This window comes from Thalia democratica, chromosome 1 (assembly GCF_965202585.1).
Source record: "Thalia democratica chromosome 1, ktThaDemo2.hap1.1, whole genome shotgun sequence".
Lineage (NCBI taxonomy): Eukaryota > Metazoa > Chordata > Thaliacea > Salpida > Salpidae > Thalia > Thalia democratica.
The window spans coordinates 19,067,043-19,139,131 of NC_139165.1; the positions used below are offsets into that span (position 1 = coordinate 19,067,043).

At 24.3% G+C, this 72,089-nt stretch overlaps 1 protein-coding gene across 1 annotated transcript; it reads right to left on the reverse strand.

The window, feature by feature from the left end:
• Positions 1 to 36,278: 36,278 nt before the first annotated feature.
• Positions 36,279 to 45,706, reverse strand: LOC145834356 (kelch-like protein 23). Its single transcript, XM_082941772.1, has 2 exons — positions 45,450 to 45,706; positions 36,279 to 37,035 (listed from the first exon to the last, which is right to left on the reverse strand). Exons 1-2 carry the CDS (start codon positions 45,704 to 45,706, stop codon positions 36,279 to 36,281), a joined length of 1,014 nt encoding a protein of 337 aa, XP_082797898.1.
• Between the last annotated feature and the right edge of the window lie 26,383 nt (positions 45,707 to 72,089).

Here is a 72,089-nt window from a genome sequence, read left to right on the forward strand (position 1 = left end):
ATGAAGTATTAAACTTGCAAGTGTATGTGTTTGTAATGTGAGTGTTGTGAAATAAATTAGTACATAAGTAGACAGAGTTATTTAAAGTAGAATCGTCGGTTATGGGGACAAATATTCGATAAATCTTGCCGCTTATTCAGAAGTAGGTCTTTATCTTCTGCTGCAGTTACTGCTCTTTCTGTATTGCAAGTTGGGCAAATTCTACTTACTCCGTTGGATGCATGTTTGATCTTTGAAACAATACTCCACTCCATGTTTTGCCTTTTACCGTACCTGTGAAAAAAGCTCAAGACATAATCCGATAAACGCGTGCTTTGTTTTTTATTTATATTTTTAAAAGTATGTTTATGGTTAGCATATCTATCCTTGAAACTACCTGCTGTACTTCCGATATAAATTTTATTTGGGCCCTTACTTTCAACTTTAACTTTATAAATTACATTTTTAATTAAACAATTACCTTTTAATGGGCAGTTACCTTTGTATAATTTACGGCAATTACATTTTTTAGGCATTTTACTTAACTTATTACTATTAGGGTTAGTTGGTTTTGAATATTTATTTATAGTTTTATTGTTATGCATTTTGCTTATACTTTTAGCGCTATTATCACTTACTTATTCTAAGTTTTGTTATATCATTTTAGAAATACTTCTAGTTATACGTTGATTATTATAATCTATACTATTATTAGTACTATTGGTATGGATATTTTCATTATCATTAATATTAAAATTATCATTATAGCTTATATCTTTAATGTTTAAAGTTTTAATATGTTTTACATTATTGTTACCATAATTAAAATATCAATAATTATAATGATTTTATAAAAATGATTATAAATGCATTTTCGCCATTATAGTGCTAAAAAAATTATTGGAGTGATTATTATTAGTGATTCAGAAATAAAATATCTCTATAAGCAAAAAGCAGTGCTTTTTAGCTGTCTGTGGAAACTAAAATCAATTTTGTGCAACGTAGATAATTTAATAACTCTACTGGTAAAATTTAACTTGAAGTTTTATTTGTATCGAAAATTGCATGAAACTTTAAAGATGAGAGAGCTTTAAACATATGCAATATAAATAAAAAGAAATTCTTACAAATATTTAAACATACTTTTTATCTTAAAGATGTTCATGTACTCTACCCTTTTGAAATAATTGTATGAAATATTCATAATGAGTACTAGATTGAATAAAATAAAAAAGAGGTATTTAAATAAACCGAAGCTAACTTAAATCGTTTATAGTAACTCAGACTAGTTTTTGCCTTAAAGAATGACAATTCTGTGATTTATTACTTTAGCTAATTGTAAATTTTTTAGACAAGTTTTAAATCAATAGAAACAAACAGTAAAAAGCTTTCACTAGTTATGTATGTATGTAATATTCATACACTACAAATAGTGTAATATTAGGGCGGATTTATTAAAAAGTTTATTACAGGGGTCGGCAAATTTATTTCAAGTTTCATTTTTTTTCCCATACTAACTGAAGAATGATATAATCTTCTTTCAATCATATCAGGTAAATAAGTCCATTTGTTTTCATGATGATCATATGCTTCTACAGTTTTTAAACAGCTACCACAATTACTTCCTCCAGTAACAACAATTTTACCTTCAAAAACTGTTTAAGCGGAATAATATCTTTTTTCATTCATTTTTGACAGTTGAAACCGTTTGTTTTGCATAGAACAATAACTAAACCAATTATAAGACCTATCCAACACAAACAGTTTCTTCATAAACATACAAATATTACTCCAACAAACTTTAACTGGAAAGGTTGAGATAACCTTGTTAGTTTTTTATAAAGTTAAGCTTTTTGACGAAATGTAATCATCAAGACTAGCTTTGCAGAAAAAATTGTCGTGTGAGCTAAATTTAATAGTACTAATTGTTTTAAAAACACACTTTTTTACTTTAATGAAGCTTACTTTAAGTGAACTAACAGTGTCGTCATCGTGATCAAATTTAAACAAAATTTCTTTAGCATCATCCTGATGGCAATGTCTATTTTGGTACAAAATAGAACACTGACCAAAATTTATTTTTAAGATATTGCTGGGAAAATGTAAGTTGTGTTTATTTAGTTTTATTATTGAATGAAGTTCATAAAATAGTAATTAAAAGTTAATTTAAGACAAGATTAGTTCAATCGTTTTTCAAAACTTTAACTTAAATTGTTGCGATATAAAAAATATTCTGAAATGAGATTTTTTTATGTGTTTTCAAAAAATGGCATACAGTAGACAGAAAACTGAATAAATTTTAATTAAAAATTCTTTATAATCAAAAAGTGTTCAATTATATTCCAATCAACTAAAATATATGTTCTAAAGTAAAACTTTTTTAGATCACAAGTTATTAAAAACTTCTAAAAAACGTCATGTACTTTTTGGGTTTATATAACTTCTATATATCTTATTCAACTATATGTAAACGACTTATTTTGATTATTATTATCATATTTTATTGAAAACTTAAAAACTAAATAATTTTTAGAAGTAAACTTTTAAAATATTTTCATAATATTATAAAATTTTTGGAAAAAATTAAAATCATTTCATTACATATATGAACTTCGTTTTTCTTATCAAACCAGTTCTTAGACAATTATGCAAACGGTTATTAACTTTTTACAAATGGTGTATAATAACTCTTTATAAGCTAATGCAAAGTTTTCTACTAAAAACTTGTAGTGCAAAATAGTTTCTACTTCCTTGTGAGACTACTATTTAGATCTTTCAACTTTGAACTTTTCTAGAAAAATCTTTAAATGTTTTTATTATAAAATTATGTATTTTAACAGAACTACAACTCTTTATATTTAGTATGGTAAAAATTAACAAGTTTCCTTTACTTGATTTTAATTAACTTTCACTACTCGATTTAACTTCAAGTAAAAAAATCTTATGGCAACTGTAAATACAAAACTAAAAACAAATTAGAATATGAATTCAAAATTTTACAGTTTTCACGATAGTAACATATTATTAAGTGTTAACTAAAACCTCTATTTCTTAACCCATCACAGCAATTTTATAGTTATTTTATTACTCGTTTTAAATTTAGTTCGTAAAAATTTGTCTCTATTTTAATCAAAAGTATTCTTATATTTACTTTTTAAAGTTTTTATGTAAAAATTTTTAATGAGAACTATTTAAATGACAAAAACTGTAAGACAGATATAGTAAACATTAGAAAACTAGACTAAATTTATAATAAACCCAATGTTATTTTAAAATTTTTAATAAACTGTAAAGTTTTTGTATTAAGTTCAAAAAAATTATATATTCGTAACAATAATGTTCAGTTTTTTTCAAGCTGGTCATATTTATACTTTTTTAAACTACCAGTAAAGTAAGACTATATTCATAGACTACCATACGTACCTAGATATTGTTTAAAGTCGTTATTAAAAAAAATAACTTAAAACGTAAACTGTTTACATTTAAGTTGAGTTGAAGCTAAACTTTTAATTCAACTACTTACAAAAATTAACTGTGGTTTTTGTATTTATTCCTAATGTCTGAAAACAATTTGTACGACAATATTTTATTATTTTTTTGCATTTAGCATATTTCAAAACTAATTAAACAAATGAGTGTAAAGAAGTATAATGATTATTTTAATATATGACACGTTTTTGAAAATTTATCGTCAAATGTAAAGCATTGTAAGGCAATGTAAGGCTTGAGAGCAAATTTGTTCTGGAGATAAAATTTATTGGCCCGTGACGAATTGAGTAGACCGAAATAAAATTGAAGCATGATTTATTTTGTTTTAAATACTTTAAATTATTTTTGTTATTGTCGTTTTAAACATGATTTTAGTTTACATGAGTGCTTTTTAAAATATAATAACGTTTAAGTTTGAATTTGAAAGAGTTTCTGTAAAGTTTTTTTAAATACAATTTTTGAACCTACTTAGTTTATTAAAATTTTTTAACAACTTCTGCCCTCGAAAGAAACTTTTTGATAAGTTTTGCTAATTGACTAAAACATTAGCGCATCTCTATTTTTAACAATAATTTTTTTTGTATAATTTAAGTTTAAATATTAATTTTCAAGCAACTTATACGACTAATTTTGAAATTTGTACACTATGACGTAAAAGAAAGTTAAATTAAATGTTAAAATACTTTTAAGAATATGGATTTTTTTTATTTATTCTGAATTAAACTTTAACTTACAATAATATTTACAATAACTTAAAAAACCTTTACTTATACAAACGCCATTATCCTACAAAAAAAGCTTTTCCTCTTTTTTAAGCTGTGATGAAGAAATAAAAGTTTTCGCTAGTTTTTAGAAACAATCGGTTCTGCCTTTGTTCTTACAAGCCTCCAGCTTGTGAAATTAACTTTTTATAATAAACAGAAGATAGTGGTGCCGAGAGAAACTTTCTTGCAAACCTGACAAGATATGTTTATTTTATCTTGTTCAAGTTTCTTCAAAAAACTTTTTCAGCCAAAAAAGCCTTGGTTTTTGTCTCAACTACCTGATAAACTGAATCTTGTTGTTTTCGTGCGTGTTTGTACTACTTTAAGATTTAAATGAAGAATAGAACGACAAAAAAAAGAAACATCATTTATTTCCGCTATAGGTTTATAGGGCGTCACTAAAAGAACTTGACCACTTTTACCAGTTTCACGACAACTATGATATTATTCTGATTTCAGTAGCCTTACACCCTTCTGTTTGAGATTAATAAGGAAAAATTCAAGTCGATACCGTAAATTAAAAGCTGTAGTTAGTAAAAACAAGTCTTTATCATTATAGGTTTATTCATGTTTCGTTATTATTAATAGAAAATCTTCTTTCAAAAGCCTATTCTATGTTTTCTGCCAAGGTCGCCAAGGTTATAAAACTACTGTGATCTAGCCAAGGTGGACTATTAGTTCAATGATTGAAAATATTTTTAGTAGTAATGCATACGGGATAACACTTGATCACAATATGTTGTTTTTACTACACTTATGCGTTACTATATAAAAAGACTCGATAAGTTCATTAAGAAATCTAACCAGTTTCCATCCATCAGCTGTAAAAATATTTTCAGGTTTAAAATTGTTATTAGCCACAAAGTTCTGGACATTTGATTTTAAATTTTCTAGACTTTTCAGCATAAGGTAGATTGAGTTCCACCTTGTTTCAACATCTTGCACAAGTAACAAGGATATTCACGTTGACAATAATGAACCTAAAGTTGTTTGGATTTTTTTAAGTTTCTTGCACGCAGTAGAAGAATGGTTAAAGTGGTCAATAATTTGACGGACCAAGGCTATTAACACACTTATTTTATTTTCTCAAAACAGTGAATCTTTAATTATCAGGTAAAGCGTGTGAATGAAACAGGATGCTAAAAAAGATTTTAAGAACAACAAACCAGTCTTCATATTATATGCGATTTATATCTAGACCCAAATTTTCAAACTTCTTATTTAAGTTTAAACAAATATTAAAGCCAGTGTAAAAACATTTTTTGTCCTTACAATGCAAAGCTCTGTGTTAGTACTCAAAGCTTTCATTTAACCAATGCGTTGTTAAAGAAAAGTATTATTTTTTTGTCTTTGAATTTGTCCATTTATAAATTGTAAATTACAAAAGTAAAGTTTTTAAAATCAGTTTTTATTAAAAATTTTCTAGATTAACTAGATCCGGATCTGGCAAATTTTCAACTTCTTACAGATTAGGATCTGGCCGTATCCGGGACTTGGTTTAAATAGATCACTAACCATAGATAGAGGATGGTTCTAAATAACTGTAAGCTTTGAGTTAAATAAATATAATTCTTATAATATTCTTATAGAGTTGGTGAAAAAAGTTTTAGACTTTTATAACGATAAAATAAGTCGTTTTAAAGTACATGTTTTTGATTTTTTTTTTAAACAATGGTACTTTTAATCCAGTGGAAGTAATAAACTAAAGTTCTTATTTTACGTTTGTATTTACTGTCAGTTTTTATATCCTTAATTAACAGTACTATTTTTAGTTTAAGTTTCCCGCCCAGACCACACTCCGGTATAATTTTAGATCAATCTTATTGTTACATTACTAATTCTATATAAAATTTAATTACAGCTGCATTTGTTTTGAATTTTGGATTCATTAGGTTCTCTTATATAGTAAGTGGAACTATGTTCATTAAGTAGACTTCTTAACCGCGATCGAATTTATTATAGTTTATTAATTTAGGCTATGTTAGTGTTATAATTATTTGTTTTATTCAAGATTTCATGCTTATATTTAAGATCGTCAACTAATTATTTAATTCATTCGAGACAAGACCTTTTGATTTTTTGACTTTTGTCGGCAAAAAATATCAAGAAATCTTTTTTATTGTATTTCTTATGTTTAAGTTTTAACTAATAACTTCATACTAATAGGCTTGTGTATATATAATAGTGTGTTTATTGTATAACAAAATTAAAAAAAAAACATTTAAGTAAAGCTAGTAATCTAACAAAACGAATTCATAGATAATAAACATATACTTAGGAAACGTTATTAACGTTTATATAACAACTTTATAAACAACTAAAATATTATAAAAATATATAAGCAACTATCAAACGTTACAATTTGAAAATTAAAAACTGAAGAAAAAATTGTCAGTCAGTATACAAACATATTAATCATTTCTGTTATGTAGCTTATACTTTGTAATATTTGACACAAGATGGGCAAACAGAGCTCGTAGTAATTTTAAGCATATTACAATAATTTTTTGACCATGTTTCTTGATCTACATCATACATGTAAATGACCGAATCTTTCAAATTATCATAAAAATGATAAAAAACAACTATATTATTTCCAATACTAAAAGCGTCAACCCAACAACATGTTATAGCTGGAAGTTTTAAATGAGATTTTAAGGTTGAAAACTTCCTTGAAAAACTATCAAATAGTTCACTGGTTGTAGTACTATATCCACCAATAACAAACATTTTGTTACCCATGCTAACTGCAGAATGATCATGTCTTTTTTCAATCATATTAGGTAAGTGGGTCCATTTATTTTCATGATGATCATATGATTCTACTGATAATAAAATTCCATTGTCATTAAAACCACCTGTAATAACAATTCTACTTTCGAAAACTGTACAAGCAGCACTACGTCTGGCTATATTCAAGTCTGCTAATTTATTACTCTTAAAACTGTTGATATCACAAGTATAACACGAACAAAGATTTGTATCACTGCTTTCAATCCATCCTCCGATTATAAACAGCCTTTTCATGAAAGAACAAAGACAATAAAAAAACCGTTCCTTGAAATATACATAGTGGTGTTTCCAAGCTTTAGTTTTTTCTAAATAAGTTTCAACAGACGTACAAGAGCTATTTAACTTTTTGTAGCGGTTTATACAATCAAGAAAAGCGTATATTTTAGAATTTATAGTTACTACTTTCAAAAAATTATGCTGTTTCACCATTGAAGGAAACTCATTAACTTCAAAACTAGGTGTTTTAATTTCTGCTACTTGATTTACAACTTTACCATTTATGTCTCTTCCTCCAAAAATCAGAATACTGAAACCTTCTTGGTTACAATATCTGTTTTTATACAAAACATTTGGTACAAAAGGAGAAGTTAGAAATTTACTCTTTGATGTCATAGTGAACCTAGATAGAGTAAAGTGCTAAATAGCTGTAAATGTTTATCAATTTAAAATATAATTTGATAGTATATGAAAAAAACTCTGTATATTTAGTATCATGTTAGTAATAAAGTATTTAGCTTAGAAAATAACCAAATAGTAAACAAATTACTACATTTAAATAACAATTGATATTTTGTTTTTACAAATACAATAGATATCTGGTTAGATTTTTGTACATAATTCATTATTTTAGTTTTATTTGTTGTTTTTTATTATTTTGTTTTGTTAAATGTTAAATATTCCGTTTCAACTTAAATTCATGCATTGTGTTTAACCATTACTAGTTAATATGTTGCTTTTTAATGTTTTGTTTTATTTCGAAGTATATTAAGAATTAAAGCCAATCCTTTTGCCAAAACCTTTAACTATAATCAAACATTCTGATATTATTATTATTATTATTATTATTATAATTACAATACAATATATTTTTCTAATTGCTAACTTAATCTAATCAAAATAATTAACAAAAAGCATTTCTACTTTCTCTCTCTCTTTTTTCTCTCTCTTTTTACTTTCATTTACTTTCTTTTTACGCATGAATAGTTATTTTGTATTTATTAATAGTTGCCTAAAACGTGCTTATTCTTATTTTGTTGAAGCCTGAAGAGATTGACTATTTGTCTTTCGTAACAGCTGTTGTTAAACAAAATAAACTATAGCACTCTGTTTGTATTTGTATTTGTACATAATTCATTACAAAAATAAACTAAAAAAAAAAATAAAAAGTTTATTAAATTATATAAATAGTTTAAATATTGTAAATTATTAAACTATGTTACATAAAACTTCTTAAACTATTTTTTTAATTTAATTTACGCAGATATTTAACTTTTTTAATAACTACCGCGTATATTTTTTGATTGATGTTAATATTTTTCGTTCAATTTTGTTTGAATCTCAGGTCAAGTTATTTTGATTAAGAATTAAATATTTTTTTTTTAATTTGAATGATTGTACTTTTGATACTTGTAACGATATAAATTGTTGTTTTCGCTTTTAGAACCTTAAAAAATCTTAATTTATATTTTTTTTCGTCAAGCTTTTAAAAGCAAGTTCACGTTTGTTGTTCGTCGTTATTGAAAAATAAATTATTTTTATTAGCTAAATTATTTAAACTGGATCTGCTTGACTAATTTTTTTTTTCACATATCATTGAATATGTTTTTCTAACAATAAGAAAAGTTAGTCACTAATTATAGTAAGTACTTTGTTTTAAGTTTCTTGTCTAAAAAATGTTTTGTTATTCTTGTCAGCTTCACACAGTAAAGTAGAGCTATCTCATTGTCATAAAAAAAGGAAAAAGATTTATATTTAAGTTTAACCATTATTAAGAATTAACATACAATAATTAATAGTTTTTTTTGGTACACATATACATATATATATATGTATATATATACAAAATTTAGCTTCTTGTTTTACCTTACAGTATTTATTTTTAATAGAGCTCCGTTGAAGTGTCTTATCCTGTTAATGCACAATAAAATGTGTTAGTGTAATAAATAAAGAATTATGTTTAATTTGTTGTTTTTATATAATCCATTGAACTTGTTTCTCTTGGATATAAGTAAACAAACGCGAAAATTTATATTTTTAAATAGTTAGACATTATCGATACAAATGAAAGTATAACTATTGAATTTTCGAAACTGGAAAAATGACACTTGTTGATTTGCATATTTACTTTAATTTTATCAAGACAAGCATTTTCTGTCTAATTGATATGGTCATCAAAATAGTTTTTGTATAGGACTTAAAAAAAAGTAAGCTAAAGGATAATACTTATTTACGTAAAGTGAAATTTTAACATATTACACAGTTTCAACATAATTTAAAAGTTACTGTTATATTCTTGTATTGTACGTTTTTGCTAAAACTGAATGATTCTACTATTAAATTAATTGAATTGTATTATTAAACAAATTACAGGTATTTAGTGACAACTATAACTGTAGAATTCAAACTGAAAATGTTGTATTTTCAAAAAACATAAGTTATTTCATTTTAAGTTTAAGTATCTAAGTTGTAGGAGGTAATAAAAACAAAGTAAACTACATCTAAAATTGTTTCGTAGTTTTTTACCTGTGGTTTATTAACTTCTCAATTTTTTTTTTTTGTTTTAAAACATTTTAATATTTTCAGAGACAAATCCAATTTAAAAAATCTAAACCAACATAAAGTCACAAGAAAAAATTTAAGTTTTTTTGGCAAACAATTATATATTTTGTGTATGTTTCAGGACTTTTATCACACATCTTATGTAAAAAATTTTAACTAATTAAAAATTTTTCCAGATAATAGACTGATAGAGACTTTGACAAGATATTCAAGACAATAAAAAAAATTTTACGGAATAGTTTTCTATTTTTATCTTGCTTTCCGTTTATTGCAGTTTATTTTAAACTTAAATGACAAAAAAAAACAATACTTTTGTTTACAACGTAAAGATTTATTAATGAACAAAGCTAAAAGAAAATGAAAACTAAATAAATAAGTTCAAAAACACATATAATTTCACCTAACAAAAATTATTCGACAAAATGTCATGAATAAATCTTTAAACTATAAGTTTCATTCTTTGTATCATACAAAATAAACTGATGAGTATTGTCCGATGAAATGTTTGATAATACAACTTTATTTCCAAAACAACAAGCACTAGATTTCCTTACTTCAAACTTTTTAAAATCAATTTCACAGTTAATTGAAGTAAACTTTCTTGTTATACTGTCAAAAACCTCCCAGGTTTTATTACATCGTACAGCAGTTACAAACATTTTGTTACCAACGCTTACTGAAGAATGACCGCATCTTCTTTCGATCATGTCAGGTAAACAAGTCCACTTGTTTTCATGATGGTCATATGCTTCAACTGAATTTACTGATTTTAAAACGCCTGGAGAAAATTTACTGCCTCCACTAACAACAATTCTACCTTCAAAAATTGTGCAAGTTCCGGATAGTCTAGTTTTATTCATTTTTGCTATATCATACCATTTTTTTAGTTTGAAATCGTATTTGTGACTCAGCTCACCATATTTATTGAAGACATATAGTTCTTTTATAAATAGAAAAATATTAGTCCATCTAAAAATTTCTGGAAAGTTAGAGGAAGAATTTTGCAAAACTACCCCTTTTGAAGATAGGTAATCACAGTAACTAGCTTTGATGAACATTTTGTCGTTAGAAACAGGCTGGATGGTTTCTTTATTAAGTAGCATAGACTTCTTGACTTTTAAGAAACTTCTATTAAAAGTAAACTTGAACACCAAATCATTGGTTTCTTGAGAGCAATGTCTAGTTTGGTACAAGATAGACGACTGACGACAATCCATTTTAATTTTAGCTGAAAAACTGTAAAAACTCACAAAAAAAAAATTATTTAGAAAATGTAGTTACCTTTGAGAATCATTTAATTTTTTATACCTTTACATAATTTTTTAACTAATCAGAAGGATATTTATTTCAATTACAGACGAATGAAAAATTAAAACTATTCAAATGAATAATACTAAATTAATACAGTAACGTGTTGAAGTAATGAAAAATAAGTTAAACAATTAACTACCTAACTAAATATGTCAACTTAATAATTTAAGTGTTGTTCAGATATGTATATTTTAAAACAAGTAATTTTATACATTAAATAGTTTTTAAATGTAATAATTAGTAAAATTATAACTCATCTATTTTTTTTTATAAAATAGCATAAATCTTAAGAATAGAACTTTGAAACTAAAAAATTTGACTTTAATATAAGTCAGCCTATAAGTTATAATAGATTTTAAGAATCTGTTAGCTTTTAAACATCTTTTTGGAGCTAAATACACAAAATATATATATAACCAAAACCTTACATACCCACTAAGTATAAAACTATCATATAGTTATTTTTATCAGTGAACAAGCATATCTTATTTCATTTAGCACAATTAAAAATAATACATCATTTAGTAAAAATGTGTACAAAATATTTACAAATGGTTTCGTAAGTGAACAAAAAGTGTTTCTAAATCAGGGGTCGGCAGGCAGTTGGTGCTCGCGGGCCAAATTTCAAGTTTTTAAAGTCTTCGCGGGCCGCAGTTTTAGTTTTAGTGACATTTGAATAACATATTAGTTTTAATCCACTAAAGAAAGTTTTAATTTTAAACACTTTATTATTTTAATGACTTTTAGCTAAACATAGAATGTTTGTTTTAATTATAAATACTTGTTAGGAAAACAATTATATTGACTAATATACTAAAGTCTTAATAAACGTTGTAATTTTTTAAGGACTTAACTATTTAAACTTAGTATTCTATTTTTATTACAACCTAACACTCTAAAAAAACCGAGCTTAAAAAACTTTTATGGGTCACTTTTATACATTTTTTGTATTATTAAAACTTTTTTCATAATTATAAAAAAAAACTACTTTTAAAAATAGTTTTTGCGTCTTAAACAGTTTACAATCTTCAAAAATTCAGTAAATAATTAACTAAATCAGACAAATTTTTATTTGAATTGTATAAGGCTAAAAGAATTTTTTTTACATAATTTATTCTCGAATACTTCAATAAAATAACTTATTGGTAAACAATTAGATTTTACATAATTACACTTTAAAAGCAAAAATGTCTGAGTTATATCAAACCAGCCTAAGTTTATTAAAAGTTGAAAAAGCTAAAAACTTGCTATTAAACAGTTTTAATACATAGTAATAATATCATAATTATAAAAAAGTACACAATATGTAAGAAGACAATAAAAAAAACCATTAGTAAACTACATTACAGTCACAAAAACAACTCTGATAATTTAAAGATTCATTTAAAATGTTTGAAATAAAAGCTAACATATATCTTAGTTTTTAAAAATGTCTTAAACAGCTCTAACCTAGTCTGAGTTTTTCAAACTTGTAAACAAACTGTTTGTTAGGCAACCTTGTTTAAATAAAATTCACGAAACAAAGAAATAACACAGTTTATTAAGATTGAATTAAATATATACCAAAATAAAAGTATTATTAGTCAGTTTGAATGGACAAATAAATTTGGTAAGTATTTTTAACAAAAATATAACTGTTTATCAAGCCATTAATGAAGTAGAAAGATTTATTGCATTGTAATAATTCTTCATCTACAATTAAAACATTGCATTTAAAAAGAGTAAAAGTGAAATATAAGACGAGCTATAAGAATTTAAAAACATTAGTTAGGAGTTATTGCAAGAAACGAAAAAAAAAAAAGATCGCTAAAGTCAGTCCCAACAAAGCAAATGATTATTTTCAGTAACTAGAGACTGAACGAAGAAATTGTTAAGGCAAGTTATATAAAAGCAAAATTAATCACTAAAAATAAAATATCGTTTAGAATTTCAACTTCTTTTTAAGAATTGGTGTTGGCGGTAGTGAAATGTTTATTACTTCAATGACAACAGGAAGTCGTGTTTAGAAAATGCCTGAAGATTATAAAGCCGCATAAATTAAATTAGGACTTTAATCAATATGTTAAGATGAGAGCACTTATACAACAAATATTGCTATCTGAGAATTTTTATTAAAGTTGTTTTTACTAACTTTGATATTTTAAAAGATTATTTTGAGGTTTAGTTCCAATGGAACAACAATAGGTGAATATATTTCAAAAGCAAAGGTGCAATGCACCAATATAAAATTTTTGAAAGTACAAGTTTTTTCTTCAATTTTTAGTATAAATTGAATTAAAGGTAAAACAAAACTGTTTTAAATAATATAACGCTATCAAAAAGATACTGTTAAGCTACTTTAAATGTGTTTTTTAATAAAAAATATTTATATGGTTGACTTTATCTGTCAAATCGAAATTTCGCTACTTTGAATAAAAGTTTGAAATTCAAGGTTTTTTCAAAAATTCTTAGATTCAAAATGTTCTAGATTTTTTAAGCACAAATTGTCAAACTCTAAGCTTTTCTAGTATTCAAGTTTTTTGGCAACACTGATTGATCACACTTATATGTATATAATAATATGAAAAATATTACAAGTTATATCAGCTATGGACTCAAAACTTAACATATATTATAATTCAAACCAACACGTGAGATGAACAAAATATACATCATAAGTTTAATTTGCCACTCTTTAAAGCAAAAAAGCCAGCCTGAGTGACAAAATCCTAATGTGATATTTTCGTATACAAAAATCAATTCAAGCCAAAAACTGAAAAAATGATTTATTTGGTCTAAGATTTGAAATCTTCAAGTAGTCATAGTCTGATTGTGTGTTAATGTTTAGTTGTTAATCAGCTTGAATTTAAATTATTTTGATTTACACTCGATAATACGACTCGATAACCGAAAGATTCCTTTGTATACCAGGTCCTTAGACCAAACTTTTTGAGCGCTTTTTTTATCGTTCAATAAACAATACAATGTACAAACTATATAAATTTATCATCCCTAAATCTAGTTTGTATTAAATAGGTAGTTCCAAAAAAACAGCAATTTTGTATATTAGTAAGCAACGCATAGAAGTTAATTTAATTTGCCAAAAACGTTGTTTGAAAATAAAAATGTATGCCTAATAAAAGCTATAATAATTTATGTCATATATATTGTTTTACATGTGTCTGTTCACATTTAGGTAATACATGTAAAAACAATAATGTTAGAAATTTATGCATAAACTAAACTTAATCTAATTCAGTATTAAATAAAAATTGTTTAAAATATGAGCATCTTTGTACATTGATGTGCATCGGAATTAATTTAAAGTGCAAAGGAAACTACTAAAAAATCAAAGTTTCAAAACCAAAATCAATAAACCTTATTTCTTATTACTATGCTATTTTAAATCTTTTTGTGAAAACTAAAATATGAAATTTAGTAACAAAACACCTATAAAAGAAACTTAGGTATAAAAAACATTTAAAATAATACTTAAACTGTAAACATATGATATTTTAGTTAATTAATGTGCATTATTTTTGTAAAAAATGGAAAGCACTTGCATTTAGTTTTTTTTACTAAATAAATATTAATTTTACTAAATACCAGCACTCTTAACACTCTTTTTTCAGATAGTTACTTGCTGTTGTAAGAGTTGAGTTATTATAAAACTGAGAAAAAAACCTTGTTAAATTGCTAATCTGTCTTTTTCACATTTTCAAGATAAAACAGTAAAGTTTATTGATTATTTTAAAACTTAATACATGAACTTAAAACAAATTCTAAAATTCAACCGAATTACCGAAATAAATTTAACATAACTTATACTTTTGCTCAGCGGTCCACATTTACATGCTCGCGGGCCACAAAAATTTCTTTCACGGGCCGCATTCCATTCAAAAAAAAACGTGCTCGCGGGCCGCAGGTTATCCCTTCACGGGCCGCAGTTTGCCGACCCCTGTTCTAAATAAACAAACTAGTTAAGAGTAGGGGCGTGTCTAGACCTTTATCATTGGTGTTACACAATCTTTTTGTTTAAAAATAAAGTATTTTCTGTAGAAGCTTTTGATAACAGAGACTATAATATAATATAGCTCTCTACTAAATAACTGTTTAAAATTTCTATATAAACGTTTAAACTTTAGACATTTAGAAAAAACAAGTAAATAGAACTAAAAATTTTAATATGTAATCCAGTTCTATACTTTTTACTAAACAAAAACTTAAAAATAATCCTTGTTCCTGTTTTTAAAGACAATATGAAAACTTTGTCTTACATTGTGAAACTAACATGAATATCAAAATATTTTATACATAAAAAACTTAAGAAAAAGTACCAATCAAAATAAGTAGTAAAGTCTTACTGATAGGAAAAAATATTCAATGGTATGTTAAAAAAAATTAGTTAAAGAGTTCCAATTAAAATACTTAAGCTAAAAACTCAATTTAAATCAGACACAAACTTTATTTCTGAAAACAAATTTGCAAAAGACGTGAACCACTTTTTTACAACTTGATGAGAAAAAAAAGGCTTTTTAATGTTAAAAAATTAAATTATTGTATGATTCCGTCTCAAGTATGCAAAGTTGAAAATGAAACGCTTGGAGTTAATCATTCAAATATCCTCTTATAAACACTTTTGAATGACCAATTTTAGAATGAAGTTCTATTTTTAAAATTGATCACCTTTTGTAGATATAAAACTTTTGTATAATTTATATTTTATTTCGACAAAAAACTTATAAAAAGTACGTCATTTTGACGTATTTATTCAAAAAAAAAAAAACTTTACTTAATATCCAAAAACAACTAAATTAGTATAAATTTTTAGTGAATTATTTAAAACGTAAACCTTATTCAATCACTGTTTATAATGCTTTTTTCAATTATATATAGGGCTGATGGTCAACAGGAAACCAGTCAAAACACGCCCCTGGTTGAAAGCTTTTGTTAGTAGAATGCAAATGCTTTTATTTAATTTGTTTACATTAAGATAACTTATAGTTATGCAGAAATAAGCAGTATTAAAATAAATTAATAAAAAACATTAAATTGTCGACAGTATGCCTGAAACGGCTCGATAAAAAATAAATAAGGATTTTTTTCAGGCTTAAAATTTAGCTAAATGACTGTCGTACGCCGAATTTATTTTATTTTTTCTTAACATTACGATATAGCTTCTGATAAATTTTATAAACAATTTTAATACAAGTTGTCTTACTTTTCAAACCAATTACCTAATCAGATAAAACGTAATAAAGAAAAAGTTAAGTTATTAATTGTAAAGTTATTAGCTTGTTTTAAAACACACTTGAACTTATTTCAATTCTTTAACTTTAAACTAAGAGACTTTTATAAGTTTATGTATACTTTTCAAGCTAAATTAAAATTCAATAACCACAGCACTACCTTATGTTATTTTATATTTACAATTAATTCTTAGACTTTTTAAACTATTCTAAATAATGTTAATATTTAAATCTCAAATTTGGTTGTCGATATCTCAAAAATTTGATAAACAAAAGTGTGTTCTATGGTAATATGTCAATTAAAACTCTGAAAAAATATTTTTCTAACAAAAAAAAATAAGGGCCACATCTTAAAACTTTAAAAAGAGTTTATTTCTAACTACTCTAAATTGTTAAAACATTAGTTGCCGAAACTCAAACTGTTAGAACTTGTACAGTCGTGCACCCGTATACTTAAATGTTTTGCAAAACAACCTTGTTAATCTTTCGATAGTTAAAAATTTTACATATAATATTTCAGGGTGTATATTTTTAGAATAATGCTCGTAAGTTTAAATAAAGTATAGTTGTGTTAAACTGCTCTTTGTAATAGTCTTTATTGGAAACTTTCGTAGTAAAAAATATTTTTTTTCAAGAACAAACCTTTGTTTATATAACAACTTTCTGGTAACTTTATTTAAATTATGATATACAATCCTTTTCTTTTTATTAATGCATGGTATAAAAAATCAAGATAGTAATTAAGTAACAATCAGTTATTTAAAAACATTTTAACACATTTAAGAAGTATCTTAGTGTTATCATATTGAACGAGTTTAGTAATTAATTGGTATCAAAAAAATAGTTAATTTTTATTCGTCATACAACTTTGGTTGTACCTGTGAGTGACGGCAAGAATAGTTAGAAGTTTTTTATGCCGGACATCTAAAACTACTTTTACGCGCCTCACCGTAATGCTAAATATAAAACAGAAAAAAAGAAAAGATCATGCAGTTTCGTAGTTAATATGTATTAAATAAATGTATAATCATTTAGTTAACTGACAACCAAATAAAAGTTAAATGTTATAGAAATTATAAAAGTATTAAACCAAAGCTAGTTGTGTACATACTATTTTCAAGCGAGTAACTAGGCGCGGTTTGGATTTGTCTGCGAAGCACAGTCTTCCGAACTTAAAGATTTGTTTTGTTATAACAAACCATGTACGACATAAAAATAAAATAAAAGATTTAAAATTCAATCAACACTTGTTAAGCTAATTGGTTTACACTATTTTTAGAGGCGTTTGAGATGTCAGTGTGGATATAAAACTATAAACTACTAGACTTTTATTACTAAGTGTTTTAATGACGACACAAATAGATAAACTAAAAAATAATCTGTCTATGTTGTCAAAAACCTTTTTTTAAATTAAACTAAAAATGGTACAATACGATTGTAAGCATATAAAATTTTAGAAACTATTTATTTTAAATGTTGAAAAGTATTTTATGAAATTAATCTCACACGTTTATAATTTGTAAAGCACTTAATTTATAGATTATAAAAAAATACTTCAGTTATAACAAATGTCAACCTAGCAAAAAAAAAAAAAAGTAGAAACATTAAGTTTTGAAATTATTTAACCTTTTAATTTATTTTAAAACGTTGCTATGTTGATTTAGTTTTAGTAATTGAAAGCGTTTTATTTTATTTGTCTGTATTTGAAACTAATATACCTTAAAGTAATAATTTTTATAGGTATAAAAATTTAGTAGATTTTTAAAGATAACAACAATTTTTTACTAAATTTCTGTTTTTATTCGTTCTTACAATTTTTCAGCTAAAATTTAAATGAATTGTAGTCATTTATCTATCTTGTACCAAAATAGACATTGCTCGCAAGAAGCCGATAATGTTGTGTTCAAGTTCATCTTTGATAGAAACAGCATTCAATGTAATCAATGTACCTTCTTAAAAGTAAAGAAATCTACGATATTAGAACCAGAAAATATTCAGACTGGTTCTAATGACGAGTTGTTTATCGATACTGATTTATTTGGTTACTTGTCTTCGAAAGGTAAAGTTTTAGAAAACTCTTCCCATTACTTTTCAGGCATTTGTGGATGGAGTAATGTTTGTCTTTTCATGAAAGAACTATACGTGTTCAATGATTATGGTAGGATATGTCATAAATACGATTTCAAATTGAAAAAATGGTATGATATAGCAAGAAAGAACAAAAGTAGATTTTTTGGATCTTGCACAATTTTTGAAGGCAGAATTATTGTTAGTGGCGGTCTTAAAATCTTCAGTGGGGTTCCTAATCCAGTAAAGTCAGTTGAAGCATACGACCATCATGGAAACAAATGGAATGTTTTATCTGATATGATTGAAAGAAGAGTTTATCATTCTCTAGTAAGCATTGGCAACAAAATGTTTGTAACTGATGTAGGACATAATAGTACCTGGGAGGTTTTTAACAGTATAACAAGAAAATTTACTTTAATTCGATCGGAAATTAAGATTGACAAACTTGCTATTAGTAAGTATAGTGCTTGTAGTTATGGAAACAAAGTTGTATTATTAAATATTTTTTCAGATAATACTTATCAGTTTATTTTTTATGATGCAAACAATGAAACATTTAGTTCGGAGCTTTATTTATAACTTTGAAAAACTGATGAGTGAATATTTGTTATCTGATTGTTTACTTTTATTGTACTTGTTTAGTTACTTATTCAGTTTTGTTGTGCTTGGCTATGTTTGTTAATAAATTTTTACTTTGTCTTTATTTTTTAAACAAAATCATCGCATAGTTTTGTTATTAAAAATTTATGTTCAATCTAAAAGCCAAAACGAAAGCTAAGACGTAGGAAAAAAACGCTTAAAATAGCTTTTTTTATTAAAGTAATATTATATATACTGCAAATGTGATATATCAACAAATTTGTTACAGATATTGTTTTAATTTAGATCTTTAGTTAAATTTTTATTTTGTTTGAACAAAGAATTAATTTCAACTGAAATCGTAAATCGAGTGAAACATTTTTTTGGAAATGAAGTATTTAGTATAATAGTATGTTGATAAATGCAAGTATAAAACTTAAACTGTTACACTAAATATAATAAATATACCTTAATTAAATATCGTTTAATATTAATATACAAAGGTTTAAAGAAAAGCTTTTTGCGATTTCAATAAAGTGTTTAAAATCATAAGTTCTATGTTTTTTTTAATTTTATTAATGCGGATATTTTGTAAACTTAATATTTTTTTTAATGTGATCATACATCTCTTTAATAGGTAAACCAATGTAATAAGTATTTGATATAATCGTTTAAATTTAAGTAACTACTAGGTATAATTTATAGAAAAAAGATTCAAAAAAAAATTACAACTTTTTAATAAACTATTTTATAAAAATTTTTATTTTTAGATCTGATAAGTTATTGCTAAAAAAATAATATAAAATAGTTTCAATAAAGTTATATGTTAATAGAGCATATTAAAAGAGTAATAAACTATAATTTACGTTTTTAGGTGCTCCCCTGGTGTTTTATTATTTATTTTAGTATAAATAAATGCAAGTTGTACTTATTATTACATTAAAAATTTCAATTGTATCAAAATAAATCTTAGATGCAACCAAAATGTGTCAATAACTAGTATTGTCATTAAATGTTGTAATATAAATTTTTACATTATTATGTTAAGCACCTTGTGTTGATCATTTTTTTTACTTGTACTATCTTAATTTAAATTTGAGTAATTAATCCTATCTTATTTTAATAGGCTTAACGTAAAATAACTAAAAACATTTTTTGTAGTTTTTGCTCTAATTGAAATACAATTGTACTGACAAATATTAAAATATATGTCTAATAACTTTTTTAACTTTTCTTAAGGTTGTACAAACTTGATTTATTAATGGTGCAAAAAAATGCTACAATACAAAGTTTTTAAATTCCGACGAAAACCGCTACTAAATTATTAGAGTATTAATTTTTATAAGAGTATTCTTTAGTTAACTTTTAACTTTTTTGTAATTTATTATTATGAATAACACGGTATAGTTGCGTCGCGTTTTTGTAGAATATCTAAAACTCTTTAACAAAACTTCTTGTAGCGACAATATATATGCAGTTTGTGAAATAAGATATGATGATTGTTGAGATAAGTTAATTTTTATTTTAAATTTAATGAAAATACTTTTAAACAGATAAAAGATTATGTTTAAAGCGGCATAAATAGAATAACGAGTGCATGAAACATTAAATTAGCCGAAAAGATTAGTTTTGGAAACCTTCAGATTTAATAACAAATAGCTTTTTAAAATAATTAGTGAAGCTGGTTTTTTAAGACTCAAGATAAAAAGTACTAAACACAATAAACCATTACTTTGTAAACAAAAAGTAGTAATTTTATATTTTAAAATATTATATATATTTATAATTGCATTGAAAAAATAGGCAACTTTTTCCGTCGGCGTAAAAATTTTACCAAAAATGTTCTTCTAGCGACATAATTTGATTAAATTTTGTTTTACTAGGCCGTATAGTTTTAAAAACTTATACAATAAAACTTTATATAAACTGATCAAATTTAAATTGTATTGTACTTTTTATTTTATAGGAAAAACAGATAGCTAAAGTAAAGTTAGTACAACAATTCAAATTTTATTCAACAAAAAAATCAAAAATTAGAATTAAAAATGTATTTTTTTATTGTTTTTAGGCTAGTTAATAAGTCGTCAGCCAAATATTTTTGTTGCCGTACAAGTACTCAGGCCGTACGTTGCCCATTTATATTTTAGTCAGTTAAATATAAAATCTAATAAACGTATAAACAAAATAAATTTTTCATAACACATTTTTTATTTAAATTTATTTACTTAGTTGCAAAATAAGCTAAAGGTCATGAAAAAAACAAGTACTGGTTGTTTTTAGATAGTAGGAATAAATAAAAAAACATGGTTTGTTTTTGAAAGCAGTTTATACAATAATTTAGCTTGAACTTATTTTAGTACCATTAATTTAATCAAGTTTATATCATTTTTATTTATAGTTTAAGACATTTGCTTTTTAATACGCAGTTAAACAACACCTAGGTAAATATGGTATTCAAAGCAACACCTTTTTTACTGGTAGTTTTAAAGAAAAAGACAACAAAATTAGTTGCGAACGAAAACAGAACACAATTATTACAATTTTATATTTTTATAATCTATGTAACAGTTTTTGTCATTAGAATACTAGTCATTCGAGTTGTTAACTTTAAAATTAATAAAAAACAGTTAGTTAAAGGGTAATTTTTGATCAAACTTTGGATAGATTTAAACTAACTAAAAATTAAATGGTAATAATCAAATTAAAAAATTCTGTTATTGGTTTTAAGTTGTACGTATAAATTAACATTGAATAGTTTGTTACTAAAACAAAATCTATAAAACTTTGGATAAAAGGATTTTACAGGTATTAAATAACTATTTTATCTTTTATTTAAAGTTTAAATTTTAAAGTTTTGTATTTTCAGTTAAAAATAGTTCCTTTACTTTAATTTAAATGATTTGAATTTTAAAAAGTTAAGTAGATGTAATACAATTTTTTCTCGTTTAAAAGAAAGAGTTGTGAATTAGTTTTTCTAGAACAATTTAAAAATTTTAAAGAAATTTCAAGTTAAAATTTTAACTAATTGTGTCAGCAGCAATGGAAATTGTTCGCACTATAACTTTGTTTTTAAGTTTTGCTTTTGCTCCAACTTTTTATTAAACGTTATATGTAAAAAAGTTATTAATTGTTTTTTTATTTGTCTAAACACTTGTTCGGTAGGAATAGAAAAGTTAATGTAATAACATTTACAAGTGACTTTGTTACTTGTTTAATTGTAACAAGTAATCTTTCTAGAAAAAGTGTTTCAAAAAATATTTTCAATAATAGTTTAAAATGCAAAATACACATAATTATACAGTTTTAAAACCAAAATACTTACATAAACTTTTTGAATAAATCTTTATGTTAATTTGTTACAAGGAAAAAAATAAATTTCTAAATGTTGTTATAATTAAATTGTTGTTTATTGAATACTTACTAAATTTACTAAACTTTAAATACATACTTAAATAGTTTTTTGTTTATAATATGTGTTTACTAGACAAACAGAAAAAGATATTCGATTCAGAGATTGCTTTATATTGCAACTATTTAAGTTTATGTTAAAAATTAATAATTAATCTTGTCTTAAATTTACATTTTATTACTATGTTACGAATTTAACTCAATAACAAAAATTAAATAAAAATAACTTACAATTCTCAGCAATATCGTTAAAATGAAATTCGGTCAGTATTCTATTTTGTATCAAGACAGACATTGCTATCAAGATGATGATGATGAAATTTTGTTAAAATTTGAATACGATGGAAATATAGCTAAATTTCTGAAAGCAAGTTTTATCAAAGTTAAAAGGTGTGCTTTGAATACAACAGGTAGTACTAAACTTGGCTCAAACGACAACTTTTTTCGCAAAGCTAGTCTTGATGATTACTTATCGTCAAAAAGCTTAACTCTAAAAAATACTTACAAAGTTACATCATCCTTTCCAGTCAAAGTTTGTTGGAGTAACATTTGTATTTTTATGAAGAAGTTGTATGTGTTGGATAGGTCTAACAATTGGTTTAGTTATTGTTCTGAGCAAAACAAATGGCTTCAATAGTCAAGAACGAATGAAAATAGATATTGTTTCGCCTTAACTGTTTTTGAAGGTAAAATTGTTGTTACTGGAGAAACTAGTTGTGTAAGTCCTTTAAAAACTGTAGAAGCATATGATCATCATGAAAACAAATGGACTTTTTACCTGATATGATTGAAGGAAGATTATGTCATTCTTCAGTTAGTATGGGAAACAAAATGTTTGTAACTGATTCATTGTATTATAGGAATAGCTGGGAGGTTTTCGATAGCAAATCAAGGAAATTTACTCTAATAAAAGGTGGAACTGAATTATTAAAGTTGCGATCAGAAAAATACGGTGCTTGTTGTGTTGGTGGTAAAGTTGTGCAATTAAACGTTTATGAAAACAGTGATCATCAGCTTATTTTGTATGACGTCAAAAAAGATACTTTTAGTCAAAGACTTACTTGAGATTTTAGAAAATAAAACAACGTCCTAAGTATTTCAATATAACGTAAAAATTTTCTGAAGAGCTTTTTTACGTTATAAAATTATTTATCCGTTTTTTAGTACATTTATCATTTAAGTTTGTCTTCTTTGTAGTTATTTTGCTTTAAGTAATCGTTATAAGTTCTTTGATTAAATAAACTTCAATTGTTAAAACTGTATAGCAGATAAAGATATAAAAAATGTTTATGTATATAAAAAAATTATCAAAACTGGATTTTATTTTTATTCGTTTTCGTATTAAAAACATAACGCTTATAAACACCTGATTTAAAAAAAAATAATTTAAGTTAACGATATATAAGGTTTAGTACAAAAAAACACAATTTTGATTTTTGTCAATTTTAAAATATAGATAAATTTAAATTTTTTTCTAAATACTGTTAAAATAAGAGTTTATTTTCAATTTAGGTTTTTTCTCAGTGTATTAAACTTTTTAGAACCAAATTATTAAACTAAGATGAAAACAAGGTTTTCAAACCCGTTTCTCACCAATTATTAATGAACTGAACATAAAATTTTTTGTGTCTTAATTTAAATGAGTTAAGCTAACTACAAGTTATAATTTAAAAATGCAGTCGGTTTTAAAAAACGTTAATGATTATGTTTAAATTTGACATACTTTTGAAGTAAAATATGCTTCTATTTTCTAGGTTAACTTTATAAAATTTGTTTATTAATGGCTTAGTGATACTTTTATTACCAATCTTCAGTTTATTACACTAACCACGTTTTATGATTTATAAATAATCGGTTGTTTTTTAATTAACTGAAATAGATATTTTAAGCAAATGCAAACGTCTTTATACTAGTTCTCAAAACTTATAATTTAGATTATTTTATTTTTAAATTCTGTTTTAAACCTTAAGTATCTGTAAATTACTTATTTCTTTATTTTACAGTGATCGTAGTATAATATTTAAAAAGCTTGCTTGAAATTGTAACTGTTGTTTATTTAACGGCAAAAAAATTTTAAGGGCCTTTTAATTATCGAGTTATACACCATAAAAGAACTTAATAGTTTTGTCAATAACAAGTAATTCACTTTTTAAATTTCTAACTAACACTGATTATAAACAAAAAGCTTTAAATAAAATTTAACCATTACTGTCTATTGAAACAACTATTAAAATGTTATACCGACTTAACAAACACAAGGCTGTTATTCTCCATTATAGTAAAATTAATATCGTAGCTTTGAAGATATATTTTGAAAATAAATAATCTACTTAAATTACTGTAGAAGAATAACTAGTAAGATTACAAAAACTTAAAGTTTTAAAATGAAATGAAAACTGTTATTTGCATGTTAAACATTTATTTAAATATTTAACTACGCAGACTTCCTTAAAACAAAAAAAGTGTAAATTTTCCAAAACTTATCTATTAAAGTCAACATGTGACGAACACCACAATCATTTTGTAGCTGATAGAAATCCCTGTGTGCAAATCGCAACTTACATCATTTGAGGCTGATAACGATTTTGTGTGCAAATCGCAACTTACATCATTGAAACTTTTAGAAATTCTTGAGTGCAAATCGCAATTTACATAATTTAAACTGATGGAAATTTATGAGTGCAAATCGCAACTTACATAATTGAAGCTGATAAAAACTCCTGTGTGCAAATTTGCAACTTACATAATTGAAGCTGATAGAATTTCCAGTCAACACATTGCAAATTACTTCACCAAAATATTATTTAGTTTACTTCATAAATATCAACTTGATACTTTCTTTCTAAGTCCAGTTTGCTCAATTTCTGCGTAATTGTACAATGTTGTAGTTTTTTTTAAAAATTTACGCATGTAATAGTTTTTACTGATCATAAAAGTATAAAAAAGTGGTCTTTATTAAAAAAAATACTAAAAATCTTTAAAGAGGTGGTTTTGCACCGTCAATCACAATAGAAGAATATAATTAAAATAAAAAAATATTCTAGCAAAAAGCAGAACGAAATAACAAATATTATCAACACAAAATACCGAATAAAATACATACATTATACATATTAAAGATATTTTTATTATTTTGTTAAAGACAATACAGGACGACTACTTCATTTTTTTCAACATTAAATATCCTAAAATAGTCTTTTTACTTGTTTTGTTTAAATTAAAATCGTAGAAGCATATGTAAGAACACTAGGTTAGAATTCTTTTAGTATTATGTAGGCTTTTTAAATAGTTTATCGTTTAAAAATTATTTTTTCTTAGTTTTTTTTTCCTTTCATTTACACATTTTTCAAGTTTACTTTTAAAGAATCCACTAAATAATTAATTATTGACACATAACTTGTTTATTAAGCTAAAGTTATCAAATAAAATAATAACAAAAGCTTATATCTTTTTCAAGTTTACCTTGAAAGAAACCACATACTAAATAAATATTGATAAAAAACTTGTTTAATAATTAAACTAAAGTATTCAAATAAAAAAATAACAAAAGCGGATTAATTCTTAATGATTTACGATTGATTTCTCAGTTTAAAAAAACTAAGTGCTAATGTAAATAAATTTAAAGTTTTTAGGAAGTATTTTTTTAAACAATTAGTAAGCATAGTTTATAGCATAGAAACCCTTAGAGCTGTATAATTATTCAAAAATACTTTTGTGTACAATTTTGAGTTGTTATTTCTTTTAATAGAAAGTTCTATTTTTTAAGTTGTAGAACTTTTGTAGTAATAAAATGTTTGTATAGTTTATTTATTTTTTCGACAAAAAATTATAAAAGTACGTCATTTGCCGTAGTTCTTTGAAGAAATTAATTAAACTTTACTTAATATCAAAAATTACCTAAATTAATTTGAACTTTTAGTAAAGTATTTTAAAAGAAAACCATATTAAATCGTTTTTTATAAAGCTTTCTTCTTCAATATTATAAGGGGTGCACAGGAAATATGAAAAACACGCCCCTGGTCGAAAGTTTTCATTGAAAGATAATTTAAAGTAATGCAGAAACAAAGTAAGATCATAAGTAAAAAAAAGTTAAATTGTTGACAGCTTGTTTAAAACGGCTTAACCAAAAACATTTTAGCAAAATTTTCAGGCTGCGAAATTTTAGCCAAGTGACTGTTTTACGCCGAGCTTATTATTGAATTTTTTTTAACATAATGATTTAGCTTCTAAAAATTTTATAAACATTTTCCATACAAGTTCTCTTACTTTTTAAACCAACTACTTATTCTAATAAAACGTAAAAAATAACAAACTAAGTTATTGTTCTAAAGTTATTACCTTTTTTAAAAATATACCTAAACTTGTTATAGTTTATTAGCTTTAAACTAAGAGACTAGTTTATGTATAAATATGTAATATGAAGTTTATGTATAAATTCCGAATTATAGTATAATTTTATAACCAAAGCACTACCTTGTGCCATTTTATATTTACCATTAGTTCTCAGAATTAAAACTATTTTAAACAACTTTTATACATAATTTTTAAAGTGTACTGTCGATATCCCAAAAATGTAATAAATTAAAATGTATTCTATGGTAATACTTTAATAAAAAACTATTTATTTAAAAAAAAGAGACAAATTTCAAAACTTTAATAAGAGATTATTCATAACTACTCAGAATTATTAAAACTTGAGTTGTTGAAACTCAAACTGTTAGAACTTGTATAGTCGTACACCCGTATACTTTACTGTTTTGCATTTTAATCTCCAAAATCTTTCGAGCGCATAAAATGTTTCATTGTAATCATTCAAAGTGTAAGTTTTTATAATCTGCTTAGAAAGTTCAAATAAAGTAAACTTGTTTCAAACTTCTCTACGCAATAGTCTTTATTGAAAACTGGCGTTATAAATAATATACTTCTTCAAGAAAAATCCTTTACTTATATAACAAGTTTGTGGTAACCTTGACAAGTTACAAAATTAAAACATAATATTTTTCTTTATTTTAATGTATGGTAAAAATATCAAAAAAGAAATAAAGTTACAATCAGTTAAGTATAATTTGAATGAAGCCACCTTAATGAAGTAGATTAGAGTTATCAAATCAAAAAGGTTAGTAGTTTATTTGTATCAAAAAAAATAGTTAACATAATATAATATGTACCATATAGTAAATGACGGGCAAGAATAATAAGAAGTAGTATTTTTTATGCCAGACATCTAAAACTATTTTTACGCGGGTCATCGTAATGCTAAATATGATAAAAAAAAAAGAAAATCTCATGCAACTCCGCAGTTATTATGTAATTAATAAATATGTTGTCCTTTTAGTTAAATAACAACCAAATAAAAGTTTTATTTTATAGTAATTATAAAAGTATTAAAATTTTGCTAGTTGTGTACATACTATTTTCAAGCGAGTAATTGAGCGCTAGTTAGATTTGGTCTGCCGGTCATAGTCTTCCTACCTTTGAGACATATTTTATTATAATTAAATATGTTCACATAAAAACATATTTATAATAACATAAAACTAATATAAATTAATCTAAAGTTTAATTAACGTTTGTTAATTTGTTTTTTATACACTTTATTAGTATCAGAAACTTTTATAAAGCTAGTAACATCTCTATGTCGCCACGCACTTAAGATTTTCAGGACACTCAGGATATATTAAAGCTTTAGAAAAATTCAGTATGGATCAGTAGAGCTCAGTATAACTCAGGATATTTCAAAGTTTATTCTTAACTTAGGTTAACTTAAGATAGTTTTCTGTTATATAAAAAGCTCAGGCAGTTTTTATATTTTTTAAATTTAAAGACAGTTTTTTTGCAGACTTTAATGAGGTTTAGTTGATTTAGTTGCAATGTTTGATATTTTATAATCAATTACAAGAATTTAATTTTTTAGTTTTGAAGAAGTAAAAATGTCTTTTAATTTTTCAAAATCGTCACTGTATAATCTATTTATATATGTTTAACTATTTAACTTAGTATTTGAGTTTTAACTTACTATTGAAAAGTAACAAGTGCTTTAAATTAATATGATTAAAAATTAGTTAAAATTATTTGAAAATTAAATTGTTTAGTTTTATTATATATTTTTTTGTTTAATTATCATAAATTTTATAGAAGAAAAAATCATTGTGGTGAATTAAATCAATCAGCATAAACTACAAAAAACAAAGCTAAAAAAATTGGCTTTAAAGACCAGAATTTGCTATGTTTACATGTAAATCTTAGTTTTTACAACATCAATCTTGTAAATTCCATACTTTAGAAATGTATCTATGATCAAATTCGGCAAATACTCGTAAGTTAGTTAATATCAAAGCAAATTCTAACAAAATTTGGCTACTTTAAAGACTCATTGTGATATATTGTATATGTTCATGTTTTTATCTACGTTTTAAATGAAAGTGTCATTAAGACTATCAATTTTTATCATATTCCTATTATCTATGATTATATATTATTAATTTCAATAATCATATATCCATTTTGACTACAAATTATAAAATTTAACAACTTATTTTTCAAAAATGGGATTTAAACTCGGCGTATGTTCTAAAGTTCGGATTAAATTGATTGTATAATAGTCTTAAAGCTGTTGTGAAATAAAGCTAAATTTTAAATAAATCTTAGCTTTTAAGCTACTTTTAGCATCTTTGTTTATAATCATCTTATTGTGTGTTTTAATTGTAAAATTATCTAAAACTAAAGACAAAATAATTAGAGTCCAAAGTTATTTAAAAATAAATGTATAAAAAAATATATCTTACATTATTTCAATAACTTCCTAAAGCTGTTTATTTCTATCATTTTATTTTTAGCTTTTTATCTGATATTTAAATGAATTGCAATCAGTTATCTATTTTGTACTAAAATAGACATTGTTCTCAAGAAGTTGTGTATTGTGTTCAAGTTTACTTTTCAATTTGATAGAAATAACAGACTATACCATAGTTGTAGCTTCTTAAAAGTCAAGAAAGATGTGCTATTAAATCTAAATAGTATTCAGACTAGTTCTAATGAAAACTTGTTCACCAAAGCTGGTATTTGTAATTACTTATCTTCAAAATTGTTGATCACACCAATTCGATCATCAGACGACAAGCTTCGGTCTACCTACTGACTAAACTTTACCTTTAGTTTTTTATTTGTATTGAAAATTATTTTGATATTTCAAAAAGATTAAATAACATGTTTTAGATAAATATATTTATGATTAGGTGTTATTACCTCTAGTTTGTTTTACAAATTTCTTGCTTAGCCTGACTTAACTACTTAAATAATGTTATTTTTAGTTGTGAAATAAAGCACAATTCAAACGAAAATCTTTTTAATATTTCGAGAAAAAAAAACTTTTAATTACATGTAGTTTTTTCTTGGTGAACTATTAACCTTATTAATTGTGAAGTTCTTTGAAACACCTAAATTAAAACGACTAAAAACTAATTTTGTTTACTTTAAATTAAAATAAAAAGAAACTTTATCTTAGATTTAGTTAGCAAAATGTTAATTTGCCATCTCTTTTATTTAATACCTAACAGTTTTATCTCGGTTTATGTAATATATTAATTAACTATTTTCCTTTTTGTTGTTTTAGAAATAGAAATTAAAATTGGTAATATACGTGGTGTACTATTCGATAACCGAAAAGTTCCTTACACCAGGTCCTTAGACCAAACTTTTTGAGCGCTTTTTTTTATCGTTCATTAAGCAATAAAATACTTGCATCGTAGTTTATCTAAATCTAGATAACAGTAATTGTGCAAAAATAGTAAAAGTCTTACTACCGCTAGATTTAGAGATGCTTAACTTGTTAACACTCTGTTATTTTATTTATGTTGTGAAATGGCAAAACTTATTTATTAAACAACCTTTCAACTTTTGAAAAATGTAATTTTAGAAAAAGTACAAAACATTTGTTAGTATGTAATATAAAACTAGTAATTATTTTTTATACTAAAAGCGATCATGGTTGGCAGATTAAAAACGTAGTTTAGCCGTAAAGTCATTTAAATCAAGCTATAAACTTTATATAGAATATTTTGTCACTTACTAGATGAAACACACAATCCAAAAAGTAATTTTAAAAGCAAACATGTATGTATAAAAGGTATTTCATATACTCATATTGTTTTTTTAACTATGCTAACAGTATATATGTTTTTTATATTTTGTACTAGCTTTAATTATATAAAATGTGTCGAAAACTTTCATTTTACAAGGTTTTCGTTTATCTGAACTACTAGCTAAATAAAAGGTTTTCCTTACCTTGTTTTTATATAGACTTTGAATTTTACTTTAATGAAGGCTCATTTTAGTATTTATTTAAACATTAAATTATCTATTATTTCTCAACTTTTACTCATTAATGGCTTTACAAAAAATCAAATATTAAAATCAATAGTGTAGGTATATGCAATATTTATTAGACAAAACATTTTTTTTTAATATGTACACTAATGTTCATTAATTTTCAGTCATAGTATTAAAATGAATTTTAGTCAGTTTTCAGTTTTGTACCAAAATAGACATTGCTATCAAAATGACGTTGGTGACATTCTGCTTAAATTTACTCATAGAAAAACTTGTCCAGTTAAGAATAGCTACTTAAAAGTCAAAAAAGACCTGCTTTCGAAACTAGAAAATATTCAGACTGGTTCTAAAGACAAGATGTTTATCAAAGCTAGTTTCTGTGATTACTTGTCTTCAAAAGCTATAGTTATAGAAAAACCTTTCCATAACATGTCAGGCATTGATCAGAGGAATTATATTTGTGTGTTTATGAAAGAATTATATGTAATCTGTGAAAGAAATTGGATTTGTTTTTCAAAATACACTTATAAGTACAACTTCAAATTAAAAAAATGGTCCAAAATAGTCAGTATGAACACAAGAAGAAGCTATGTATCTAGTACAGTTTTTGAAGGCAAAATTGTTGTTACTGGTGGTTATAGTGGAGAAATATTTAAATCAGTTGAAGCATATGATTATTATGAAAACAAATGGACTTATTTACCTGATATGATTGAAAAAAGATATGAACATTCTTCAGTTAGTATTGGTAACAAATTATTTGTAATTGGTGGACAATTTAATGGACAATATAATCGCACTTGGGAGGTTTTTGATAGTATAACCAGGAAAATTACTCTTATTAGATGTGAAATTGATTACATAAAATTTAAAGTTAGTAAGTCTAGTGCTTATTGTGTTGGTGATAAAGTTGTATTATTAAATGTTAGTTTCGACAACACTCATCAGTTTGTTGTGTATGATACAAAGAATGACACATTAAGTTTGAAGACTTATTTATGATCTTGATGAATTCTTGTAGTTCTATGTTAAGTGATTTTTTACTAGGTTATGTATTTGTTTGTAAATTTTTCTTAGTTATTAGTTTTTTACTGTGCTTTAGGTTTCTGTAAGTATAGGTTTTAATATAAAGAGTAAAAAAATACTCTTTAATGAACAATAAATAAAAGTGCTATAAATAATTGGCCCTATAATCTTAAATAGTTTTTTATTATTAGTTCGTACGCAATTGGAATACAGTTTAAATTCAATGTCCATGTCAATAAAATATTTGTACATTAATTAGAGACCTTAAATTTAAAAAAACTACATAAGAATAAAATTATAAAATATTTTTTTTTAAACTTAGTTTTACTCTGTTAATTATTAGTTGTACTATTTGTTTAAAGAATATTTAAAGTTATATTGAAATCAAGTAAACTAAAGTTGTTTGATAACCAATTTCTAGAAAATATATATTCATTTGGACTCTATTAAAATAAATAGTTGCATGACAAGTTTAAATCGAGAGTTCTTAAAAATTAAGATCTTTTGTAAAGCTTCATAACAAAAAAGTAAATTTAGATTTATGGTGTATGAGTTATTTTGTTCCCTAAATAATTGTTATTTATAAAAACTTTAAATTATCTAAGCAAAACTAATTAAATAATTAACTAAGATATATAAGTTTTTTGCTGTAAAACTAAACTAATGTTAAATTTCGTATTATAAAAACTTTATATTAAACTAAATACAAAACTAAAAGTCTATTTCTCTTCAAAACTACACTTTTAGCTTTTAAATTGTTTTGATTTTTTTTATTACCTAAATTCAGCGTAGTGTAGAAGCAGAAAAAAACTACAGTTTTAACAGACTTCAACACTTATATTCCCAAAACTAAAAATTTCACCGTTAAAAAAGATATTTGTTAAAATTATTTAAGTAATTTTAATCTAAAAAAACAAAAATACAATTAGTAATCTGCCGGATCCAATATTCAAGATTCAGCTGGTTCCGTCTCTCCGGATCTTTTTTTAATTTAAGATCCGGGCAGTTCTGGTTCAGGATCCGAATTAAAATTGTTTTAAGTTTTTTGTAGTTTTAATGGAGAACAAATGTACAAAAATTATTATTATTACACCAATAATTACTTGCAATTGTTTACTACAAAAATTTCATTAAAAAAACACAATGTATTGTCTAAATGATTTATTTGAACACTAGGAAAAAGAACGTAAGAAAATTAAAATTTACCTTTATTAAAATCCCAGTTAAAAATTAAATTTCAAGCTACTTATATGACTAATTTTGAATTTTGTAGACTATGACGTAAAAGAAAGTTAAATTTAATTTAAAACGCTTTTAAAAATAAGAAAATTTTTTATTTATTTTACATTCGACTTTAACTTACAAAAATATTTACAATAACTTAAATGAAATTTACTCATACAAACGTCTTTAAGCTACAAAGAAACCTATTCTTGTCTTTTACAACTTGTGATGAAGAAATAAAAGTTTTCGCCGGTTTTTGGAAACAATCGATTGTGCTTTTGTACGTACAACCTACCAGCTTCTGAAAATTACCTTCAAGAATAAATAGAAGATAGTGGTGCCGAGCGATAATTTCTTACAAACCTGACAAGATAAATTTATTTTATCTTGATTAAGTTTCTTTAATGGATATATTTTTTAACCAAGAAAGCTTTAGTTTTTGTCTCAATTTCCTCATCAACTGAATCTTTTTGCTCACTCTCGTGCATGTTTTTTACTTCTTTCCGATTTAAATGTAGAATAGAACGACAAAAAAAAAATTAAAAACATCATTTATAGGTATTTGCGCTATATGTTTATTAGGCGGTACTAAAGGAGCTTGACTACTTTGACCATTCTAACGACAATTTTGATATTTACTTCTGATTTATTTCAGTAGCCTTACATCCTTGTATTTGAGATTAACAGGGAAAAGTTCAAGTCAATACCGTTGATCAACAGCTGTAGTTAGTAAAAACAAGTCTTTATCATTAAGGTTAATTCGTGTGCCGTTATTATTAATAGTAAACCTTCTTGCAAAAGCTTTCTATATTTTTTGCCAAGGTTGCCAAGGTTATAGAACTACTGTGATATAGCCAAGGTGGACTATTAGCTTTGTGATAAAAAAAATTTTTTTAGTAGTGCTAGATGCGGGATGACACTTGACAGCAATATGTTGTTTTTACTACACTTATGCGTTACTATATAAAAAGACTTGAGAAGTTCATTAAGGAAGATAACAGTTTCTATTCATTAGCTGTAAGAATATTTTCGGGTATAAATTTTTGTTAGCCACAAAGTTCTGGACATTTGTTTTTAAATTTTCTAGTTTTTTCAGCATAAGGTAGATTGAGTTCCACCTTGTTTCAACATCTTGCACAAGTAACAAGGATATTCACATTGACACTAATGAACCTTTAGTGATTTGGATTTTTTAGTTTCTTGCACGCTGTATAAAAATAGTTTAACTGGTCAATAGTTTGACGGACCAAGGCTTTTTAATTTTTTTACTATCTCAAAACAGTGAATCTTTAATTATTATTTAAAGCGTGAGAATTAAACAAGGTGCTGAAGAGAATTTTAAGAACAACATACCAGTACTTATGTTAAACGCATTGTCGCGCAGAAAAACGTGAATGCGATTTATATTAACACCCAAAATTTCAAGCCTCTCATTTAAGGTTTAACAAATATTAACGCCAGTGTAAAAACCTTTTTTTCCTTACAGTGCGAAGCTCGGTGTTTGTACTCAAATCTTTCATTTAACCAATGCGTTGTTAAGAAAAGATATGATTTCTTTGTCTTCGAATTTATCCATATGTTACTTGTAAATTACAAAAGTGAAATTTCTTAAATCAGTTTGTTTTAAGAACTTTTCAAATTAACTGGATCGGATTTGACAAACTCTCACCTTTTTATAGAATTAAGATCTGGCCGAATCCGGATCTTGGTTTAGGTAGATCACTAAACATAGATAGAGGATGGTTCTGAATAATTCCAAGCTTTCAGTAATTTAAATATAGTCTTAGTGGCTAAACACACATTTTTTATTTAATACTTTTAGCTTGGTGAACAATAAAACACTGTTACTGGTGAACAAAGTTTTAAATTCTTATAACGATAAAACAAGTCGTTTTAAAGTAAATGTGTTTGATTTTCTTTTTAAACAATAATTATGGCTTAACTATGTTGTACATGTTTGTAGGTTTTTTTAACTTTGTGATCTAGATTTATTTATTTTATAGCATTACGACTCAAATATCATTATTCTTTTCACTTTTCTGCAACCACTACATAAGTATTTAGTTTATTAATATTTAACAACAGGACTATCACAATCTCAGGCCACTTAGACTACTCAGGATTACTCACTCTAGTTCAAAAGTTGTGAAAGTCTCAGGCTAACCCAGCAATATTTATATATAAAATATATATATATAATTTAGATTTTTTTTTGTCTTTCTGGATAAGTACGTACTTAAGGTGGGTTGTGAACCAAAAAAAGTGTGTACTTAAGCGGTAGTCTACTGTACTTTTAACCCAGAGGAAATTAATAAACTAAAATGCTTATTAAAAAATATATACTTGTTTTTTTAAGCATATTGAAACTAGGTATATTATATCCTTAATAAACAGTATTATTTTTAGTTTGCGTTTCCCGCCCAGACTACCCTCCAGTATATTTTAAGACCAATCTTATTGTTACATTACTGCCTATAGATAAAGTTTGATTTTAGTTGTATTTGTTTTGATTTTTGAATTTATCATTTTTTTCTTATGTTGCAAGTTGAACTTAGTTCATTAAGTAGACTTCTTAACTGCGATTGAATTTAACTTCTTAACCGCAATCAAATTTATTATAGTTTATTATTTTAGGCAATGATAGTGTTTCAATTAATTGTTTTATTTATGATTTCATGCATATGTTTACGATTGTCAATTAATTTTTAATTCATCTTAGACAAGACCTTTAAAATGATTTTTAGAATTTTTGTAGGCAAAAAAAAATCAGAAAATATTTTATATTATTAGTCTTGATATAACTTTATACTAATAGGCTTTTGAATACATGTGTTTATTGTACAACAAAATATTTTCAAAAAAAACATACGAGTAAGCAAGTAGTCTAACAAAACGAATTCATAGCAAATAGACAAATACATAGGAAATATTACTAATGTCTGTATAACAAGGTTCTAAACAACTAAAATACTGTGCAAATTTATAACAGCTATCAAACGTTACATTTTGCTTCAATAAAAAACTAAATAAAAATTTGTAAGTCAATATATAAACACATTTATCATTTTTTGTTATGTAGCTTATACTTTGTAATATTTGACACAAGATGGCCAAATAGAGCATGTAGTAGTTTTAGTAATAATACAACAAATTTTTGACCATTTTTCTTGATATACATCATACACGTAAATAGTTGATTCTTTCAAATTATTATAAAAATGATAAAATAAAACTATATTGTTTCCAATACTAAAAGCGTCAACCCAACATCTTGTTCTAGCTGGAAGTTTTAAACTAGATTTTAAGGTTGAAAACTTCCTTGAAAAACTATCAAATAGTTCACAGTTTGTGGTACTATACCCACCAATAACAAACATTTGTTACCCATACCAACTGCAGAATGATCATGTCTTTTTTCAACCATATCAGGTAAAAACTTCCATTTATTTTCATGATGATCATATGATTCTACTGATACCAAATCTACATTGTCATTAAAACCACCCGTAATAACAATTTTACCTTGAAAAACTGTACAAGCAGCGTTACGTCTAGCTACATTCAAGTCTGCTACTTCATTCCTGATAAAACTATTCATATCATAAAAATAACACGAAGTAAGATTTGTATCACAGCTTTCAATCCATCCTCCGATTATAAACAGCCTTCTCATGAACGAAGAAAGACAATAATAAAACCGTTCCTTGAAATATACATAGTGGTGTTTCCAAGCTTTAGTTTTTTCGGAATAAGTTTCAACAGACGTACAAGAGCAATTTAACTTTTTGTAGCGATTTACGGAGGCAAGAAAAGCATATATTTTAGAATTTGTAATTGATACTTTCAAAAAATTATGTTGTTTCACCGTTGAAGGAAACTCATTAACTTCAAAACTAGGTATTTCAATTTCTTTTACTTGATTCACAACTTTACCATTTCTGTCTCTTCCTCCAAAAACAAGAATACTGAAACCTTCTTGGTTACAATATCTATTTTCATACAAAACATTTGGTACAAAAGGAGAAGTTAAAAATTTACTTTTTGATTTCATGGTGAACCTAGATAGAGTAAAGTGCTAAATAGCTGTAAATGTTTATTATAATTATAATTTAATAGTATGAGAAAAAAACTCTGTATATTTAGCATCTTTGTTAGTAATAAAGTATTCAACTTAGAAAATAACCAAATAGTAAACAAATTACTTCATGTAAATAACAATTGATATTTTGTTTTTACAAATACATTAGATATGTGGTTAGATTTTTGTACATAGTTTAATATTTTTGTTTATAAAACTAGGTAGTTTTAATTCATTACAAAAAATAAACTCAAAAAAAAATTGTTTTTTGATAGTTTTTTACATTTATTAAATTCTTTAAATTAATGTTAGATTTTCTAGAGCCCTGTCAAAGGGAGCATTTAAAAGAAATGTTTAGGAAAACCTTATCTAAACTTTTAAACATCAACAACAATGTAAGTACACTATATCTGTAAAATCACTGTTGTTAGCATATGTAGTTTTATTAAGAAAGAATTTTTGTTAATACTTAACTATTTATCAATTTTCTGTCATTTATATTACTGAAATGTTTTTTACTTAGTCTTGTGTTTTGTATTAAATTCAGAAATATCAGAAAGTTCCTAATGACATTCTGTTTAATTTAACTTTGGACAAAATTAAAAAATGATTGTAGCTTCTAAAAAGCTAAGAAAGAAGCGTTGATAGAACAAGGAAAATTCTTTTCAATTCTAGCTGAAAAACTTAAAAGATTGTAAAAAAAAACAGATATACTTAAAGTACTTTAACACCAACAAAAATTGTATCTTTTTTAAACATAAATTTTTGATAAGTTTAAAGTTTGTTTATTTTGATTTCTATTATAAATATTAAATATGTGTACAATTTTTTGGATAGAAAATAAGTTAAGAAATTTAGTTTTGTCACAAAATTAAAATTTAAGCATCCGAAAAAAAAATTTAATTCAGATACATTTTATTCAAATATAATTGTAAAAAGTAATAAAATAACTGAACTTAAGTGTTAACTAATAACTGATTAAATTAGTAGTAACTTGAATTTATAATAGAATAATAACATAAAAAACAACAAAATAAGTAATACCTTCTTTCATTTTATTTTTTTATTGTCAAACTACTGAATTAATGAATTTTACGAATTTACATTGATGGTATTGACTGCTTTTTCTATCATAAGTAAACTAGAGCATTAGCTTTTTGAAAGCAGTGTATATTTTGGTACAAGATTAATGACTGATTTAAATTCATATCAACTCAAAATTAAGAACTGTAAAGCTAGTAAAAAACTGCTATACTTATATAAGACTTTTGCATAAACGAAATTAAATTTTAATAAACAATCAATTTAACATAATATTAGAGTAAATATAATTTTGGTCCTACATGAAATACAGAAGAATTGTGTTCAAATTTTTCTAACACAAAATGTTTTAGAAAGTTAACTTTAACTCTTAACTCACATATTAAAAGTTAAAATATCTAAACAAAATTTAGTTTTTTAAAACCGTTTTTTTTTGGGACTGCATAAAATAATACAATAGTTGAACTTAAGCAATATTAAAACATCATTAATTTAGCTAGTAATAACTAAAACTTATACTAAAAAAGTTGTACAAAAAGTGACAAAATTTGTTAAATACAAATAAGTTAGAATTTATTATTATTATTTTTTTTTGTAAAACAATTCTAATAGAAACTACTTAGTTCATGACTTATTTAAAAAATTAGATCTTGTGTCCAATTTTTTGTTCCAAACCTAAACAAAAAAAATAGTATACTATTTCTTTTCAAAAATAGTTTAATGTAAAATCTAAAAAAAAAATTAATAAAACAAAAAACTTATTTAAATTTAATATAATCAAATTTATTATATGATTTAGAACTGTTAAATTTTAAAACGTTAGAGAAAACTTTAATATTTCATAATAAATTTTCTTTAATCTTATTAGCTAGTAAATGTGTAGTTTTTAAAGCCTTTACGAAAAACATGAACTACTCAAATAAAAAGTTTAAAAAAGATTACAATTACGGTTTGAATACATGAAATAAAATCAATAAATTAACGTATTAAGCGATGAAATTAATTAGGAACGTCTTTTGTTTTATAACAAAACTAATTTTACCTATTAAACATTTATTTTTTGCATTCATTAGTTTGTAATGTGATACAAAACTTCAATTTAAACATAATTAAGTCATTTTTTATGTTAATAGTGAAGCTGTAGACATATAAAAAAGTAAGACTATCTAGTATAACAGTCAGTAAGTAACTTTGATTTTGGTTTATTAAAACCCTTTAAGACCTAAATCAATTAACTTCATAAATCAATTTTAAATATCAAACATACCAAATAACTATTAAACTTTATTAAACTTTAGAAAAGAAAAAAATAGAAAATAAAAAATAAGCAGTTCTAATTCAATTTATCATATTTAATATATAAAAATAATCAATTTAAAGTTTTAAAAAATATATAACATTTTATTATTTATAACGTAAGTTATCGAAAATGTGGTCATATAAATAAATTAATTGAAATTTCCTTTGCGTAATACAAAATATATATTTGTTTACTTTTACATTAAGATAGCAAAAAAAAGTTCGTATAAGATGTACTTTTTGTAATGTTTTGTTTTTATGAAAACAAATGAACTAAAATGATTTAAATAAGACATAAACATTCTCAGTTAGTGAGTACCAATTTTTTGGTAATTAGTGGAAATTTTGGTGTGCAATATAGTAGCACTTGGAGGTTTTCGATTGTATAACCAGAAAGTTTATTCTTACTAGATGCGAAATTGATAATAAAAAAATTAAAGTTAGTAAATTAAAAGTTAGTATGCTTGTTGTGTTGGTGATAAAGTTGTATTATTAAACGTTAGTTTCGATAACACTCATCAGTTTGTTGTGTGTGATACAAAGAATGAAACATTAAGTTTAAAGACTTATTTATGATTCTGACAAATTACTGTAGTTCTATGTTAAATGATTTTTCACTAGGTTATGTATTTGTTTATCAATATTTTTTGGTTATTTAGTTTTTGTTGTGATATATGTTTTGGGAAGTTTAGGTTTTAATGTGAAGAGAAATAAACAAAACTGTTCAATGAACGATAAATAAAATCGCTATAACTATTTGGTCCTATAGTCTGTAGTACTTTTTGGTTATCGATTTGTACGCCATTGGAATAAATTTTGAATTTAATGTCCTATACCTTAAAATTTATGTATAATAAATAGATACGACCTTAAATAAAAAGGTACATATCAATATTAATATGAAAAATTTTTATATAACTTAGTTTGACTCACTTAATAATTTATAGTTCTATTTGTTTAAAAAAAAGTTAAAGTTTAAAATTAATTCTTTCAAACAATTTATAAATGACTCAATTTTTGAGAACATTGTGTATTTCATGCTTCTTTCGTCAGTTGTAAACTAAGCAATAAAAATAAAATTTCAAATTTAGCTTAAATAGTGAAAATGCAATTACCATAATTAATAATAAAGCAAAGAGCAATTAACAATACACTAATACTTCTAACTACAACGAAACTAACAAATTAATAAAACAGAGCAACAACTTTTAAAACAATTTTAAAAACAATTAAAAAACTGTTTAAGAAAACAACGAAACAGTATAATCAAAATTATTATGTTTACACAACTTAAGTTTTCTTATAAAAATTCAAATGGCCTCAAGTTAAACTAAATCAGAACTGTGAAAACAATTTTTAATAATTTTAAATCTGTTTAAATTATAATTTCTCCCACAACCTTGATATATAAATATATTCAAAAATATATTTAAATATTAAAACAACTTTTTTTTAGCTTTATATCCGTAGAAAATATTGCATGATTAATTCTTTTAAAAACACTACAACACTATACAAATACGCAAAAATCTAGGAAACTGGACTTAGAAGGAAAGTATCAAGTTGTTATCTAATAGGTCAGTGCTTCTAAACCTTTTTCTAGTGGCGGAACCCTTTTCCAAAGTTCAACTTTTCCGCGGAACCCCTAATTTAATTTCATATAAAATGTTAAATACAATATTTCCTGCAAAAAACAAAAGAATTTCAGTGAAAAACGAATATTTAAACAAAACTATATCGTTGCTAGAAATCATACCAATTGTAATAGTATTAAGTCAAGTCAAACTCAAAGTGCGCCAGAGGCAATAGGTATTTTATGATTCTATAATAAATAAACGAAAACAAACATGATTAATCGCAACGTCATAAAAATCTTTCCTTGCATAATAAAAACAACACGAGAGCTACAAACAATAACGAAATGAACATGAACCTAATCGAATTCACAGACTACTGTAAAAAACGGGTAAGATGCCTAACGAAAAAATCAATAAAAAAAATTAAGTACGAAACCTGAACTTGTTTCTTAGCAACAAGCATGTCAATGCGCGAATGGATTTTGGATAGACTGAGACGGAGACAGGCAGATAAGGTTGGAGTCAGCATACAGTTCCTTTGCTTCCTTTAATGTTTTAAATTTTACGCAATCAGGACACCTATTAATAATGAATACCCATTAAAAGTCCTTAAGCTATATACACACTAAGCAGATCAATGAATGCTATAATTATACATGTTTTCCACTTTATGTGTTCCATTTTTTTTAAAGTTTTATGATTTATGTTTTTTTCTTTCAAGTATCTTTTTTAAATTTCGAAAGGCTTTGCGGAACCCCTGAGAGGCGTTGCGGAGCTCTAGGGTTCCGCGAAACCCCATTTCAGAAGCACTGTATTAGGTTAACCAAAAAATATTTTGGTAAAGTTAATTGCAATGTTTAGACAGGAACTTCTTGCAGCTTCAATTAATTAAGATGCGATTTGCATACAGGAATTTATATCAGCTTCAAACATATAAGTTGCAATTTACACACATGATTTTCTATCAGCTTCAAATATGTAAAAGGTGTACATGGCATATTGTCATTATTTAACAAATTTTTGAAATTAAATTTTTTATTAAATTTTAGGTAAGAGTTTTTAGTTAAATATTTAAGTATATATTCTACATGCAAATAACAATTTTAAATTTAATGTTTAAAGTTTAAAAAAATTTTGATATATGATCAGGTATTGTTTTACTGTAAAAAAAGGATTTTAAAACGTTTATTAAAAGCAAGTTAAATCATTTAAAATATTGGAGTATTTTATCCTTTACTTGTGAAGTCTATTAAACGTTCTGAATATGATTCAAATATATACAAATCTTTATGATTTTTAACAAGTTTTCAATTTTTTGTATAGAAGATGTTAAGCTTATACTTAATTTTAATTACTTGTCTTGGGCAAGACATTAAACTATCTTCATAGTGTACGACTCAAAAACCGATTTAAGTTTTGTTCAATAGGTTCTTAAAGTATATCTTTTGCCGTTTAATTAACAACTAATATAATTTTAAACAAGGATTTCAATTAGTACAATTAAAACTACTTTAAAAAAAAAATTAAATTACATATATAAAAAATTTAAAATAACCTTTATATATAACTAATACAAATAAACAAAGTATTCGGGAGTTTATAAATGGGAAGGATAATCTACCTAAAATAAGATGTTATTAAACAATTTTCTTAGACTAAAAAGTCTCTAAAAGCAGTTAATTTTTTTTTAATTTATTTGTTTTATAAAGAACAAATTTCCATTTGTTAAAAAAAAAATTGTATTTTGGTAGAAATATCAAAAAATATTAACTTAAAGTTCAAATAACAAGTATAAAACATTTCCATTCGCTCTAAATATCTATTAAACTCAATAAAAAAAATTACTACTGGTTTATAAATCTAAATTGTTTTGTAGACAAAACTAAAGATTAGTTATTAAATTATTATAATATTAAGCCATAGGTTTAACTAACAAATTTAATTCAAACTTTGCCCAAAAAATAAAATTTTGTTCTGTTAGCTATATAAAAAGTAAGTTATAGTCAAGCATAACTGTTTACGTATTTTCAAAATGACTGAATTTTTTATTAATAACCTTTTAATTGTCTTAAATAAATCAAAATTAGACTCATATGGCAGAATTTTTTTTTGTTTAGCCTTTGATATTCGATAAGATAAAAATTAGAAAAACTTTTTTCATCTTAAATCTAATATTTTAGTTCTAATTAATTACACAACATTTAGACAAATTTTAGATAAATAACCATTTGTTATCTTAACAGTATTGAGCCTTGTTTATAGAAACTATCTACTTGTTAAAACAGACAAACATGTTAAATTATATCTTTATGTTCTAAATGTTATCTAACATTACCTGGATTTCAAAATATTATTTTTACATAAGCTCTATGTTTTTTCATACGATAACGGATTAAAATAAGGTTTAGTTTAAAGAAAACTAACTTAAATTTTCTCCCTAACACAAAGTTGAATACTGGCTACAATTAGTTTTTAAAATATTGCTGAGAAATTTTAAAATATATTTACACAAATAAGTATTGTAAATTATTAAACTATGTTACATAAAACCTCTTAAAAATTTTTTTAAATTTAATTTACGCAAATATTTAACTATTTTACTAACTACCGCGTATATTTTTTTAATGATGTTAATATTTATCGTTCGATTTTGTTTGAATCTCAGTCAAGTTATTTTGATTAAGAATAAAATATTTTTTTTAAATTTAATGATTGTACTTTTGATACTTGTAATGATATCAAATGTTGTTTTCGCTTTTAGAACTTAAAAAACCTTAATTTATATATTTTTTTTTTCATCAAGCTTTCCAAAAAAGTTCACGTTTGTTGTTCGTCGTTATTTAAAATAAAATTATTTTACTTGGTAAATTATTTGAACTGGATCTGCCTAACAAACTTTTTTTTACGTATCATTAAATATGTTTTTCTAACAATAACACAAGTTAGTCACTAATTATAGTAAGTACTTTGTTTTAAGTTTCTTGTCTAAAAAATGTTTTGTTATTCTTGTTAGCTTCACAATGTAAAGTAGATCTTTCTCATTGTCATGAAAAACAGGAAAAAGATTTATATTTAATTAACCATTATTAACAATTAATATACAATAGTTAATATTTTTTTTGGTACACATATATATATATATATATATATTTATTTATTTATTTATTTATTTATTTGTATACATAATTTAGCTTTTTTTTTCCTTACAGTATTTATTTTGAACAGAGCTCTGTTGAAGTGTGTTATCCCGTTAACGCACAGAAACATGTGTAAGTGTAATAAAGAAAGAATAATGTTTAACTTATTATTTTTATACAATCTACTGAACTTGTTTCGCTTGGATCTAAGTAAATAAACGAAAAAATTTATATTTTTAAATAGTTAGACATTATCGATACAAATGAAAGTAATAGTATTGAATTTTTGAAACTGGAATAATAACACTTGTTAATTTGCATATTTACTTTAATTTTATCAAGACAAGCATTTTCTGTCTATTTATTATTGTTATTAAATTAGTTTTTATATAGGACTTTAAAAAAAAGTAAACTAAAGGGTATGACTTATTAACGTAAGATAAATGATTCTAATATTAATGAAATTTAATTTTATTATTAAACAAATTACAGGTATTTAGTGACAACTATAACTGTAGAATTTAAACTGAAAATGTTGAATTTTCGAAAAGCAAAAGTTATTTTATTTTAAGTTTAAGTATCTAAGTTGTAGGAGGTAATAAAAACAAAGTAAACTACATTTAAATTTTTTTTTTGTAGATTTTAGCCTGTAATTTATTAACTTCTAAATAATTATTTTTTGTTTTTAAGACGTTTTAATATTTTCAGAGACAAATCAATTTTTAAAAATCTAAACCAACATAAAGTCTCAAGAGAAAGTTTAAGTTTTTCTAGAAAACAGTTATGTATTTTGTGTACGCTTCAAGATTATTATCAAACATCATATGAAAAACTTAATATCTATTTATGAGTTTTTCTAAATACTAGGTTGATAAAAACTTTAACAAAAACTAAAAACAATAAAGATATTTGTTTTTATATGTTAGTTTCCGTTATATGCCTTTAAATTCGAAAAAATAACTTGAATAACAAACCAATGCAAATCTTTACAAGAAAGTTGTATATAAATAAATAGAGCTGAAGGAAAATGAAAACTAAGTACGTAAATAAATAAGTACAAAAGTATATATACATTCACTTAACTAAAATGTTCGATAAAATGTCAATGTTATGAATAAATCTTCGCACTAAAAGTTTCATTCTTTGTATCATACAAAACAAACTGATGAGTGTTGTCCGAAAAAATGTTTAATAACACAACTTCATTTCCAACACAGCAAGCACTAGAATCCCTAACTTTAAACTTTTTAAACACAATTTCGCATTTAATCAAAGTAAATTTTCTTGTTATACTGTCAAAAACTTCCCAGGTATTATTATATTGTCCAGCAGTTACAAACATTTTGTTACCAATGCTTACTGAAGAATGATGAACTCTTTCTTCAATCATGTCAGGTAAAATACTCCATTTGTTTGTATGATGGTCATATGCTTCAACTGAATTTACTGATTTCAAAACGCCTGGAAAAAATTTAAGACCTCCACTAACAACAATTCTACCTTCAAAAATTGTGCAAGTTCCGAATAGTCTACTTTTGTTCATTGAGGCTATATCATTCAACTTATTTTCTTCGAAATCGTATTTACAGCAGTGCATACCTTTATCACAGAATACATATAACTCTTTCATGAAAAGAAAAATATAAATCTTTTTACAAGTTTCTAAAAAATTAGAGGAATTTTGAAAAACTATCCCTTTTGAAGATAAGTAATCACAGAAACTAGCTTTGATGAACAATTTGTCGTTAAAAACAGGCTGGATGGTTTCTTCATTAAGTAGCATTGACTTCTTGACTTTTAAGAAACTTTTATCAAAAATAATCTGAAACACCACATCATTGGTTTCTTGGCAGCAATGTCTGTTTTGGTACAAAATAGATGACGGACTATAATTCATTTTAAATTTAGCTGAAAAACTGTAAAATTTAATATAAACAAAAACTTAGCCTGGAAATGTAGTAAGATATTGTTTAATTTATATATGTTTACAAAACTTTTCACCGTTCAAAAAAAAGCAACAACAAAGGTTTACAACTAAAGACAAATGAAATTATAATACTGCTTGAAAGAATAATTTAAAATCAATACTGTAAGGTGTTAAAGTAATAAAAAAAAAGTTACAGCTACTTTGAAACTTTTTTTTTTCTAAACAATTTAAGCTTTGTTTAGAATTTAATGTTGTAATACAAGCAATTTTATGCTATAATTAGATTGTTGCGAGTAAAAAAAATTATTATTTTTCAATTTGACAACATGCCATTTTCATCACTTACATAATTGAAGCTAATAGAAATTCCTGTCTACACATTGTAGCTAACTTAAATATAACTTTGTTTAGTTTTTTGCACAGTTGATCATAGTAGAAGAATATAGTTAAAAAAGAAGGAAATGTTTGCAAAATTAATAAACAAAATAGATATCAACAAAAAAAATACCGAGTAATATACGTATTTTATACATATTAAAGGTTTTTTATTTATTTTAACAAGCACTACAGGACATTTAATCAACTTTCCAACATAAAACCTCCTGAGGTAAGTTTAAATTTTTAAGCTTAAATTGAAATGATAGAAGCATAAACAAAACTTTAGCTTATATAACTCACACTATTATGCAGGCATTTTAAAATAGTTTATCTGTTAATAACTATTATTCATTGGTATTTTTGTTTTCATTTAACTCTTTTTTAATTTTTTTTTTAGAAAGAAACCATTAAACAATTAAATAATAACAAGTAACTTATTTTCTAATTAAAGTACTTAACTAAAACAATATTAAAAACAAATTAATTTTTTATTGTTTTAGATTGATTTATCAGTTTTAAAAATTACGTGGTAATATAAAAAAAACTCAGAATGTTTAGGTAGTATGTTTATAAAACAACAAGTAGGTATAGTTTATAAGTTATATTTAAAAAGTTTAAACTATTATTATTAATATACATGTTTGTTTTGGGTTTACATATCAAAGTAAGGTATGATTACAATTATTTTTCAACTATCAAACTTATATTGACTTTTCAATAAAAATATATCATTAAAATTCTAAAAAATTTTAAATAGTTTATAAAATTCATTCTTAACAAATTTGATATCCCATGTAAGTTTTTAAACAGAATCTCAGGTCTAAAATTTTTGGTTATGATTTTTTTTTTGTGTTATATCAGAGTTTTAAGTCATGGTCTATTAGTTTTTATTATTTTTTTTTTGGTGAAAACATTCATTAAGTTTAAATCTTTATATTTAGGAACTTGTTGTAATTAATTTCAATCGAAACAGTATTAAACTATAAATAAGGATGTCTAACTGAGTAAAACATTGTTTTATAAGAACTTTATATAAAAAATTTTGTTAATGTGGTTAGATTTATAAATTTTTATTAAAAAAAATTACTTTACTTCAAATTAATTTTATCTGTTTTGTTTGTACTTAACTCTTGGTCTCTAGTTAATAATTTTTTATGTATATAATTTGTCTCTTTATTAGACATATACTTAATATTTTAATGATACAGTCAATTTATTAAATGAAAAATAACTACATAAACTAATTAAAAAACAAATAAAAGCTAAAGTAAGCAAAATAGGTTTACAAAAACTATACAAGTTATATTTAGTTCAGCAAAGTCATAAATAATTTTTGTTACTAAATTTTTTGTTCTTTGTATCATGCAAAAAATTGACTATTATTGTCTACACAAACGTTGATTACTAAAATGCTTTCAACAACACAACAAACACTAAACTTACTAATTTAACATTTTTATGTTCAGTTTAAAATTATATGTTCGGTTTTGTCACTGAGTTTACTACTAAATGGATTATAAAACCGCAACTCTTACTTATATAGAATACTAAACCAATTAGAACTAAACTGAACCACAATCAACAGTCCGTGCGAAATTGTTTAACATGCCACGTGGATTGATGTTGAGATAAAGCCAATCTACTGTAACATGCTTCTTTTTTTTTGATTTTGAACAGATCTACAGAGTCTCAAAAAGCTCTAAGAATAGCTAATCTTAGAGCTTTTTGAGACTCCGTAGATCTGTTTTTAAATTTATTTGAGAGCAGTGAAACGCCGTTAGTTGAAATAAAGTTTTAGCACAAGAACATCTGTGGCAACACTAATTATATTTTGTAGGTGTATAATAAAAAAGTTTATGACATTTTTTAAAGAAAATCAGTAAAGTAATTCAGAAAGGTGACGAATGTCTTAAATGTATAATAAATTACTATTTAATTTTTTTTACGTGATTTAAAAAACAAATTTGTACAAATAAATGTGATAGGCCTCAGCAAAGATCAAATAATGAACAAAAAGTTTTGCAGATATTTGAAGAAACAGAAACTAAATGTGTTTTTTGTGTAATATATTTAAGTTTATAAACTGTAGTTGCATTAAATTCAAACTCATAAAAACCTGTCATTTTCGACTACTTTTTTAGCTCGTTTACAATTTACAAATATGATTTTTACAAGTTTTATCTTTTTCCGTAATATGTTTAAATATCTTTAAAGATATAGAATCAAAGCCTTAGTAGATATGAAACATAGACTAAGTGTTAGGTTGTAATTTATTTTTCAGTTATTTTTCACTATACGGAAACAAAAACACTTGTTAGTAGTTTTAAAAATATATTTAATCTTAAAAAGTCTATTTATCTTTTCAATACGTTTAAAAAATTCTTGTTTTATTCAACCTATTTTACGGGGAAAGTTTAATTTTAACTACTACTTGCACTTATATAGAGTTTCTTAAGTTTTATAAGTTTTTTTAGAAAAGAAAATAATGTAAAAGTCTTAAAAATATAATGTAAACCTTTAACATTTCAAATACTCTCTACTTTAAATAAAATAATTTTTAAATTAATTGTTGTTGTAAATACTTGAAAATTCAATACCAATAAATATTTTTATTTTTTCTATTGAAATATCTTCCTCATCTGACAGAGTTTGTTTAGACTATTCTATCTATTATTTTTCTACTAATTTATATATTTCTAATATTTGTTACCTTTTTAGATAATATACAAATTTTGATTTCATTTTTATTTATGATATCAATGCTTGACCATGACTGAGAATTATTGTTACGTACACAGGTTACAGTTTTTTATTTCAATTTATTAAAAATATAAACTAATTTATAAGCTATTGTCGTTAAACTACTACTCTAACACATAACTTTTATCAGGTTTATCGAACATATATATTAAAAAAAAATAATTGAAAATATAAAAACGTATTTTGTTGTAAACTTATTTAAGTAAAATACAATCGAATAAAAATAGAGCTGAAATACAATCTTCTGTTATTAGAAACTTAATATTTTTTAGAACGGAAAATCTACAGACTAAGTGGAAAAGGAGGAAAGTAATGAAAGCCTTAAAGCAAAATTTTAAAAACAATATGCATTAATTAATAAATATTTCAAATGTTTTCATAAAAACAAAGGAGAAAAAGCCGAGTTCCAGAAGAAAATGTAAGTAAATTTTATCATATTTAAACAGTTATTTAGCATTTATGAAGGTATAATTATTAAAGTTTTCATAGTTTTTAAGCACCGAGCTACTAAATAAAATAAAACTAACACTAAGTGCTGTACTCAAATTTAAATAGAAAGTTTAAAAGTTTTTATTTCTTTAAATATTTACACTTTTGGCACATTAAACCATAGTAATACTATATTGTGTATCACGTACACTTCGTAATGTAATATATTGTACAAAAGTTAACAAATTTTAAATAAGTAAGATTTTAATAAACTTAATAATCATTGAAATATTTATAAGTGTTTTTACATTAAATTTGTTAAAATGCTATTTTATTTTTGTTTTTTCATATTCTAGGTCTAAATAACGATACAAAGACAACAAATACAATCAATGATATGGTTTGTGTTTGTTATAATTTTAGTAACATTTAATTTAATTTCAAATTATTGCAATAATTTGATCAATACTAAGTTTTTAAATGCAATATTTAAAATAATTAATTATTTTACTACTTAGATTGTTTAATCACTAAGATTTATTAACTTTATTTAGGTCTATAACATTATTGTCTACTAATAAATTGTCTATAATAAACTTTTTAATAAAAAAAAATATTTTTTTTGTTCATGTTGCATTTTGTTTAATTATTTGTATAAAATGAAATACTAATGACGTGATGAAAATAAAAACAGGAACTTTTAAATAACTTCTGGTTTTATATATACATTTGTTTAAAAAAACTCTTTATTTTTTTCTTCCAGGTTGACATATGTTATAACTAAAGTATTTTTTGTAATCTTATAAGTTAAGTGCTTTACATATTATAAGTATGTGAGATTAGTTCCACCACAAACTTTTGAATTTTTAAAGTTGACAGTTTTAAAAAGTGTGTATGCTTAAAATAGTTTTGTACTTTTTTTAATTAAATTAAATAACTATTTAATTTCAAGAAAATAGACAAACTATTTTTTAGTTTTTGTTTCCTTTTTGTCTCGTCATTAAAATACTTGATAATTAGTAATAAAAGTATTGTAGTTTATAATTTTTGGTTTACACTAACAACTTGAAAACCTCCGAAAATAGTGTAAACAAATTAGATTAACAAGTGTTGATGAAATTTTAAAAACTATTATGTAATTTCTGTCGTAAACTGTCAATTAATTCTAAAAACCAATTTCAAAGGTCGGCAGACTAACCATGAAGACCAAATCTAATCCGCGCCTAGTTACTAGCAAAATTTAAATGCTTTTATAACTACTAAAACATATAATATCGTTTTGGTTGTTAGTTAACTTTTAGGATTACATAAATATTATTTATATTAAATACTAAACTGCATGAGGTTTTTTTCGTATTGTATTCAGCATAACAGTGACCCGCGTAAACATAGTTTTAGATGTCTGGCATAAAAAGTACTTCTAAATATTTTTGCCCGTCACTTATACTAGGGTACAGTTATAAGACATATAACTGTTTACTAGTTTTTTCGATATCAATAAATTACAACTTCTTTCAATATGATAACACTAACATACTTCATTAGATTTTAAAATGATTTGTAAATAACTGATTATAACTTGATTACTTTTTAACTTTTTTACCATGCATCATTATAAAGAAGAGGATTTTGTATATACTTTAACTTGTCGACTCAATTTACCACAAACTTATTATATAAGTAACGGTTTGTTAATGAAGAAATATAGTTTAAACTATACAAGACTGTTACGTAGAGCAGTTTGACACAAGTATACTTTATTTGATCTTTTAAAGCTGATAATAAAAATACACACTTTGAATTATTAAAATGAAACAGTTTATTTTCTCGAAAGAAATACGAGGTTGTAATGCAAAACAGTAAAGTATACGGGTGTACGAATATACAAGTTCTAACAGTTTGAGTTTTGACAACTCAAGTTTTAACAATTCTGAGTAGTTATGAATAATCTCTTATTAAAGTTTTGAGATGTTGCCCTAGTTTTTTTTTTAGAAAACTAAATTTTCAAAGTTTTAATTGACATATCACTATAGAATACATTTTAGTTCATTAAAATTTTGAGGTATCGACAACATACTTTGAAAATGAAACTTTTTCAAAGTAGTTTAAAGTCTGAGAATTAATGGTGAGTATAAAATGACACAAGAGAGAGCTGAGGTTATCGAATTGTATTGAACTGTTGCAAAATTTCTTGCATTGTCATTGTTTATACGTTGGGCTCAGAGAGTATTTAGAGTTTGTTACGGTTGCAAGCACGAGTCAATGAGATTCATCTGACGAAATTTTAACTCGCATCAAAACGAGCCAATGAGAATCATCTGACGAAATTTTAACTTGCATTAAAACGAGCCAATGAGAATCAAGGCTCATGACGCAATGAAACATCAAAACATGACAATACAGTTTCATGTAAGCAGTTAGTAAGTTAGTTAGGTATGCAGCTGGAAGCAGTATCTTGAACTTATTTGTGATTGTTTATTGTAAGTATTGTTTTAAAGTTAATATTTCAACTGGTGTTTGTTTGCTTAAATCTTTGAGCCAGATTTACACGTTAATAGTTTATTAAACTTTAATTACAGTTTATTGCTAACTAAAAGTTTATTTAATTTTTAATTCATTGTTTTAAGTCTTTTGATAAAGATTTAAATAGCTCTCAGTGCTAAAAGTGTTTATAATAGCAATTTATAATTTTAATATATGCTTGTATTTCTTGTTGTTTGTTATATTAAAGATTTACCACTCCAAACTGTCCTGTCTGATTTATATAAAGTAGACTAGATAGTATTAAGTATTTTATAAATAGAATCCACTGGTAATTTACAAGTTAGCAGTTATAAGTAGTTTAAATTTATTATGTCCAACTTAGATAATATAAATGAGATGTTGCCTGCAGCGGGTCCTGAACACAAGACTGTTAGAAGGTCACCCCAGCTGCAGGAAAAGTATGAACGAAAAGATCAGGTTGACAATCTACCCATTGAAAGTCAACCTGAATCAACTGAGGCTTTGGATGTTGGCCCAGCAATATCCGTAGCCCACAGAATTTTACTTTAGCTTGGAAAGTGTACATAAACTTATAAAAGTAATAGTTTAAAGTTAAAGAATTGAATTAAGTTTAGGTGTATTTTAAAACAAGCTAATTACTTTACAATTATAACTTAACTTCTTTTTTTTTCGTTTTACCTGATTACGTAGATAGTTTGAAAAGTAAGAAAGCTTGTATGAAAAATGTTTATAAAAATTTTCACATGCTAAATCATAATGAAATTATTAAATGAAAAAATAAGCTTGGGGTAGATATTTGGCTAAAACTTTGCAGCCTGAAAATTTTGCCATTTTAATTATAATTGAGCCGTTTTAAACAAACTGTTAACATTTTAGTGGTTTGACCAATTAAGATTACTTTATTTCCGAATAACTTTAAGTTATCTTGATGTAAAAATTTTAGATAAAAGCATATTTATTAAATGAAAACTTTCGACCAGGGGCGTGTTTTGACTGGTTTCACGTTCCTTGTGCACCTCCTATAATATTGAAAAGAGAACGCTTTATAAAAAAGCGGTTTAAATTAGTTTTATTTTGAAATATTTGACTAAAAGCTCATATCAATTTAGTTAATTTCTGAAATTGAGTAAAGTTTGATTCATTTTTCAAAGAACTACGTCAAATGACGCACTTTTATAAATTTTTTGTCGAAAAAATGGATAAACTATACAAAAATTTTATAACTACAAAAGTTATACAACTTGAAAAATAGATTTTTTATTAGAAACTAGCAATTTAGAAGTGTTTACAAAACTATTTTTGAATGATTATACAGCTCTAAGGGTTTCATTTTTAACTTTAGACACTTTTCACCAAATCACATAATAATTTAATTTTTATAACATTTTAAAAACCTTGGTTTTATAACAAAGTTTTCTCTCCAAGTTGTAAAAAAATGGTTCACGTCTGTTGTTAGTTTGTTTTTAAAATAAAACTTGTTTTTTTTAATTAGGTTATTCGCTAAATTAACTTAACTGGAACTGTTTGACTAAGTACTTTTTTATACGTATCATTGAAACTATTTTTCTATTATTAAGATAAGTTAATTAATAATTTTGGTTAGTACTTCGTTTTAATTTTCTAATATTTGAAATATTTTGTTATTAATGTTAGCTTCATAAACTTAAGCAAAATTTTCTCATTTTCATTAAAAAAAATGTGCTTATATTTGAGTTTTTGTTTACTAAAAATTAAATTTCTGGAATATAAATTAAGATTTAACAATCTATTTTACTGGTCTTTTCTAAATGTTTAAAGTTTATACATTTTTATGTATCTGAGAAATTTTAGACAGTTATCTTCTAGAGAGCTATATTATACTCTAATCCGTATTATTAAAAGTTTGTACACATAATACTTAATGATTAAACAAACGATTGCACAACCCGACTGAAGAAATTCTAGACACGCCCCTACTCTCAACTAGTTAGTTTATTTGAAACACATTTTTTTAAACTTACGCTACCACTTGTGAATTTTTGTACAAGTTTTCACTAAATGATGTATTAATTTTATGTGCGCTAAATAATATAACGAAGTGCTTTTTTACTAATAAAAATTACTATATGATAGTTTTATTTTTAGTAAGCATGTAAGGTTTTGGTTGTTTATATACGAATTATGTATTTTTAGCTCTACAAGGATGCTTACAATTTAAAGTTTCTTCAAGACTAAATTAATTAATTGATTGATATGGAAATCAAAATATTTTATTTTCAATGTTTTACTGTTAAGGGTTATGGTACATATGGTTTCAACTTCGATGAAATGAAATTTCGTTAATCAATTCAAATTAATTAGTGCACAAATTGATTGTTTCACAACATACAAATATGCACAAAACTTAATTTTAAAGTAGAAACATTAAGTTTTGTAATTAAGTATTTAACCTTTTTATTTATTTTAACACGTTGCTATGTTGATTTAGTTTTAGTAATTGAAAAAGTTTTATTTTTATTTGTCTGTATTTGAAACTAAAATATTTTTAATATAATAATTTTTATAGGTATAAAAATTTAGTAGATTTTTAAAGATAACAACAATTTTTTACTAAATTTCTGTTTGTATTTGTTCTTACACCTTTTCAGTTAAAATTTAAATGAATTGTAGTCATTTATCTATCTTGTACCAAAATAGACATTGCTCACAAGAAGCCGATGATGTTGTGTTCAAGTTCATTTTTGATAGAAACAGCATTCAGTGCAATCAATGTACCTTCTTAAAAGTAAAGAAATCTACGATACTAGAACCAGAAAATATTCTGACTGGTTCTAATGACCAGTTGTTCATCGATACTGATTTATTTGATTACTTATCTTCACAAGGTAAAGTTTTGGAAAACTCTTCCTATAACTTTTCAGGCATTTGTGGATGGAGTAATATTTGTCTTTTCATGAAAGAACTATATGTGTTCAATGATTATGGTAGGATGTGTCATAAATACGATTTCAAATTAAAAAAATGGTATGATATAGCAAGAATGAACAAAATTAGATTTTTTGGATCTTGTACAATATTTGAAGGCAGAATTATTGTTAGTGGCGGTCTTAAAATCTTCAGTGGGGTTCCTAATCCAATAAAGTCAGTAGAAGCATATGACCATCATCAAAAAAAATGGAATGTTTTATCTGATATGGTTGAAAGAAGAGTTTATCATTCTCTAGTAAGCATTGGCAACAAAATTTTTGTAACTGATATAGGACATAATAGTACCTGGGAGGTTTTTGACAGTATAACAAGGAAATTTATCTTAATTCGATCAGAAATTGAGATTGAAAAACATGCTATTAGTAAGTATAGTAGTTGTTGTTTTGGAAACAAAATTGTATTATTAAATGTCTTTTCAGATAATACTTATCAGTTTATTTTTTATGATACAAATAATAAAACATTCAGTTTGAAGCGTTATTTATAACTGTGACAAACTGTTGAGTAAATATTCGTAATCTGATTGTTCACTGTTATTGTAATTGTTTATTTACTTATTTAGTTTTCTTTGTGCTTTGGCTATTTTTGTTAAAGCTCTGTTCCTTATTTTTCAAACAAAATCATCGCATAATTTTGTTATTTAAAGTTTATGTTTAAACTGAAAGCCAAAACGGAAACTAAGATGTAAAAAAAAAACACTTAAAATAGCTTTTTTTATCAAAGTAATATAAAAAATACTACAAATGTGATATATTACTAAATTGCTATAGACATTGTTTTAATTTAGATCTTTAGTTAAATTTTTAATTTGTTTGAACAAAGAATTAATTTCAACTGAAAATTGTAGATCGAGTGAATATTTTTTTGAAATGAAGTATTTGATACAATAGTATGTTTTAAACGCTAGTATAAAACTTTAACTGTTACACTAAATAGAATAAATATATATCTTAAATTAATAATGTTTAATATTACTAAACAACGGTGTAAAGAAATCTTTTTGCGATTTCAAATAAGTGTCTATAATTAAGTTCTTAGTTTTTTCACTTTTATAAATGACAATATTTCGTAAACTTAGTATAGTTTTTTTTAATGTGATCATACATCTCTTATTAGGTAAACCAATATAATAAGTATTTGATGTACATATTTTATATTGCTTGGTGACTGTTATAAAGTAAGAACTAGGTATAATTTAAAGAAAAAAGAATTCAGAAAATAATTATAGTTGTTTAATATAACTATTTTGTTAAAATTTTCATTTTGAAATCTGATTGATCATCACTAAAAAGTTATATGTTAATAGATCATATTAAAAGAGTAAAAGACTATGGCTTACGTTTTTAGGTGTACCCCTGGTTTTTATTAGTTTTTATTTAGTATAAAAAACGTAAGTTATACTTAATATTACTTTTAAAATTTCAATTAAATCAAAAAAAAACTTAGATGTAAACAAAATATGTCAATAACTAGTATTATCATGAGAAGAACATACTTGTATATTGGTACAAAAATATATACATATTTCAATATAACAATTTACATTGTTTTATTTAGCAATTTTTGTTGACCATTTTTTATACTTGTACTATCGTAGTTTAAATGTGAGTAAATAATCCTATCTTATTTTAATAGGCTTAACGTAAAATAAATAAAAAAATTTTTTGTAGATTTTGCTTTAATTAAAATACAATTGTGTTATTAAATATTAATATATATGTCTAAATTTGTTTACTTTGCTTAAGCTTGTACAAACTCGTTTTTTATTAATGGTGCAAAAAAATTCTACAACAAAAGGTTTTTGAAATCCGACGAAAACCGCAACTAAATTATTATAGTAATTAACCTTTATAAGACTGTTAAAAAATATTATTTTTTGTAATTTACTTATTACCAATAAACTAAATAACACGGTATAGTTGCGTCGCTTTTTTTTGTAGGATATCTAAAACTCTTTAACAAAACTTCTTGTAAGGACAATAGATTTGCAGTTTGTTAAATAAAATATGATGGTTGTTGAGCTAAGTTAGTTTTTTTATTGAATAAAAAATTCTGTCTAATATAAATTAAAGATTATGTCTGAAGCTGCACAAAAAGAATTTCAATGGTAGAATAACGAGTGCATAAAACATTAAATTAGCCGAAAATATTTGTTTGGGTGAACAAATAGAACTCAAGAAACCTTTAGATTTTATAACAGATAGTTTTTTAGAATAATGAGCTAATTTTTTTTTTAAGATTCAGGATAAAAAGTATTAAAAACAATAAACCAATACTCAGTGAACTACTGGTAGTAATTTAACACTATAAAATATACTTATAATTGTGTTAAAAAAGTGGGCAACTATTTCTTCTAGCGACAGAACTTGATTAAATTTCGTTTTACTTGGCCGTATAGTTTTAGAAACTTGTACAATAAAACTTTATATATACTGTTTCAAACTGAAATTGTAATGCAATTATTTTTAAAATGAAAAACAGCTTGCTAAATTAAAGTTAGTACAATGATTTAAATTTTCTTCAAAAAATAAATCACGAATTAAAACAAAAGATGTTTTCTATTTGTTTTTAGGCTAGTTAATAAGTCACAAGCCAATTTATACTTTACACAGTCAAATATAAAATTTAAAAAACGTGAAAACAAAGTAAATTGTTATTAACACTTTTTTATTTATATTTATTCAATTAGTTGCAAATTAAGCTAAAGGTCATAAATACAAATACTGGCTGTTTTTAAAAAAGTAGTAATAAATAAAAAAACTTGATTTGTTTTTAAAAACATTTTATATGATAATTTAGTTTGAACTTATTTTATTAAAAATAATTTAATCAAATTTATAACATTTTTATTTATAGTTTAAGATATTTGTTTTAAAATACGGAGTTAAAACAACACCTAGGTAAAAATGGTATTCAAAACAACACCATTTTTTACTGATAGTTTTAGCTTATATAAAGACAACAAAATTAATTGCGAACAAAAAAAGAAGATAAATGTTATAATTTTATTTTTTATAATCTATTCTACAGTTTTTTATCATTAGAATAGTAGTCATTCAAGTTTTTATCTTAAAAAATAATAAAAAAACAGTTAGTTAAAGGACAGTTTTTGATAAAATTTTAGAGAAATAATAAGTAACTTAATATAAAATGGTAAAAATAAAATTTAAAAAATTTCTATTATTGGTTTTGAGTTTTACGTATAAGTTAACATTGAGTAGTATGTTACTAATACAAAGTCTATAAAGTTTTTAATTAAACTATTTTACAGACACTGAATAACAACTATATCTTCAATTTTAAAATTTAAATTTTAAAAAGTTGTATTTTCAGTTAAAACCAAATGTTTTACTTTTATTTAAATGATTTAAGTTTTGAAAGGTAACAATAGTTAAGTACATGACATACGATTTTTATTTATTTAAAATAAAAAGTTGTAGACTAGTATTTCTAGAACAATTAAAATTTTCTAAAGAAAGTCAACTTAAAAAATTTTAACTAATAGTCTCGGCAGCAATGGAAATTTTTTGCAGTATAATTTTTTTTTTAGTTTTGCTATTGCATCAAATTTTTATTTAACGTTATATGTAAAAAAGTTTCTTTTTTCTTAAATGTCATTACTCAACAAAACAGAAAATAATTGAATCAAGAGTTTGTCTTATATTGCAACTAATCAAGTTTAAGTTTAAAAAATGATGAATTGATCTTGTCTAAGATTAATTTTTAAATTACTATGTTATGTACTTAATTTAATAACAACAACTAAATAAACATAACTTACAAATTTTCAGCAATATCTTAAAAATGAATTTTGTTCAGTATTCTATTTTGTATCAAGAGAGACATTGCTATCAACATAACATTAATGACACTTTGTTTAAATTTGATTACAATAAAGACATTGCAAATTCTTATAAAGCAAGTTTCATAAAAATAAAAAAGTGTGTTTTGAATACAAAAGAAAGTTTTAAATTTTGCTCAAACGACATTATTTTCCGCAAAGCTAGTCTTGATGATTACTTGTCGTCAAAAAGCTTAACTTTAAAAAATACTAACGAAGTTAACTCAACCTTTCCAGTTAGTTTGTTGGAGTAACATTTGTATGTTTATAAAGAAATTATTTGTGTTGGATAGGTCTTATAATCGGTTTAGTTATTGTTCTGTGCAAAACAAATGGTTTCAACTGTCAAAAATGAATGAAAAAAGATACTATTCCGCTTTAACTGTTTTGAAGGTAAAAATTTTGTTACTGGAGGAGGTAATTTTATAAGTCCTTTTAAAACTGTAGAAGCATATGATCATCATGAAAACAAATGGACTTTTTTACCTGATATGATTGAAAGAAGATTTCGTCATTCTTCAGTTAGTATTCGTAACAAAATGTTTGTAACTGATTCGTTGTATTAAAATAATAGCTGGGAGGTTTTTGATAGCAAATCAAGAAATTTTACGTACATAAAACTTGGAACTGAATTATTAAAGTTGCGATCAGAAAAATCTAGTGTTTGTTGTGTTGGTGGTAAAGTTTTGCAATTAAACGTTTCTGAAAACAGTGATCATCAGTTTATTTTTTATGACGTCAAAAAGGATGCTTTTAGTTCATGTGTTAAATGGAATATGTTTGTATGAGCTAGTTTTTTTTTGTGTTGTATATATTTTTTCATTTTACTGTCGTTAAATAATTAACATATACACTTTGTTTCTTTTACGTTAAACAATATAGAAAGAAAATATAAATAAAAAAATAAATGACAGATAACTAGTCTCAGTATTTGTGTTGTTGATTAAAGTATTACTTATAAGTCTCGTAATATAAGTAATTCTTTATAAGCTCTTTGCATCGAAACAACTGAAGTATAAAAATAAACCTCGTTTTCACATGGTTATATAAGAATAATTAAAACAAAAGTTAGTTTCACTTATTGATATTTTGTTAAACATAGCTATGAAATTGTATTATTTTAGAGCAACTTTTTGTAATGTTCCCGGAGTATTGTTGTATAGACGATGAAGTATATTTTATTAAGTATAGAATATAACTATGCTTTTTTTTCTTACATTCGATTAAAATGATATTTTTAAGCTTTTAAAATTTTACAATAAATCATATTGAAACAGTTACTATTTAATGAAAATTAATAATATAGTTTAAAAACAATTTGTAAACCAGTACCTCCGACTGATATTACAAATTTTATCTTATTGTATTTTGTTTTTAAAATTCTTTTATTAACTTCAATGTACTTAAACGTAAAGTTTTTATTTCTAAGTTGATCTACCTCATACTAAAAGCTTATTTGCAACGACTGACAATATTTTTCATCGCTACAATATTATGTTCGGTAACTAGCATAAAACATTCGCACAACAGAGTATTTTCAGTTCAAACTATTCTTTTTTAAATTCAAGTTGTACAAAGAATTATTGATACATTTAAAATAAATATAATATAATAAATAGCTTTATTTAATGTATTAGCTTTCAATTGAATATAACACTTAGTTTTTGAAATGATGTTAACACCTAAAATTCAGAGTGATTAAAAATGCCGTTATTTAATTTTTATATCACCTAGTTGATCATAAATAAATAATAAAATTTAAAGTATGTTTTAATAGCTATTTAGTTTATTGATAAATATCAAATTAATAAAGTTTAAATAACAAAGTAGTTTTTTTTATGAACCATGTTTAATGGATGTTATAAGCTTTAATAATTAATGTTAATAAAGACATAAGAAAAACTGCAATAAGCTTCTAGTAGGACTTCTGAAACTTAAAAATGTTTTTTTATTAAAAATTTAACTTCAATAATTTTTCACTATATATAGTATTTGTAAACGTCGATAAGTAAAAATGAATCTCTGAAAAAAAATTGCATCTTTATTTTTTTGATTTTGGATTACACCCAAGATATAAAGTAAAAGTTTTAAAATGTACAGATAAATCACACATCAGTTTTGTTCATTTATTTTTACGAATTATTTTGACTTTAAATTACTCATTTAAAATTTTCTTTTTGTTTTATAAAATAGTTTCTTTGGATCCTTAATATTTTAGGTACTTTTTTTTGTTTAACAAAACATATATCTAACTATCAAGTTTTTATTTTGAGTTTTTAGAATTAGATAAGTTTTAGGATCGTATTTATTTTAGCTTTATACCTAAAAACGAGGGTAACTATATTTCGAAACAACATTTATATTTTTTTTCTTTTTGATTGCATATTTTTTAACTATATGATCACAATTTCATTACAGATAATATTTGTAATTAGTTAACTTTTAAAAACAATGTAAAAGTTTGCGAGGTATTGTTACTGTTGTTAGTTTTAATAGAAAAAAAAAACTTAAGTAAATAAAAGAACAAGTTAAGAAATTTTTGTTTATAAAGGTCGACTAAAGTAAAGAAGTATTTTGACGTTAGAAAATTTTTAAAAGTTTAATTATGACTAAAGTTATAACTAAAAAAATTAGTAAATACCAAGTACTGAAAAAATACCTAAGGAATAATGCGCTTTATTTTTGTTATGAATTTTATATTCTGATTAAGTAAAACTACTATGTATAAAAAAGAAATTATAGTATCTCTTAAAATTAAACCAGATATTTAAATATGCTTAAAAAATAAGATTTCATTTGTTATTTAAAAGTGACAAATTGTTTGCTGTTAATGGTTTTTCTAAATTGAATAGTTTATTACTAAAATGGTACTATAAATAAACAGTTTTTATTATAGTTATAAATGGTATTTTGTATCAATAATAAGAGATTTCAGCTATTTTGCACTGTACTCTATCTATATTAACTATGACATCTAGAAGCAAAATTTTCTCTCTTACTAATATACAAAATGTTTTGTATGAAAATAGATATTGTAACCAAGAAGGCTTCAGTATTTTAGTTTGTGGAGGAAAAGACAGAAATGGTAAAGTTGTGAATCAAGTAGCAGAAATTAAATTACCTAGCTTTAAAGTTACTGAGTTTCCTTCGATGGTGTATCCACATAACTCGCTTAAAATAACAACTATGAATTCTAAAATACTTGCTTTTGTTGATTGCGAAAGTAGCTATAAAAAGTTGGGTAACTATTGTACATCTGTTGAAACTTATTCTAAAAAAACTGAAACTTGGAAACATCAATATGTAGATTTTGAGAATCGATTTTATTATTGTCTTTGTTCGTTCATAAAAAGACTGTTTATAATCGGAGGATGGGTTAGAAGTAGTGATACAAGTCTTAGTTCGTGTTACACTTACAATATTAATAGTAACAAGTGGAATAATTTAGCAGACTTGAATGTAGGTAGAGATAGTGCTGCTTGCACAGTTTTCCAAGGTAAAATTGTTATTACTGGAGATTATGATGATGATGGAGGTTAGATATCAGTAGAAGAACATGATCATTATGAAAACAAATGGACTTATTTACCTAATATGATGAAAAAAAGACAAAACCATGCCGTAATTAGTATGGGTAATAAAATGATTGTTGTTGGTGGGTATATTACTACAAGCTGTGAAGTATTTGATAATCTTTCAAGAAAGTTTTCGACCTTAAAATCTTGTTTAGAACTACCAGCTATAACAAGCTGTAGGATTGAATCGTTTAGTATCGGAAATAATATTCTTGTTTTTCAACATTTTCTTAGCGGTTTAAACGTTTCACTTATTTACATGTGTGATGTAGAACATGATAAATGGTCGAAAATTGATTGTGATACTAACAAAATTTTTAATTGTCCAACTTGTGTCAAGTATTATAAACTATAAGTCACAAAATAAAAGAGTATAAATGTGTTTAGAAATCAAATTATAAATTTCAGATTTCTATAAAAATATTTTTTTTCTGTAGTTTATTTAAGCAAACTGTAGTTTTGCAGATTTTTATAAAATAACTACGTACAGTGTTTTAGTTGTTTATAATCTTAATATAACATTTCATATTGGATATTCATTTGTTTATTTGTTATGAATTCCTTATGTGAGACAACTTGGTTTAATTGTGTGGTTCTAATTTTCTTTTTGAAAATAAATTTTTGTCTAATATTTAAACAAATAATATTTTAAGGATAGTTAGTACAAAACTTTTGATTAAAATATAAACTTAAGTAAAAGAATATAGATGTCTCCCTTTAATAGGTTTTAGCTACAAAATGTTCAATAATCACGATAAAGTTCTTTTCTCCGTTGGAATAATAAGTAAGTTAGCAATTTATATTAACTAGTAGCAATAATGTAAACATATAGATAAATAATGGAACACAACATCATGTAACACAAACAAATTGTTTTTATATTAATAACTTCTGATTACTATATTTTTCGTTAACTGACATTTATGCTTTAATTTTTCAGCTGTAGATATTACTATAGAAACAATATTTTTTTTTAAATCAATTTGGTACTCAAATAAACAACAACAATGTCCTATCATTTAAAGATAATTAATTACTATTAGAGCTGAAATCTTAAGAGTTACACCGTAGTGACATTTCTACTTTTTTTATTGAAACTAATATTTAAGCGCAATACAACGAAAATGTATAGCTGAAATAATTTATATCTACAATTCAATATTTTTTACATTTATGTTTTGTTATGATTATGTTTCTAAACGCTTTCAATTAATATAACATAACTATTTGCATCATTTTATAAAGTTTTTTTTTTCAATCTAACTAAATAATCTTTGACAAATAAGAAGTAGGTCAAAAAACAATTTATAAAGACCTGTATTTGTTTCAAAATTTATGTCAAATATGTATTTTTATTATTATTATTCTTGATTTAAAAACAAAGCAGTTACCTTAATTCAAAGGCACTAGTTTAAATGTTTCAATAATTTTTTTTATGTTAAAATGAACAACTATCTTTTATTTATCTAAATTTTTGTTTAATTCTGGTAATCTATTTTAATATATAAACAATTATTAAGCTAGTTTACTTGTAATGATTTACTCAAAGAAAGGTTTTAGCTTGTAGTATTGCACAAAAAGTCGTTTTTAATTTTTATTTTAGTTTTTAAATGTCTTTCAAATAATAAAAAAGTATAATATATATTTGTATATAAAATACTGATTATCAATGTTAAATGTTAGTAAAGGAGTTTTTTTTTTGTCTTAGACGTGATAGTAATACATAGTTTAGACATGTAAACTTTACAAACTAATAACAGACTATACTAGTTAGACTTGGGGTGGCGTCGTACTTGCTAAATAATAATTCACAGATTGCTTAGTTTGAAAAATAATGATAGTAAAATTTTAAAAGCATATTTGTAAAGTAATGATAACTTAAATCAAAACTAAGAGAGCATGTTTTAAGATTGTAATCAAATTCTAGACTTTCTGCTTACGCTATAGTAATATTAAAGTCAAAAATGCGTCAATGACTATTCCTTGTCTACCACTAAAAAACTAAATTTATTAATAAAAAATTAAATTTTTTTAAGTGTGTATTCGCATATTTTTAAAAATTTAATATACTAAATTATTGCTTGAGTTGAAACTTATTTTTAAATAATGTATCATAAAACACTTCAGGACAAAATGTCTGTGAACGCAGTACTAGCTGATTGTGTTAGTTTTACTTACAGTAATAAAATAAACTGTTGTATTTGTAATAAACTAAAGATCTGATTTGAAATTTTACTGTTATCTTTAATCATTATTATTTTATTAGTTTACGTATTTCAACAAATATAACTTTAGGTTAAAATTTTAAAAGAAATATTTTTAAAATATCACTTTAATTGTACATTAAGATGTTGAAATTTAATTTAAATGTTTATATACTTATTTATATGATTTTACTTATAATAGTAAACATTTATAATATTTTTGAAGCTCGCTTTTAATTTACTTATCTTGTATGGGTTTATTTATGTAACAAATAATAATGTTAATTTCGAAAACATCAATGTTAAAACAAAGTCTAAACTATGTATTACTATCACATCTAAGACAAAAAAAACTTCTTATACCAATGTCTAGCTTACTTACGGTCTTGTTTAAAAAGCAGTTGTAATAATAGATTGCATATAACATAACATTAAATTTGACGTGATATTATTAAAAAAACATTTTAAGAAATAAAACAAAAACTAAAATCGTATTTTTGTGTAATATTACTTGCTTAAACCTTTCTTAAAGTAAATCGTTACAAGTAATCTAACTTTATAATTGTTTATATATTAAACTAGCCAACTAGAACAAAAAAAATATAGATAGATAAAACATGGTGGTTCAATGCTACATGTTAAATAATTTTTTTAAACATAATAACTAGAGCCTTTACAGAGCCAACTTTATTTAGGTTATAACTGCTTTGTTTTTAAATCAAACAATATTCATAGAAAATACTTTAAAACAAAGTTTTAAATATGAGCAGCTCTAGGTCATTTTAAAATTAAAGATAATAAAAAACCGTTTTTTTTTTTTTTTGTTGAAGATTATTTAGTTGGTTTAAAAATGTACCTAATGTTATGTTAACTAAAAGCATTTAGTAATAGCAAACATAACAAAATACAAATTTAAACAACATTAAAAAAAAATATCAATTATTCCAGCTATAAATTTTTGTTGTACTGCACTTAGACAATAATTTCAATAAAAAAAAAGTAAAACTGTCACTGCGACAAAATTTAAGGACTTCAGCTTTCGTAGTATTAAAATATTTTGAATGATAATGCATTATTGTTGTTTATATGGATGTGAGATTGAAAAAAAAGAATTTATTTTTTACTATAGTAGCTCACCGGTGCTTTAAACAAATAAAAAAAAATTGAAAATACATTTTCAATAGTCTTCAAAACAAAACTATAGAATGCCAAAGACTATAGTTACATAGTAGTTTGTTAGAAGAATAAAAAAAGACTATGAAAGCAATAAACTGTGTGTATTATGGAAGTATCGTGTCAATTTAATCATTAAATAAGTTGATTGTTTATAAGAAAAATAAACAGCTATTTCAACTTGAATTTTTGACCGAACTTGCTGCAACAGTCTTGAACAAGTTTCAAGACACTAGCACAAGTTTTCTGAGTCATCAAGCTGTAATACACTTTTTCAGCATGCTGAATGTGCAATTCTATCACAGAAGTTAATTTAAGTTTTAGGTGATGTTTCATCACCTTTTAAAATTTTATTGATCATTATGCGGACAAAATAGAAGAGTTGCACTACTTCAGCTACACTTAGTTGGAATTTAAACTAAGAGTGTTGCTTAACAATTGCTAGGTAAATAAAAAACGTCACTAAACGAGAGAGCTAAATCAATTAAACAATAAACTAACTAAATCTATCGAATTTATACCTATAGAAAATTAATGATGTACAGTTTTAAATTGTTTTCCTTAACAGTCATAATAAGGTTTTTGTTCTCTTTATGCATTCAGACTTTTTTTTATGAATAAAACTAGTAAACTGTTAAAAAACTGTTATCTTTCCCATTAACAACCAAGTTGAAGTGTGTTGATTCGTTGACACACAGAAACGTATGTTGGTAGAATAAAGGAAGATTACTGTATAATTTGTTTTTATTTAAAACTAGTAAACACTATTTTTATTTTTTTTTTATTGCAAATAGCTGTATCACAAGTATACAAAATATTTAATACGCACTACTACATTAAAATTTTTCATAAAAAGTAAGAAAAATTAAAATTTAAACTAAACGAAGGATAGATGTAATAATTATATATTTGATATATCGGTTTTACTTATTTAACTTTTTTATTATAATATTATAGTCGTTTTGAAAAAATTACACTACTCATAAGTATACCGAAGTTACTTACATATAAGTTTAAACTGTAGTTTATTTTATTTTTCATTCTGTTAAAACTAAAACATACTACAAAATGTGTTCGTTTAAGTTTTATAGATGCTTTATTGATGCAATTATTGAACAATAAAATAGGTCAAAGGCATATCTAAGGTAAAATGCATCATTCACCTTTTGTAGGTAATTTAAAATAGACAAATAGTTTAAATTAAAACAGTAAATGTTTGTTACAATTATATATTTTAATCATTTAGAAGAAATTGAGTGTTTGGTCATTTCAAGTTATAGTCATTTGTAAGTTACTTTAGAACAACTTAAAAAGGAAATAATTAACTTTAATTGGTTAGAAAATATTTTATGAATTAAAATAAAACACTACTTATCAAAACTTTAAAATGTCTAACTAAATTAATTAAGTAAATAACCACGACTACCACGATATATATTCTTTTTTGTTAAACTAAGTTACTTTTAAATTTTGTACTATAAAACTTTTTACTAAACTGGATACAAAACTAAAATTCTCTATCTTTAAAAACTAAACTTTTAGCTTTAAAATTGTTTTAATTTTACCTTTTTTTATCATCTAAATTGAGCGTAGTATAAAATCGTAAAATTAACTACAGTTTCAACAGACTACAATACCAATATTCCAAAAACAAAAATTTCACGATTAGAAAAAAATTTTGTTTAAATTATTTAAGTAATTTTAATCTAAAAAACATAGCTGCAATAAGTGATCTACCGGATAAACTATTCAAGATTTTTCTAATTTAAGATCCGGTCAGTTTAGATTCAGGATCCGAATAATAAATGTTTTTAGTTTTCTGTAGTTTCAATGGAGAACAAACGTATTAAATTTATTACTATAACACCATTAGTTACTTAAAATTGTTTACTACAAACATTTCATTACAATAAAACAATGTTAATGTCTAAATATTTTATTTGAAAAATCTAAATTTATCTATACAAAATATCAGTTTAAATTTTAAATTTCAAGCTATATAAACTTAGTACACTATAAGGTAAAAAAAAAGTTAAATTAAATGTTAAAATACTTGAAAAAAAGGAACTGTTTTAATTTTTTTGCATTTAACTTTAACTTACAATAACTTAAATAACCTTTACTAATACAAACGCCATTCAGCTACAAAAAACCTACTTTTGTTTTTTTAAGTTGTAATGAAGAAATAAAAGTCTTCTCCGGTTTTTGGAAGCAATCGATTCTGCTTTTGTTCGTACAACTACGATTTTCTAAAATAAACCTTTTAGAATAAACAGAATAAATTGTGCCGAGAGAAACTTTTTTGCAAACCTGACAAGATATGTTTATTTTATCTTGTTTAAGTTTCTTCAAAAGAAAATTTTTTTTCAGCCAAAAAAGCCTTCGTATCTGTCTCAATTTCCTGATAAACTGATTCTTGTTGTTTCTTTTTGTGCGTGTTTGTACTACTTTCCGATTTAAATGTAGAATAGAACGACAAAAAACTTTTTGTCTTTTATCTATATCAGGTATTTCCGCTATAGGTTTATTAGGCGGTACTAAAAAAACTTGAACACTTTGACCAGTCTAACGACAACTATGTTATCAACTTCTGATTTCAGTAGCCTTACACCCCTCTGTTTGACATTAGCAGGAAAAATTCAAGTCGATACCGTATCAACAGCTGTACTTAGTATAAACAAGTCGTTATCATTAAGGTTTATTCGTTTTTCGTTATTATTAGTAGAAAACATTTTTTCAAAAGTCTGTTCTATATTTTATGCCAAGGTTGCAAAGGTTATAGAACTACTGTGAACCCGTAAACCTAAGCTTATTAGTTTTTTAATCTGTTATCAACTTAAAACTTCAGTAAAAATATTTAGGAACTTGTTTTTTAATTAAACTAATTACCTATGGCTAAAGGAATTAAAATAAAAAATTTATTATGTTTAAAATTTAAAACAAATTTGAATTTAAATGATTGATTATAAGTTATAAATAGTGGTAACTTTAAAGTTGTAACAAAGCAGATTATTTTATATACTAGTATACTGATTGACCGGTTCTCCTGTCATAAAAATGGGTGATCACAGTGTTTTACATTTATAATATTAAGTTATAAAAGTGTGTAAAGCTTAAAATGTTAATAAACTTTACATTTAAACTTTGCACTAAATATTTTTGTTTAATGATAATCAACTTATTTTAACAAATTTTTTTAATTAGTATAACAGTCTAAGTTTTATACTTACGTTAAATAACATACTTCTACATCAAAAACTTTATTTCCAAAAGATTTAAACAAAAGATCTAAACAAAGGATTTAAAACTTTAATCGATAAAGATTTCACTCGATCGATTCTTTGTTCAAACAGATACTTTAACTTAAGATCTAAGACAGTAAAAAATTAATGGTAACGGTTTAAGTTTAGTTTATATATCTTAGTCTACGTTTATTGTCTTTAAATTCGAAAAAAAAAACTAAAATAACAAAAGAAATTAATACTTTTGTTTACAACGTAAAGATTTAATTATAAACAAAGTTAAAGTAAAACGAATACTAAACAAGTAAATAAATAAGTACAAAAACTCAATATACATTCACTCAAATAAAAATACTCGATAAAAGTAGATGTCAAGGTCATAAATAAATCTTAAAACTAATAGTTTCATTCTTCGTATCATACAAAACAAACTGATGAGTGTTGTCCGATAAAATGTTTAATAATACAACTTTATTTCCAAAACAGCAAGCACTAGATTTCCCTACTTCAAACTCTTTAAAATCAATTTCATAGTTAATTGAAGTAAACTTTCTTGTTCTTCTGTCAAAAACCTCTTAGGTATTATTATATCGTCCAGCAGTTGCAAACATTTTGTTACCAACGCTAACTGAAGAATGACCGCATCTTCTTTCGATCATGTCGGGTAACTAAGTCCATTTGTTTTTATGATGGTCATATGCTTCTACTAAATTTTCTAAACTTAAACCGCCTCCAGAATATTTTCTGCCTCCACTAACAACAATTCTACCTTCGAAAACTGTGCCTGTTCCGAACAGTCTACTTTTGTTCATTCTTGCTATACCATACAATTTTTTTAGTTTGAAATCGTATCTGTGACTTAGCTCACCATAACTATTGAACACATATAGCTCTTTTATAAATAGAAAATATTAGTCCATCTACAAAATTCTGGAAAGTTAGAGAAAGAATTTTGAAAAACTACCCCTTTTGAAGATAGGTAATCACAGTAACTAGCTTAGATGAACATTTTGTCGTTAGATACAGGCTGGATGGTTTCTTTATTAAGTAGCATAGGCTTCTTGACTTTTAAGAAACTTCTATTAAAAGTAAACTTGAACACCAAATCATTGGTTTCTTGAGAGCAATGTCTATTTTGGTACAAGATAGATTAGTGACGAAAGTTCATTTTAATTTAAGCTGAAAAAATGTAAGAACTAATAAAAACAAAAACTTAATTTGAAAGTGTAGTTACCTTTGAAAAATTACTTAATTTTTTATACCTTTACAACATGTTTTAGCTACTCAAAAGGATATTATTTTCAAATACAAAACGAATTAAAAATTAAAAATTTTCAAATGAATGTTACTAAATTAATATAGCAACGTATTGAAGTAATGAAAAAAAAGTTAAACACTTAAATACCAAACTAAATATGTCTCCTTAATAATTTAAGTGTTTTTCAGATATGTATATTTTAAAACAAGTAATTTTATACATTGATTAGTTTGTAATGATTAGAAAAACTATAATTCATCGAATTTTTTATGAAATAGCATAAATCTTAAGAGTAAAACTTTGAAACTAAGAGTTTTGACTTTCATATAATCAATTTATAAGTTATTATAGATTTAAAGAAACTGTTAGCTTGTAAACATTCTTTTGGAGCTAGATACACAAAATATATAAATAAATAAAACCTTACATACCCACTAAGTATAAAACTATCATATAGTTATTTTTATCAGTGAGCAAGCATATCTTATTTCATTTAGCACAAGTAAAAATAATACATCAATTACTTAAAATGTGTACAAAAAATTTACAAGTGGTATCGTAATTGAACAAAAAGTTTTTCTAAATAAACAAACTAGTTAAGAGTAGGGGCGTGTCTAGACCTTTATCATTGGAGTTGCACAATCCTTTTGTTTAAAAATAAAGTATTTTCTGTAGAAGCTTTTATAATAGACACTATAATATATTATAGCTCTCTACTACATAATTGTTTAAAATTTCTATAAAAACGTTTAAACTTTAAACATTTAGAAAAGACCAGTAAATAGAACTCAAAATCTGAATATGTAATCCAGTTCTTTACTTTTTAGTAAACGAAAACTTAAAATAATTCTTATTCCTGTTTTTAATAACAATATAAAATTGTTATCTTACATTGTGAAACTAACATGAACAAAAAAATATTTTATACATAAGAAACTTAAAACAAACTACCAATAAAATTAAGTAATTAACTTGTCTTAATAATAAAAATCAACATAATCAATGATATGTAATTTTCATTTTATATTATTCAAATATGCTTTGATAAACAACTTTGATTGACCAATTAAAAAAAAAATTATAAATTTAAATGTTGTTCAACTTTTGTTAATAAAAATTTTTTGTATATTTTTTAATTTTTTTCGACAAAAAACTTATAATAGTAAGTCATTTTAACGTATTTATTCAAAAAAATATTGATATAAACTTTACTTAATATCCAAAACCAACTAAATTGATATAAATTTTTAGTGAATTATTTAAAACGTAAACCATACTTAATCACTTTTTATAATGCTGTTTTCAATTTTATAGGGGTTCGATGGTAAACAGGAAACCAGTCAAAACACGCCCCTGGTTGAAAGCTTTTGTTAGTAGAATGCAAATGCTTTTATTTAATTTGTTTACATTAAGATAACTTATAGTTATGCAGAAATAAGCAGTATCATAATAGGTTATTAAAAAACATTAAATTGTCGACTCTATGCCTGAAACGGCTCAATAAAAAATAAATAAAGAATTTTTTCACGCTGTAAAAATTTAGCTCGTACGCCGAGCTTATTTTTATTTTTTCTTAACATTACGATTTAGCTTTTGAGAAATTTTATAAACATTTCCATACAAGTTGTCTTACTTTTCAAACCAACTACCTAATTAGATAAAAAGTAAAAAAGAACAAGTTAAGTTAAAACTGTTAAGTTATTAGCTTGTTTTAAAACACA

Coding starts and splice junctions, on each gene's coding strand:
- LOC145834356 (XM_082941772.1), bottom strand. CDS start 45,706: ATGCACTGCTGTAAATACGATTTCGAAGAAAATAAGTTGAATGATATA. Junction 37,036..45,449: donor GTAAGCATTGGTAACAAAAT/GTTTGTAACTGC, acceptor TACTCTATCTAG/GTTCACCATGAAATCAAAAA.